The sequence below is a fragment of the Helianthus annuus genome, chromosome 17 (assembly GCF_002127325.2).
Source record: "Helianthus annuus cultivar XRQ/B chromosome 17, HanXRQr2.0-SUNRISE, whole genome shotgun sequence".
Taxonomy (NCBI): domain Eukaryota; kingdom Viridiplantae; phylum Streptophyta; class Magnoliopsida; order Asterales; family Asteraceae; genus Helianthus; species Helianthus annuus.
Genome location: NC_035449.2, coordinates 9,415,569 through 9,487,657, shown reverse-complemented (window position 1 = coordinate 9,487,657; position 72,089 = coordinate 9,415,569). Strand labels below are relative to the sequence as shown.

General features: G+C 35.8%; 5 protein-coding genes across 6 annotated transcripts; 4 read left to right on the top strand and 1 right to left on the bottom strand.

The window, feature by feature from the left end:
* Positions 1-15,156: 15,156 nt before the first annotated feature.
* Positions 15,157-23,039, top strand: LOC110923675 (arabinosyltransferase XEG113). The gene is made up of 12 exons (XM_022167738.2): positions 15,157-15,430; positions 15,498-15,703; positions 17,424-17,529; positions 17,619-17,875; positions 17,967-18,099; positions 21,335-21,429; positions 21,551-21,604; positions 21,681-21,794; positions 21,899-21,997; positions 22,082-22,198; positions 22,385-22,471; positions 22,852-23,039. Exons 1-12 carry the CDS (start codon positions 15,157-15,159, stop codon positions 23,017-23,019), a joined length of 1,710 nt encoding a protein of 569 aa, XP_022023430.2. The 3' UTR covers positions 23,020-23,039.
* Positions 23,040-27,413: 4,374 nt separating this feature from the next.
* Positions 27,414-33,893, top strand: LOC110926262 (arabinosyltransferase XEG113). Its single transcript, XM_022170017.2, has 13 exons — positions 27,414-27,842; positions 28,960-29,256; positions 29,358-29,563; positions 29,639-29,744; positions 29,840-30,096; positions 30,989-31,124; positions 31,716-31,810; positions 31,894-31,947; positions 32,062-32,175; positions 32,275-32,373; positions 32,448-32,564; positions 32,641-32,727; positions 33,397-33,893. Exons 1-13 carry the CDS (start codon positions 27,686-27,688, stop codon positions 33,562-33,564), a joined length of 1,893 nt encoding a protein of 630 aa, XP_022025709.1. The 5' UTR covers positions 27,414-27,685; the 3' UTR covers positions 33,565-33,893.
* A 2,199-nt stretch (positions 33,894-36,092) lies between these two features.
* On the top strand, positions 36,093-40,615 carry LOC110920926 (fluoride export protein 1). Of its 2 annotated transcripts, none has more exons than XM_022165163.2 (7): positions 36,093-36,248; positions 37,324-37,683; positions 37,788-37,865; positions 38,535-38,633; positions 38,719-38,911; positions 39,632-40,038; positions 40,107-40,615. In XM_022165163.2, the coding sequence occupies exons 2-7, from the start codon at positions 37,348-37,350 to the stop codon at positions 40,323-40,325; spliced, it is 1,332 nt and encodes a 443-aa protein (XP_022020855.1). In that variant the 5' UTR covers positions 36,093-36,248; positions 37,324-37,347; the 3' UTR covers positions 40,326-40,615. The 2 variants fall into 2 exon arrangements, with proteins under 2 accessions (XP_022020855.1, XP_022020856.1); XM_022165164.2 differs by having other exon boundaries at positions 36,147-36,248; positions 37,324-37,666.
* A 2,186-nt stretch (positions 40,616-42,801) lies between these two features.
* LOC110922436 (protein UXT homolog) lies at positions 42,802-46,989 on the top strand. Its single transcript, XM_022166742.2, has 7 exons — positions 42,802-42,971; positions 44,421-44,519; positions 45,445-45,474; positions 45,637-45,738; positions 45,822-45,929; positions 46,033-46,087; positions 46,701-46,989. Exons 2-7 carry the CDS (start codon positions 44,428-44,430, stop codon positions 46,743-46,745), a joined length of 432 nt encoding a protein of 143 aa, XP_022022434.1. The 5' UTR covers positions 42,802-42,971; positions 44,421-44,427; the 3' UTR covers positions 46,746-46,989.
* Positions 46,990-48,777: 1,788 nt separating this feature from the next.
* On the bottom strand, positions 48,778-52,327 carry LOC110920727 (ABC transporter G family member 14). The gene is made up of 5 exons (XM_022164927.2): positions 52,052-52,327; positions 51,164-51,956; positions 50,584-50,763; positions 50,307-50,494; positions 48,778-49,702 (listed from the first exon to the last, which is right to left on the bottom strand). The coding sequence occupies exons 1-5, from the start codon at positions 52,190-52,192 to the stop codon at positions 49,058-49,060; spliced, it is 1,947 nt and encodes a 648-aa protein (XP_022020619.1). The 5' UTR covers positions 52,193-52,327; the 3' UTR covers positions 48,778-49,057.
* Positions 52,328-72,089: the final 19,762 nt, after the last annotated feature.

The following is a 72,089-nucleotide window of genomic DNA, read 5'->3' as shown; positions in this document are numbered from 1 at the left end:
CAATAGATTTTAGCAGGTTTTATCATACCAATCAAATTTTCACAACTCTATATTTTTATTTTTAAACATATATATTTCACATAAAAAGTAGACTACGTTTCATTGGTTTGTCAAGAATTTTTTGAATGTTCATCTAGTGGATTGTTAATAAAACAAAAATGAGTGACAAGAGTGGAGTGATGATGGGATAAGAAATAGAAGTGAAGTGATGAAAAGATTTGACAATATTTCGTATACCCCACAATTCAGGTAAAATGAGATTTTTTTTTGCGGGTTGGATGCCACTCCAAAAATAACTTTTCTTCATTTATTATACTTTATTGTTTTATACGTAATTGATATAACTAGTGGGGAACCCGCGCGTTTCAGCGGGACGGACATAATTTGGCCCATGATTTAACAATCAAAACAGTTAAGTTCTTGTATAAGCTGTAACGAGTCACATCTAGTTCCAATTGTTTTTAGGTTTTTTATATAAACAGTGCGCCGTATATGAATAAGTCATTTATTAAAGCATAGTCGGTATAAAACTTCAATTCTCATATGTCAGAAGTCTAACAAAATAATATGTATTAACTGCAAAAAAAATTATGGTGTGTTTCTAGTTGTCTATTACCAATACAAATTCCCTTGTTCTACCCTAAATAGAGCATCAAAATGGCTGCTGTAAGTTAATAAAACAACTATTTGTTAACTCCAATCAAATGAAGCTACACATATGTTTCCTGGTTGAGCCTTCTACTCGCAATCTACACACCAACATTCAGATTGGTCTCAAAGAATTAAAAAAAAAAAAACTAAATTTGTGAGGGCATAAAAAACAATAATGAAAAATAAAATCTCCAAAAATAACTTTTCTTCATTTATTATACTTTATTGTTTTATACGTAATTGATATAATAGCATTATTATAATGATGTTATATCACACTTTAAGTTTTTAACCTTTTCTTTTTATTAGCTTACATGCATATAATAAATAATTTATAGCCAACCATCAAGAATTCGCATATGAGAATATACCAACTTTAACCCATCAATTTCACAGCCCCTAATATTTAAGTTACTATGTCACACCCCCAAATTACCACCTAGGGTATGTCCCTATTGGAGGTGCAACGATCCAACAAAGAGCCACCAATCATATCAAATACAAGTCATAATGTATTGAAATACCCAATTGAAATAAATATAACGTTTGAAAAGTTTAACCAAAACCAAAGTATTGAGCGGAAGCATAAAAGTATAAATGTATAAATGTGTCGAAACCCAATCAATATAAATGTTTAACATGACCATGACCACTCCAGCAGCATCAAACGGCAAGCTCCCAAGTTCCTTCAATAATTACCTACAAGCATGCAACAAGTGTGTCAGACTACGCTGGTGAGTTCAAGGTTTTGTTAACAAGTTATGTTACCATATGTATGTTAATGCGATTTAATGTTGCGTTACGATGTTGCTCATGTTAGATACCCTAGGGAGTGTGCCCATAAGTATCCGGGGAGTGGGTACCCCTTAACGACCGATTGCTATGTTGCCTTCGTTAGATACCCTAGGGAGAGTGCCCATATGTATCCGAGGAGTGTGCCTCTAACAACCATAGCCATACCCAGATAATTAGTTCACGCCCGTCCTTACGGCCCGGTGTGAGGTTTCCCACCTAATAGCGCTATCAACTAATCACCCCCATTGCCCTCCAGGCAATAACCAAAACCGATTAAGTTGTTTACCCAATGTTTCCCTTCCAAATGTTTACCAGTTGTCCCAAACCACCGGGACGCATGCTTGAGAAAAGTGCAGTGAACTCACCTTGGTTTTGCTCGGCAAGATTAATTACACGTTTAACAGAGACAATCAATCGAACCCTATGATAGTTGCACATAACAGTCAGTTCGCATACAAGCTTAGTGCATATTGTTTCACATGTATTCATCAGTTAGTGTACACAAAAATACAAGTTGTGGCACTCATCATTCCGTATACTAGTCTAATCCGTTAAACACATTGTAGGAAAGTTCATTAACCATGTACGGCTCGACAAACATATAGTCCCAACGAGCACCCGGCCCAACTCAACACAACATAATTACACATCACTTACTATGATTCTTATGGATATACCCCAGCCGTCCCCCTATTGGACCTTTGCTTGGTCCACTAGGTGATTAACACAACAAAACAGTCACATGCGTATGATAAAACCGTAGCCACCAATTAAGAAAAGGGTCCTATCTAGCACACACACCTGGCATCACATTCAATTTTGCCATTACTAAGTCAACGGTCCTTACATCAGAATTTCATGTGCTAAATTGTGAGGTCCAATTAAAATTTAAATCTATTAAATTAACATCAGCCATTTACTAAATTGATTTGATCAAATAAATTAGTTACAAACATCACATGATAAATCAAAGATTCGGTCCTATCAAAACAAAGGAAATCATTTATCTATCATATATAACCAATTCATTCTTTACCGCCTGCGGAAACAAAACACTAAACGACAAAGCTTGAATCAATTGGTTGGTTGAATGAAACTATGACAATTGAACTATGACAATGAATATTAAATCACATGCAAGCAATTTCAATTAAAGTGGCCGGCATTTCACGTTCATTGGACCTTCAAAAGTGGCGGTGCACATATATCAAAATATCAATCAATTTAACTTGTTCTAATCACATGCTTATCATCGTTACAGTTGTCATGCTTCTCATTAATTAACTCACATGATTCACAAAAATCTCCGACATCATTTATTAACCATTCATCACCTTATTCAATACAATTATTATTACTATCACACTTCATTGGTTTCACAAAACCCTATCCAGCATCGATCATATACAACAACCAGCCATCAAATTCAATCATGCAACTCATACTTAACAAAGAATAAAAATCATATTAATGTCAAGCATATACTAACCGAAACCTTTACTTGATTCAGATGTGAATTGACTGGGAATTTGCGTCCGTGAGGGGGGGGGGTTTCTTCAGTCAAACGTAATTATAAAAGAGAGATAGGGAGTAGGGTTTAATTTATGATACAACCATCCTAATCGTATACGTATTGATAGTGATTTAGGCGGTTTGTTTGTTACAACCGAACTGGGCCTAAGCCCACACCAAAAGATCAATGATTTAGATTAGGAGTAGAACTAGTAGCCGGCCCAAAGTAGGACTTGTTTGGGCTCGGCAAGTCCGACCATGAATATGTAGCCCATCTAAGGTTCGGGTATGTGCATATAAGCTCATAAGCTCGCATTAGCCGATGTGTGAATGAGGATACGGCCCAAACAGAAACTAAGGTCCAAACATGCAATTACGAATAGTGATTCCTGTTTGCGATACGGTTGAACCATAGTGCAATAGGAATAATACCAAATTGAAAGTTACGAGGTTGGACGACACTAACCTTGAGGGTTCGGGTTGTCACATCATCCCCAACTTGAAAGAAATTTCGTCCCGAAATTTGGCAAGTAAGCATTGAGGAGTGAAGTGGGAAATCAAGATTGCTGCGGATTTTGCTCAGGTGTGACATCATCCCCAACTTGAAGGAAATTTCGTCCCGAAATTTAGCAAACAGTCGCTGAGGAAGCTAGTTTTGTTAAGCGTTTTCGCGGGGTGTCACATCATCCCCTACTTGAAAGAATTTTCATCCCGAAAATTGATCTAAAACAATGGCTTGAAGTGAGTTCCGACGAACTCGATCTATAGATACTTTACAACGCCTGGGGGGGGCTAATCTTGTGATCGGTGGAGATCATGGTATGGTGATTAGCGTTTTGTTTTATCAGTTGCCAATCAAAGAAACAGGGAATTAATGAGGTTCGTACAAAGATTCGAGCGAAACAGGGGTCCATTAAACATCCGAAGGATTTGGCCAGCCAATTTGTTGTCAAGAAGTAATTTCCAGTAGTGGTGCATGGCGGCATGGCACAACAGGGAGGTTCATCACATTGCGGTCGCGCGAGTGTATCATTTGTCCAAAACAGAGTTTGGTGGGTAAAGGTTAGTGTTGCAAAACGACATACGCGTGTAACTGTGACTGCTTCACTTCTAGCGGCGATGACAAGTGAAAGTGATAAGGTTCGTCTACAGGGATGCGTGGGTATAGTTCTCCTAATCCCGTGTTCGTTCGGAAGTTCCATTCTAGCGATGCCTTCACATGGTTAGCTCCATTGAAACGAGGGTGCACTGAAGGCCCTTGTGATCGGTCTAATTGGTGCCTTCAGTACCGTCCAAGTAATGCCTCCCACTTAAACCCAATGACCACGGTTTCCACCGGAGGTTGTAGGTCGTGCAGTTCCTCTCCGTAACACCATCATGGTATATTGCTGGATCATCGGTACCCTCGGATAGAAGCGATGCTTCGCGTGTTGTAGGGTTGGGTTTCAAAAGCTGTAAGGATGTTCTCCGATTTTATTTCTCAGGAATTCACAGCTCCCCGCTATGCTAAGGAGGTTGAAGTTGCGAAACCTTCGAAAATCCTATGATGAAGCTGTGATAGTATCTAGCAAACCTGAGGGAGTTCTGTTTCCCATAAGGAATCTGAAATTGCATAAGGTCAATCTGAAATTCCGCCTAACAATGTGGAAGTAAACCAGCTCACTCTTCAGGAGGCATGTCAGAAAATTCATGGATAAGTGGAAGACACTCGATCTTCCTTTCTTAAAGCGGCAAATCGGTGACAAGAGCTAGTATGGCAGGGTAGCCCTTCCGTAGACACTTCTGGGCTTTCACGACTGTGACAATGCCAACAACGGCACCACTACGATGATCTTAAACTGATAAGGATTCCCCACTGAGGAGAGGGAACGCACAATTTTCTTTTTGCAGAGAATTTTCCGCTTGATACCTAGATAACCAAGTCCATGTCAACGACCATGTCAAAACTTACAAGAGTATTGCATCAACCAATAGAGGCATTGCATCAACCCATAGGCACCGGATAGTACGAAGGCCAGCGAGAGGTTCACCATAATTAAGGTAACTGTCGTAGAGTCAAAGATGTGACTCTTGTGGTGCAAGGGTAAAAAGAGGTAAGGTGACGGCTCAGTACAAGAAATATCCCTTAAACGATAAAATAAGAAATCCATTCAAATTAAACCATATAAGTCACTACATCGAATATTCGCAAAAGTTTTAATCACCATGATTGGTTATACGAAAACAACTGAAAGAAAAAAAAATAACTAGATAAACGATTGAAACACGAGTCAGTCGTCCACGTCACCATCCCCGAGGTCACTACCATCATCATCGTCTCCGTCATTATCCGAGACCTCCTCTGGCTCTTCTTCCTCCTCCTCCGGCTCTTCCTCCTCCTCTTCGGGCTCTTCATCAGACCCTTCCGCCTCTGGTTCGGGAGGTGCCGGGACTGGGGCTGGCTCAGGTTCAGGTGCGAAGCGAGCTTCCTCCAAGTGATGGACCCTCCAATCTATCATACCTATCTTTTCGGCAAGCGAGTTAAGCCTTTCATGATCCACTCGAGCGTCTCTCACTATCAGACCTTGTACCTCACGCCCTTTTAGGGCTTCTGCCTTCAAGTCAGTAGTCCTCCTAATAAGTTCCTGTATCTGCTTCTCTTGAGCTTCCAATCGCCCTCCTTGGGTATCAACCTTTCTTAGTAATTTCTGATTTTGCTCCATTAAGACTTGGTTTTGTTCTATTAGAATCTGGTTATAATCTCGGAGGGCCTTACTCACAGCCGACTCGGCCTGAGCGCTGAGGGAGTTAACTGGTAGTGCATGCGTAGGTCGGGAGGACGACTCCCCGCCCTGTGCGAGTCTCTTCCTATAAGCAGCACGCGTCTCCATCTGACGCGGGGGTGAGTGAGTAGCAGCGGGTGCCTTCCCTGGCGCCCGGGATTGGTCGAAAGATGCGGACGGTGCAGACATGCCTGTCGAGTTGATGACGTAACGCAAGTTAGACGAAAGAATGCACACTCACAACGTTCCAAAAGAGGGTATTAACGCAGAAAGGAAAAAAAAAACAAAAAAAATGACAGAAAGAGTAAGCACACAAGGTTTCAATCAACAGTTGCTACGTCTGTTTCCTCGTCCACTCATGTTTCTATATATGGAAATGAACTAATTTAGGGGTCGAAAACGAGGAAAGTGTTCAGGTTTATCACGTTAAGAACGATTAACTACCATGTTCATACACAAACAGGGAAGAACCCCTCTTACACTCGTTAAGCCTCATTGGGATTTGCATGCACCGCGCGTTATTATTATGTGTGCACCCATGATAATAAGGCGGTTTGCATGCTCCTCTCGATGCTTCTTAACTTATGTTTGAAGTTTCTCCCACCCCAATCAACACAAAACAAGCACTACCAACAAGATTAGGATTTACTAGATGTAAGTGTTACGTTACACTATCAATGTGTCATGATGCCTACCATGTCGTATCGTGCATGCTATAAATATAGTTTCTTTTACTAGGCATATAAAGCATAAGCTAACGAGGAACGAACCTTGCAGTCTGAAGCTGAGTGTCATGGTCATCGTTTGGATCAATTCGGTTATAGTCTGGTTTTATGAAAACGTTTTAAAACCGAGTTCTCTATAACCAGTGGCTCTGATACCAAACTGTCACACCCCCAAATTACCACCTAGGGTATGTCCCTATTGGAGGTGCAACGATCCAACAAAGAGCCACCAATCATATCAAACACAAGTCATAATGTATTGAAATACCCAATTGAAATAAATATAACGTTTGAAAAGTTTAACCAAAACCAAAGTATTGAGCGGAAGCATAAAAGTATAAATGTATAAATGTGTCGAAACCCAATCAATATAAATGTTTAACATGACCATGACCACTCCAGCAGCATCAAACGGCAAGCTCCCAAGTTCCTTCAATAATTACCTACAAGCATGCAACAAGTGTGTCAGACTACGCTGGTGAGTTCAAGGTTTTGTTAACAAGTTATGTTACCATATGTATGTTAATGCGATTTAATGTTGCGTTACGATGTTGCTCATGTTAGATACCCTAGGGAGTGTGCCCATAAGTATCCGGGGAGTGGGTACCCCTTAACGACCGATTGCTATGTTGCCTTCGTTAGATACCCTAGGGAGAGTGCCCATATGTATCCGAGGAGTGTGCATCTAACAACCATAGCCATACCCAGATAATTAGTTCACGCCCGTCCTTACGGCCCGGTGTGAGGTTTCCCACCTAATAGCGCTATCAACTAATCACCCCCATTGCCCTCCAGGCAATAACCAAAACCGATTAAGTTGTTTACCCAATGTTTCCCTTCCAAATGTTTACCAGTTGTCCCAAACCACCGGGACGCATGCTTGAGAAAAGTGCAGTGAACTCACCTTGGTTTTGCTCGGCAAGATTAATTACACGTTTAACAGAGACAATCAATCGAACCCTATGATAGTTGCACATAACAGTCAGTTCGCATACAAGCTTAGTGCATATTGTTTCACATGTATTCATCAGTTAGTGTACACAAAAATACAAGTTGTGGCACTCATCATTCCGTATACTAGTCTAATCCGTTAAACACATTGTAGGAAAGTTCATTAACCATGTACGGCTCGACAAACATATAGTCCCAACGAGCACCCGGCCCAACTCAACACAACATAATTACACATCACTTACTATGATTCTTATGGATATACCCCAGCCGTCCCCCTATTGGACCTTTGCTTGGTCCACTAGGTGATTAACACAACAAAACAGTCACATGCGTATGATAAAACCGTAGCCACCAATTAAGAAAAGGGTCCTATCTAGCACACACACCTGGCATCACATTCAATTTTGCCATTACTAAGTCAACGGTCCTTACATCATAATTTCATGTGCTAAATTGTGAGGTCCAATTAAAATTTAAATCTATTAAATTAACATCAGCCATTTACTAAATTGATTTGATCAAATAAATTAGTTACAAACATCACATGATAAATCAAAGATTCGGTCCTATCAAAACAAAGGAAATCATTTATCTATCATATATAACCAATTCATTCTTTACCGCCTGCGGAAACAAAACACTAAACGACAAAGCTTGAATCAATTGGTTGGTTGAATGAAACTATGACAATTGAACTATGACAATGAATATTAAATCACATGCAAGCAATTTCAATTAAAGTGGCCGGCATTTCACGTTCATTGGACCTTCAAAAGTGGCGGTGCACATATATCAAAATATCAATCAATTTAACTTGTTCTAATCACATGCTTATCATCGTTACAGTTGTCATGCTTCTCATTAATTAACTCACATGATTCACAAAAATCTCCGACATCATTTATTAACCATTCATCACCTCATTCAATACAATTATTATTACTATCACACTTCATTGGTTTCACAAAACCCTATCCAGCATCGATCATATACAACAACCAGCCATCAAATTCAATCATGCAACTCATACTTAACAAAGAATAAAAATCATATTAATGTCAAGCATATACTAACCGAAACCTTTACTTGATTCAGATGTGAATTGACTGGGAATTTGCGTCCGTGAGGGGGGGGGGTTTCTTCAGTCAAACGTAATTATAAAAGAGAGATAGGGAGTAGGGTTTAATTTATGATACAACCATCCTAATCGTATACGTATTGATAGTGATTTAGGCGGTTTGTTTGTTACAACCGAACTGGGCCTAAGCCCACACCAAAAGATCAATGATTTAGATTAGGAGTAGAACTAGTAGCCGGCCCAAAGTAGGACTTGTTTGGGCTCGGCAAGTCCGACCATGAATATGTAGCCCATCTAAGGTTCGGGTATGTGCATATAAGCTCATAAGCTCGCATTAGCCGATGTGTGAATGAGGATACGGCCCAAACAGAAACTAAGGTCCAAACATGCAATTACGAATAGTGATTCCTGTTTGCGATACGGTTGAACCATAGTGCAATAGGAATAATACCAAATTGAAAGTTACGAGGTTGGACGACACTAACCTTGAGGGTTCGGGTTGTCACATCATCCCCAACTTGAAAGAAATTTCGTCCCGAAATTTGGCAAGTAAGCATTGAGGAGTGAAGTGGGAAATCAAGATTGCTGCGGATTTTGCTCAGGTGTGACATACTACTAAAGTACTGGAAATCTGCATGGTTTAATTAAATAAGTGAAAAATAAGTATATATTATACTATTTATACAATATTAAGAATCATACCTATTATAACCTCACATATAATCAAGCTATTGATAGAGTATACGGAGGTGTAATGTACGTAAGATTTACCTCTATTCCAAAGGCTAAAGAAGTTGTTTTCAGTCACATGATTATATATTTTTTTTAGAAAACACGATACAACTGTATGTATGTATGTATGTATTTATACAGCGCCGGTCTTAAGAATTTAAGTGCCTTGTATGAAAAAAAAAAGCTCTTAGTATCTTAAATTGAAGTTATACAAATACAAGTAACAAAATTGCAAGTTGGATGACCAGAGAACAAATATTTAAATTTAGATCTTAAATAGAAGTTTTCCAACTTTTCATCCTAAAAGTTAGAATAACCCTTGAAGCAGTATCATAGACGCATGTCCTTATCACCTCACCAAGTTTTAATAACAAAAGAAGTCAAAAGGCAAATAGTTAAAATGCCAGTTGGGGTTGTTCCCTAACACGCGCATCTACTAATCCTTGTTCAATGTATAATTATGAAAATTATATATTATTAATCCGCTCCTCAACCTTTTTGTCTTAACATAACCTAGATTGACAATCATTAATGATATTGTTTTGTTATTTATATATATCAATATATAATATAATTAGTTTGTTAGTAAACATTTATTATTAAAAAATAATGACCATAATTCAACTGTTATATAGCCATAAAACTACGTTTTTCAAGATATATCTCACACATTCGTAGCTAGACATGTCAACTCTCTATTTGATAAGAATACTGATTTTGTACAATTATATAAAATCATGGTATATAATATTAGGAAAATTTCAAACACACAGTCTCATAAAAATAGAAAGTTGCAGAAAGAGTATCAAATTTATTTGGCATTGTGTTTTTCTTGTCATTGTGTCTTTTTTTTTTTTTTTTTTGTAATTCATTGTGTTATATTTTGTGATTTATTGTGTTACATTTTATGATCCATTGCGTCTTTTTACCTTTCCTAGATTTAGAAGACCTTATAACATAATTCTACCTTATAATATTAATATAATTTATATATATACACACACACGTACATACGTACATACACACATACATACATATATTATGTCAGGAGAGAAGACAGGGGAGGGACTAAAAGTCTAAAACATAATTAGTATAAAAAACTTATGAAACTCAATGAATGAACTAAAACTTGACACAAGTTACACTTTTTTCCAGTTACATGTTCCTAACATTTTACACCTTTTGTGTCACTAGAGAGAATATGGAATATGTTACATCTTTCACCCGTTATATTTTTAGTAACTTCATCCGTTACACTTGTTTTTGGGTTTCAACAACAGTTTTTTTTTTTCAGATTTTTTATGAAGTTTATAGATTTCAGAACTTAGAATTTACGAAGCTTTTAATTTGTAGTATACGTAAAAAAGATTTTCCATTTATATAGGAAGATTTTTGTGTAACAATTACAGCTGTTACACCTTTTGTGTTAGACGGGAAAGAGGTGTAAATAGTTGTTACACTTTTTTGTCAGATTGTTACATTTTCTGGAAAACACTTTTTTTATACAAGTCCAATCTCTATTATAGATTAATTAGATGGATAGTGGAGATCAGATTTTCAGAGTTTTTTTTTTTTTTTTTTTTTTTTTTTTTTTTTTTTTTTTTTTTGAACTTTTAAGAGTTTTCTTATTATACTTTAACTAATTAACATGATCAATGTAAACCGACCCTTAACTTTATAAATTTGATCTTGCACATGATCCATGTAAACCGACCGTTAACTTTATAAATTTGATCTTGCGACAAACAAATTAATCCTTATAAATGCGGTTATCAGGTATCAGATTTAAACTTAAGATGTTTTAAATAAAAAGCTTGAAGTACATGACAAATACGGAAAGTCAAACAAGATTAAAAAATATACGAAATGGGTCATATATTTAAAGAATTCCAGCACTACATGGTCTGTCAAATTAAGACGTGATTTGACGATTTAATCTACACATGCTTAATTAAATAATTATTAACTAATTGACCATAGAAAATGATCTATAGTGGGAATATGGGATGAATTAAATTGCACGTACTATTCTACTAACCCTTATTAAATTAAATAAGAGCTTTCCTTTTTAAATGATTTATGCTTTTCCTTTTTAAATGGTTTATAGTGTTAGTATCTTGTAAAGTCATCGACAAATGCTGACGGATTTAAAAGTTTAAGCAGCCCATAGTATAACAATATTTTTTGATTTTTTTCCAATGTCAAAATGGTATTCAAATTAATTATTCAAAGAAATATGACAATTAAAAATATTATCTCTAAAAAAAATTAATGCTCTTGTTACCTTTGCCATGCCCCTGGTTTAAAAGCTTCCATAAAAACAACTATTTAATTGTTCAATATAAAATATTAGTAAATAATTAACAAATTAGTTATTAAACTTTTTTTAACACACATAATTAGAATTTCCAAAAAGAAAGAAAGAAACAAGAAGTAGCAGGTCACTCTAATTTTTTTTCTGCTTACCTAGATCATATGTTAATCATTCCAAAGAGTCTATAAAATTTAGTTTTCATATCATTTTCTCCCATGATAACTAAATAAATACAAATACTAAACTATTGTGTAACTTTATAATATAAATTACTAGGGGAGGGTACGGGGAATACTAAAAGAGTAGGAACCAGGGAACTATACAATTAACATATTAAATATTATTTTTTAAATTTTTGGAGCTTTTTTTATATAAATACATGTAGAAGCTTTTCAATAAAAAATTAAAAAACTAAAAAATTATTAAAAAACAGTAAAAGCACCGAAAAAAAATATGAATTTTTTTAACATTTTAAATTAAATTTCTAAAATATATTACATACAATATTCCTCACATTTTTAGTGTTGCCCATTGAAACTCGCACTAAATTACTATAGTTATATTTTTTACTTTCTTATTTCTCTTACGTATTTAATTTATATAAGTAATAATAATGTATAAATTCGTATTTTATATATAATAATATAATTATAATAATACATTTAACCTTTGTGATACCGCAATTCAATAAAAATAAAATAAAATAAAATCACGTAACCCTCAATTACTCCGTTCATGGTCTCACATATTCATCGTCTATTTATCTTGTTATACATCATCTTAATCTGTCATTAAGGTGTAGGATTTAACCCTTTAAATCATATCAATTTAATCATATAGTAAAGACTATTTAGTGACACATTTTTATTTTGCATCAATACTTTTTATTCAACTGTTGTTTACCACTTTCCAGATTCTCATGTTTTATCTTCTTTCCAACAGATATTAGAGCATTCACATCCAAAGAACCAAATTTTGTGTGGGGTGTTTTTAAAATATAAAAAGTGGTTGTGAGTGGGGGAGAGAGAAAATGTTACTGTTCATCTGTATATTTGGGGGGACACTGTTCACCCCTTATAATTTTTTAATATATTTTGAAAGTGGTTGTGAGTGGAGGAGAGAGAAAAGGTAATAATAAAGGTATAAAAAATATTATTTAATTGAGAGAGAGAGAGAGAGAGAAAATGTAGTGTTTTTTAGTGTAATTTAAGGTGAAAATATAGTGGAATGGATGTGAATGCTCTTAAAATGCAATGACTTTTTTAGCTTTTATTTATTTACTTTTCTTTAACGGCAAAAAACTTTTATATAAAAAAAAACAAGCAACTAGAGCTTTTATTTTATAACATATCCGTCGCATCACACAGAAATCCCACTAGTCTAACATATTAATCATAAGTCGTAAAACGGTTTCATTGAATATCAAATATATGACTTGGAAACACGTTCATGTAAATGAGAATTAATATAGGAATTGATAGATGTTTTTGTATTGATTTCATTGACAATGTGCATGGGATTTATATCCAATGCCAATTTTTGTGAGGCAATAGCGTAAAAAAATTAGTTTTAATAAAATCGTGTTTAATATTATTATATTATCATTTTTTTCTTTATCCTTTTAATCATTGATAGATATCACCACTCATCATAACCTCCTAAAAATATAACAATAAAACATGTGTATGATTGAAGTGAATTTAATTAAGATTCAGTTGTATGTCTGTTTTAGATAGTTTGTGGGCCTTTTGGGCTTCATACTGAGACTTTCTTGTGGCTTAACTAGATTGTCTATTTTGCTCTTCTTAGTTTTTGAAAAGAAGAAGAATCAAGATTGAAGAATGTATAACCAAATTTTTGTAACTTCACATATATATTTCTTATTCTTATCATATCACATATTAACACTTTATATTTGTTAAGTATATACTAACATTAACGAACATCTCGTGTAATTAATATTTATTTATATTTTATTGCCTTTCACTTAAGCTTTATGCAATTTTGACGGACGATTTAACAAGATCAACAGTTTCATCATATATACCTAACCATGTTAATTTATCTACCAAATATGAGATAAGCCAAATAGTCGTGACCAAAATTGCATGCATGTAGTTAAAATAGATGATTGGTCTAGAATATATTGTTTAAAAATTATAATCTTAGTTGATATATTAATTAACAAGTTATTAGCGTTACTTAATCATAAAGTTATCATATCAAAATTCTAGCAAAATGTCCAATGTATAAACATTTGTGTAGATGATTGAAATTTCTTTTCATCATCTCCACAAGAATGAACTAGTATTCTCTGCACGTCATCATGCACCAATGACCAAACGCAATGAATTACAATTAATTCTCTGCACATCAAAATGTCTACCACCTTCAACTGCTTTATTTATTGGATACATACATCAAACCAGTTACAAAGCCCTACTTAACATCTCTGAATTATTCAAAAGTTGGGTTGGAAATGGGTTGGTTTAAAAAAGTGACAACCTCGAAGCGATTGTTCTTGACGTTGTTCGGCATTGTGTTGATCGGAATGATCTTCTCTGCTGTTTATGTCTTCTCCGCCGTCTACTCTCATGACTTCGCCTTCTCGTGGAACCTATCTCCATGTATTTCTCATCCTTTTGCTGTCTATATATGTTCTTTTGCTGTAATTCGGTTGTAATGCGAAAATGTGAAATATATATTATTAATAGTAAAAGTTGTGGTTTGTAATGATTTTTTTTTCATTATAAGATTCAGTTTCATCCTTAATAGTGTAAATAATATATACCTTTAACATATTTAGTATTCTAATAATATTTCGTATATCATTTAAGTTTATTTTCTCTAATAACTTGCGTTTGTTAACTTAAAAAAAAATTAAATACCTAGTTGTGTTTATTTTTTTTTTTCACAACATTCCGCTATTAATTTTGTTGAAAACAAAATTGTATTCAAAATAAACTATTTTTCGTATCGTAAACTATATATCGAGTATCGATAGCGTAATGAACCGAGCTGATACCGATCGAACGACAACGATAGAGGTATTGGTATTTGTTAAACACGTGTTAATATCATTTTGGGGCTTGGGCATATCACAACTATAATTTTTGCATTACATGAGACAACTTCTGTGCCGGTACCCTAACAAACCAAATCAATACCGGCTGAATTCTCAACACATCACGTGGGGAATCCCACTAGTTGTGATCCAAAGTCAACTAATAAATAGGGTCAAAATATTGTACAGTTAGGCATTTTGCTAAATAATTCAGAAAGGGATGGCGGCGCAGTTTGTTGCTCGTGTACCTGCTATCCTTATGTAATTTGCCCTGATGATTGGAATGAAATATTTACCACTTAAAAAAATCCCTATTAGTATACTTGCAATCTAGCATTAGAATATACTTTATGAAGCATAGCTTATTTGATACCACTAGAGATCATATAGGAATTCTTTTCTAAGTTGGCTAAACGTGCCTTGGTATGCTAGATGTACCCATGTAAAGTAAAAGTAGAGATATGAAACGACTAAATTAATTTGGGTACATTTAACACAACTCTTTTTAGTGAACCAACCTTTGGTTAATTCATATTTGTAACATGCATGTTTTTTCATTGTATGTTATAATGTTAGATGTGGCACCACCATCTTCCCCAAATCAAACACTTGATTCTACTTCACTAAGAGTAGGTGATGGGAAACCAAAATCTATTTGGGTAGCACCCGCGCCAGGTTCAAAGATGCCTCCATTGGAGACATTTCGGTTAACCAAAGAAATGGTTCAAGAAAGGGTGAAAGATAATGTTATAATTACAACATTTGGTAACTACGCTTTCATGGACTTTATCCTCACATGGGTTAAGCGCTTGACAGATTTGGGCGTCGAGAATCTTCTTGTTGGTGAGTTAGTTAAAGAACACTCTATTCTTCTTATAAGAGTTTTAAGAAACCGAAAACTGTTTGTTAGGTGCAATGGACATAGAGCTATTGGAGGCTTTGTATCGGAAGGGTGTACCGGTTTTTGATATGGGGAGTCATATGAGCGAAATAGACGTTGGATGGGGATCGCCAACTTTTCATAAAATAGGAAGGGAAAAAGTCATTCTCATTGATTCAATGCTACCCTTTGGTTTTGAATTACTCATGTGTGATAGTGATATGGTTTGGTTGAAGGTAACTTCCTTCCACTTGTTGGAAATCCGAATTAACATTGTGGTGATTAACTGGATTTCCAATATCACTTGCAGCGGAATTGATCGAATGGAAAACAGACATTTTAATGAATATCTAAACAACAAACAAGTATTGAATTTGCAGAAAGGAAAAAACGAAGAATTGAACGGACAATCTTGTTGAATACAAATTGTCTTGATAACCGTAAACAATAGCGAATACATCATATATATACGGTGGTAGTGACGGTTTGTCAACCGACACACCTATTACCAACCGTTTAATAATATCTAAATCTTAATCCTAACCTAAATACTAAAATAATAACATAATATATATAGTTTAGTTTATATATTCTAACACCTGCCCCTAAACTAAACTTGATTAATCCTGGGAACATTGAAACCTCCTTCGTTTAATAAAACGTATGTCCGCATTCCAGTTTCCTAACAAATTTGAAGAGTAGTTGTCTTCATATTATCTTTCTTCCGTTCTGCAGATCTGAATGTCTTGCTGCCTTCATTCTTGAAACATCTTCATTCTTCACCGTCTCTCTCTTTCTTCTGTATTTATCTTTCTTTGTTGCCGGCAATGGAAACATCATGTCGGATCTAAATGTCTTGTTGCCGGCAATTGTATATTCATCATCGCTCCTGTCTATCTTCTACTCAACGTCATGCGGAGTCATCTTTTACTCAACGCCATGCGGAGTCATCTTCTACTCAACGCCATGTGGAGTCATCTTTTACTCAACGCCATGCGGAGTCATCTCGATTAATTCCTTTTTCCATATATGAGAGTATGAACTCGGTGTCATATATGAATCAAATTAATCCCGTTTCGTAATTCTGGGTCGTAATTCTGCGATGATTCTTCGTTTCGTAATTCTTTTTTCCTTTTCTCCTTCCTCTGTTTCACTCTTACTTCTTCAACACTGATGTTGTAACCGTGTTTTCCTGTCTCTTCCTCAGATCTCTTTAAATCTGATTCTTCCCCTGTTTCTTGAACATGTATCTTCTCTTCTTCTTCTTCTTAAGAAATAGATCTTCTATGTTTATCGACTTCCTGCATATGTCGCTCTTCTTTAAATCTGATTCGTCCCGTGTAACAGACAAATCATAACCATATTTTTGGATGTTCTTCCGGTATCGCTCACTAGTGTTTGTTCCTCCCTGGATCGAAATTAGAATTAATTCCTTTTCAACAATCTTGTGTTGAATCGTCTTTCTTTCCTTGACTGTTCTTGATATTCCGGTTTGCGCAGCGTTTCGAAATCCCTGGGATCGTTTCCTGATGCTCTGATACCACTATGTTGGAAATCCGAATTAACATTGTGGTGATTAACTGGATTTCCAATATCACTTGCAGCGGAATTGATCGAATGGAAAACAGACATTTTAATGAATATCTAAACAACAAACAAGTATTGAATTTGCAGAAAGGAAAAAACGAAGAATTGAACGGACAATCTTGTTGAATACAAATTGTCTTGATAACCGTAAACAATAGCGAATACATCATATATATACGGTGGTAGTGACGGTTTGTCAACCGACACACCTATTACCAACCGTTTAATAATATCTAAATCTTAATCCTAACCTAAATACTAAAATAATAACATAATATATATAGTTTAGTTTATATATTCTAACACCACTTGTTTTTCTTTTATTGTTTTCAAAAATGTCTTCTTAAATATGATACCTTACTTGAACAGAATCCACTCCCGTATCTTGCGCGTTATCCTGAAGCAGATATATTAACATCAACCGATCAAGTTACACCAACGGTAACTGATGAGCGGTTAGACAACTGGCAAGAAGGTGAAAGTTACAGTTCAAACTATATGTTAAAAATAATATAATACAATGTAGTTAAACTAATTAGTGGATCTATTTTTTGGAGTGGGCAGTTGGAGGCGCATACAATATAGGTATGTTCCACTGGCGACCAACGGATTCGGCTAAAAGATTGGCGAAAGAATGGAAAGAAATGCTTTTAGCTGATGAGAACGTATGGGACCAAGCCGGTTTCAATGATCTTTTGCACAAGCAGCTAGGCCCACCGGTTGATGACGAAAGTGGACTTGTTTATGCTTATGATGGAACTCTAAAGCTTGGGCTTTTGCCTGCTAGTATATTTTGTAGTGGCCATACTTATTTTATTCAGGTATGAACTATAACTTGGGTTATATTTTTATTTGGTTATTATTGTTATTAGTTCCTCAAAATTATAAATTATAATGGTGCTGCATTTTCAGGCCATGTATCAACAATTGAGATTGAAGCCATATGCTGTACATACCACATTTCAAATCGGCTCTGAGGGAAAACGCCACAGGTTACGTGAAGCTATGGTTTTCTACGATCCACCAGAATATTATGACTCACCAGGTGTTTTTATTTATTTTATTACGTTCTGATGCTTCTTATTTGCTGAAATATGGTGCTAAAAAAAGCCAATGTTTTAAAAACCGGTTTTTAAACGTTACCGGATTAGGCGCAAAAATAGTTCAACCGGGTTGTACCGGGCGATTCAACCGGGCAGACTAATAAACACTATAAATGTTGGACAGCCGATTCATCACCATTGTCTGCATACGTATTACTACTTGCAGCGGAAAACATACCTTGATATGCAGGCATGATGAACACACGGATACAATATGAATAGATAGAAAGAAATGAATGCAAAGAGGACACTTTCTGTTTGGAGGGAAAATGTCTTGATAATCAAAACACTTGCCGGCAATCCATATTTATATGTTACATATTTGGCGGTTAGAATTTTGGCGGGTAACTGCCTTATAATGCAGTTTAAATATGTATACCCACTTATCCTTTGAACCGCTTATCATACTACCCCTATTATACTAGTCATCGGTTTGCATATCATATACATGTACATATCATTCGAATAATTATCACATAACTAAAGTTTAACTAATATATAAACATATGTATTTCCAACACAACCCCCTTAAACTTTGGTTATGTTGGAACCCTTCTGCATCACACTTCGGTTTGCCTCTTCCATTGCCTTCCTTATGTGGGTAAAATTAAATCTTTTCCTTCTCTTGCGAGCACTCCAGTTGTCTGCCCATCCGTCTTCAGCAAACAATGCATAATGCATGGATTGATTGTTCATTTCAGCACCTTCATGAGTATTACCTGCACTTCTGATCTTCCTGTGGCTTTCTTGTGACGACCCTTCATCATGTTGATTGATCCCTGCAGCACTTCCTTGAACCATGTCTGCACTTCTGGACTTCCTATCACAGTTTTTCCGCATGCCAGCATCTTCATTAATCATTTCCTTTACTTGCACCTTGTTTTGAACTGTCTTGAACTTGTAGTAATATTCTAATACATCAAGATACATAGCATACACTATTCTTATGTGATCTCCTTCTTCATATCCGAGACCTAAATCCTTCGCTATAATTGGCCATGTATTCTCAGTTGTAACTTCTCGATACCCACCATCATTTGCCACTAGAATGTATAGACTTAGTAAATCTATTTTCTTTTGATCAGTGGTGAAAGGAGGAATAGGCCTTGAAGTAATTCCCATATAATCATACAGAAACCACCGAACCAAGTCTTCGAATTTCTTTTGTAAAATGACTTTATACTTGAATACGTATTCACGATCATCGAGCATATCCATTAGGGCCTTGCAGTCATCGAAATTATGAAATTCTAAAGAATTTAAGATCATTAAATTCCAGTCTTCTCCTTCCTTCTCCGATACATTCAGAGATTCAAAATATGAATTCAGATAATCACTCTTGAATTCATCATCAATTCCGCTCATGTTATGCAGTCTTTCTTTCTCTTTTAACCCCAGTTCTTGTTCTTTTGAGAGCCCAGTTGTATCATTTACAGAGTTCACCACCGGAGATGAAAACATAGGAAATATTTTACACGAGTCACCGGATTTTCTGACCGTGAAACCTTGGAGGGTTAACTGTTCAAGACTTAGAACATTTCGATCTATGTCCGGTGAGTAAAATACACTAGGAATTCTCAGCGTATCATTTCCTGTTTTCATCTCAACAATCCCTACTCCGCGTATGAATAAAAAATTATTCATACCGGATTTCGTTTCGACCCCCATGATATGCTTGACCCTTTTGAAAACATCAATATTACCCACGTAATGATGATGAAAAGTTGAATTAACATACCAGATATCCTTCCATTCTCCACCGTCTGTCCCTGTGACTATCATTTCATCATGACAGTGTACATCTTCGTTCTGGGTTCTAATTCCGGCATTAATCGCTTGCCGAATTAGTTGTAATTCTTCGTCGTTTTCCTTTGCTTTACATGTGTAGATTTGATGACCGGGTAAGTGACAGTAATAACATAAACGTTCTCGTCGGGATCTTCGTTTCCTTTCATTCTTTTCATCACTGCAGTGTTGACATGGCATCATTGTGGCTGTTGGTTTGATTTCTGCATCGGATCTTGACATGGCTCTGATACCACTATGTTGGACAGCCGATTCATCACCATTGTCTGCATACGTATTACTACTTGCAGCGGAAAACATACCTTGATATGCAGGCATGATGAACACACGGATACAATATGAATAGATAGAAAGAAATGAATGCAAAGAGGACACTTTCTGTTTGGAGGGAAAATGTCTTGATAATCAAAACACTTGCCGGCAATCCATATTTATATGTTACATATTTGGCGGTTAGAATTTTGGCGGGTAACTGCCTTATAATGCAGTTTAAATATGTATACCCACTTATCCTTTGAACCGCTTATCATACTACCCCTATTATACTAGTCATCGGTTTGCATATCATATACATGTACATATCATTCGAATAATTATCACATAACTAAAGTTTAACTAATATATAAACATATGTATTTCCAACAATAAATCCATAAAATACAATTTTTACTCAAAAATAATCCAAAACTACATCATTTCATAATAAAAATATTCCAAAAGTTAATCCATAATAAAAAATAATCCAAAAATTCACTATTGGTAACTTTTTGGATGCTAAATTTTACTAAGAAGGTAAATCATCGCCTTTTTTGGGCCATAAAAGATTAAAACTCTAAATTTTAACATTTGACCCGGTACCCGTATATCCCAATTTACCGGCCAACTTCTTTGCCGTTCACTCAGTTTACCGGGTCAAATGTTAAAATTTAGAGTTTTAATCTTTTATGGCCCAAAAAGGTGATGATTTCCTTCTTAGTAAAATTTAGCATCCAAAAAGTTACTAATAGTGAATTTTTGGATTATTTTTTATTATGGATTAACTTTTGGAATATTTTTATTATGAAATGATGTAGTTTTGGATTATTTTTTGAGTAAAAATTGTATTTTATGAATTTATAGTGTTTATTAGTCTGCCCGGTTGAATCGCCCGATACAACCCGGTTGAACCATTTATAAGCCTAATCCAGTACGATTTAAAAACCAGTTTTTAAAACGTTGGCTAAAAGTATTCATGTTTCAGTCCAAAATTTAACATTTTTCTCTATGACACCGGATCCTTACGCCTATATTAACTTTCAAGTACATGCGTTTCAGCGATCAGATTCTTGTTTTGCAAGTTTAAGATGTCTGCATTTACTGTGTGTCATACAGGAGGTTTCTTGACATTCAAGCCATCTATTCCAAAAAGCTTATTACTTGATGGGGAACATAATCTTCAAACACATTTCAGTCTTGTTAATTACCAAGTAATCTTAAACAAAAAAAAAAACACATTGTTTTTCTTCTTGCATTTTCTATTCTCACATGTTATAATTCAAGTTGTACTTTTTAGTAGATTGAGAATTTATTTATGTGACTAAATTGTAGATGAAGCAAATAAGGACTGCCCTTGCCATAGCATCAATTTTAAACCGTACATTGGTACTTTGAATCACATACATACATTTTTCCACATGAATTTATTTACAAAGTCACTTACTATATTTGCATTATTTAGGTTATGCCTCCGGTGTGGTGTAGGTTGGATAAATTATGGTTTCCACATTCTGGAATTATCGCAGGGTCGATGACAAGACAACCGTTCATCTGTCCTCTGGATCATGTATTTGAGGTACTAAGTTTTATTAGTTTTTTGTGTTCACAATAGTTTTGTATGAGTTATACAAGTTTAATAAATGGCGTATTTAGTTATTAGAGATCGATGCTTCTCTATAGGTGCATACAATGTTAAAGGCATTGCCCGTTGAGGAATATGGGCCAGGAAACAATATAAGAGAGTATTCTTTCTTTGACAATCCGTCGACGCCTGCACAGGTGTAACCGTCGTCTTCATTTGGAGTCATAGTGGTACTTTTATAGTTGAATTCACCCGACATTAGCTTAATTTTCTTGCTTTAGGTTAAGGATTCATGGCTTGATGTACAATTATGTCAACAAGGGTCGGAAAAGTGCCAATCAAACATTACAAACACAACTAGAGTACTCAGATTTCCAAAGCACAACAACGAAGAAACGGTACGCAAGATTGAAAAACGATAATAACATTATAAAGCTTTATGATTGTTTTACCTTGATTTATTCTAGGTTGGATTATTTATTATAAATTATACATGTACTAATGTACTAATGTTTGAATCATATCTATTTTACCTGCTTTGAAGTTTGGTCTCATTGTGACCACTTTTGTTAATGTTTGAATAGTTGACAACATTGTTATCCCCATTGAAAGATGTCAAAGTCATCCAATTTTCATCAATGCAAGATGCCTTCCTAGGATTCTCTGACAAGGCAAGCAATGTTTTTCTTCTTTTTGTTTTAGATATTTCATGCATAGTGCAAACCTAAATGAAAAAAAAAATCGAGAAATTAAGAAGACATGATGATAAAGGCGACAAGAATATAGTTTAGGGGGTAGGTGGGTTGGGTAACGGGTTAAAACAGTCATTTTAAGTACGGGTACTAATTGGTTGGGTTGGTTTGGTTTGGAATGAATACAAACCGTTTAATTTTTATCGGTGTAGGCAATTGTTGCATTACTAGAACAACATAATTATCAAGATATGATCTGTAAGTCTTTGAACAAAACCGGGAGCGAGCCTTTTAGATCATATGCATGTTTTTTTTAAATGAAACTGATCATAAAATCATTTAAAAATTTATATGATCAGGCGAGTGAAGAAAAATTCAGGAAGCGTGTGAAGCGATATGTTGGAATATGGTGTTGTGTTGGTGGCCACGATCCAGGTCACATTTATTATGACATGTATTGGGACGAAAAACCTGATTGGAAGCCTCTCCCTCCCCAAACCCCAGAAGACGATCATCCTTATAGATGAACGATTACTGTTAAAATTACAATCTAGACTTATATTATTTAGTCACTATTATTATATCCTAAGTTTATAGTTAATAGTGACAGTTAAAAGTCAGTTACAATGGTTGAATTCATATAAATATACATATGTACCACTAAAAAAACTTGTGTGAATATTGTATTTGACTTAACATAAATAAAGTTCTTATTTAGTTATCTTGTATTCAGATATGATCTCCAACAATTACATCAGCAGCTGAGATTTTGTTTATTGAAATATCTGACATCTAATCAAGTCCTAACCCGGGTTTAAATCAACAGGCCTTGTGATCCATGTTTATATATTATTAATATATATACTTGAATCTTATGTGTACTCTAGAGGGAAGAAGGGTGATCAATGTTGGGTTAATTGAGTTGTCACGGGTCAGCAGGTTGGGGTCAAGAGACTAAATGGTCCAGAGGTAAAAAGGTCTTTTAACCTTGCAATGGGACGTGAGATTGTTGAAGTCTTTTGCTGCAAGTTTAGTTTGTTTATATACTTGTGTTTATTACATACCGGTCAAGTTATTTTACAAAGGCTTCTAATTATAAGAAGTGTAACAAGAATTTATAGAGTGACACAGGGGCGGATCTACCCTTCAACAAGGGGTAACCTCCGTTACCCATTGACGCTCCGATGGTAATGTAAATTTTGGAAAAAATTAACGTTTTTCCGATTTTGTTACCCCTTTTCTTTGAAACGTTGCCCCTATAATAATTTTCTAGATCCGCCACTGGAGTGACAAGTGTCCAATAACCTAAAATTAAACCCACTACATCACCACCCAAAACCTAAACACCCACCCCCATCCCACCACCACCCAAAAACCTAAACCCCCACCCCCCCCCCCCCCCCGGGGCAAAAAAAAAAAATTATACCTCACCAAAAAACCCAAAAAAAAAACTTGAATTATACTACAACGAAAACTTCAAAAGTTTCAAAACAAATCACAACACTCACAACTCATTCGAATGGCTATCCGTTCGAATGGTCATCCGTCCGGATGACCATCCGTTCGACTCACCATTCGATCGCTCATCTCACCTAACGCACTGTTTACACGTTGTTCAACGCTTACGCTATCGTTCTATGCTCAGGCTAATCTCCCCGCGCTCCCTTCAATCCAAGACTGTGTTTATTTACTAAACACATACTGTGAGTATACTCAAACCCTTTTTCTCTTAACGCACTTTTGGGTGTTACAGACGTTATCTATATCAAATCACATCAACACACAACGCAAACACTTTTAACGCTAACCGCTCTCGCATTACGTGTTTTGATGAATGCTTGTATGTTGTGTTTACACAGTGATTGTTGCCTGACACCTTAGCAACTATAGTACTATAGTTTGGACTCAGCACCTGTCGTGGACAGGGGTTGTTAAGGGTTTTACTTCATATGGTCACAGTGGTGATAATGTGTTGCGCATTCTACACTCGCAGTTATGTCGGTTGCATATGTCATTGTCGATAGCATACTTGCTTCACATTTCTACGTGTTACATGCTGGTTATGCGTAAACGTTTTCGCTATACTATATGCTATTAAACTTGTGTACTCACCTTTACACTCTGTGTATTGACTTTACTTTAACGTATGTGATAAGTTGATTAGGATGATTTGCTTGGTGAATCAAGTAGGTGGTCTAGAAATGTCATTCAATAAAATCTGAGTCGTCGGAACAATTTATTTTTCTTGGAGAACAATGTCAGTAATAACTGTTTATGCTTTATATGTTATTGGTATGGGACTTTAACGTTAAATATATCGTAATTAATAGTTGTTATGGATTCTCTTGGACAATCTGTTTCGCTCAGTGCCACGCCCCGATGTTTCCGCCATCGGTTGGGGGGTGACATTTATTAAATAGCTCAGGAGTTATACCAAAGATTCTACCAGGATGCTTTTAGTTGAACCCTAAAGTTACAAAGTGAGTTCATTCTCTTTTCTCACAGTTTGTGAGTCATTCTTCTTTTTATCACCTTTTTGTAATACAATTATATTTAAAAATACTTTTCAAAATCCTAAATGTTTATCAGTTATACATACACTAATTAAGTTTTTATATTCTGCAATAGCTGCCAGTATATGGGGCTTTGTATACATTACTTGACACTCGTTACTATTGGCCAAAAAGTTAGCCAATAGTAGCATGACCACAAGCACGGGGAAATTGTGCCCCAGTAGCCATAGCCTATAACTAATATTATTTTTACATTAAATATCTAATAAATTTAATGTATGATTGAAATAAATCTAAATAGTGTGTATATAAAATAGAGCTTTATTAATCATTATTAAAATATATTAGTTACATTAAAGAAAATATATTTAATAAACCTAAATTACTATTAACATTATAAAATAATATTTAGTCAATAAATGTATATCATGATAAAATATGTTAAATATAATATATTCTACTATACTAAGATTATACTTTAAATCTTAGTCACGTTAATATATTAAATAATAATATTACAATATTATATTTGATAAAGTTATAACTATTAATTTGACAGAAAATGGTATATTTCATTTTCTGGGTTAATTGGTTTTGGACCCTAGAAAATATATTTAACAAAGTAATGTCATGGGACACTATTAAGTTCAGAGTCACTAGTTGAGAGAATGATCAACAGTGACATAACCAAAGGCACTAGTTGAGAGAATGATCAACAGTGTTCTAACCACAGTCACTAGTTGAGAGAACGATCAACAGTGATGCGACCACATACACTAGTTGAGAGAATGATCAACAGTGTTACGACCCTAGTCACTAGTTGAAAGAATGATCAATAGTGATTTGACCACGTCATGGGAATCGCCTAGTGACAAATACCTTTGAATAATAGTAAGATATAATTAGTTGATAAACTTCACTATTGGACGAAAGTGAGCCAATGAGTGATATGACCATTGTCACATCGGAACTGCCACCATATGACCAATACTGGATGAGCTTTGGGTAAATATAAATAAATATAAAAACCCTTAATGCTGTAAAGTATAGCAATATATTTTTATAAACATGGAATGAACTCGCCAGTATTTATTACTGATAAAATGTTTTCAAAACGCGTTTAAGGTAATTTGCTGTAAAGATAATAGAAGCCAGCTATGGAGCACTGAAGGTTTAAATAAAGTGGCTATAATTACCTGAATAAAAGAAGAAATTTATGTTTTATTTATTTGGGTTTATCCCTATAAAAACAATTGAATTGAATATGTGTTTTAGCCCATTTGTTTAATATTAAAAGTTTGGTGTTTTACAAACTCTGAAATTATTTCCTAACTACGATCCTGATGAAAAATTTTCCGTTGCGTAATTAATAAACACCGATACCATCTGACCGGTTCATGACTCTCGCTCCCAGGGTGGGGTCGGGGGTTGCGACACACCAGGTTTTGTAACCAGGGTTTGGAGATTCTTTATTGTCAACAAGAGTAGTAGCAGAAGGAGGCGGAGGCTGAGAAGAGCTATCAATATGAGTAGAAGCTTTTGATGAGTGAGAAGAGACTTCATTTGATTTCGCCAAACACGATAGGTACTGGAGTTTAACTTAATAGGGATTATATGTAGGACCGTTGCCATAGACAAGGTAGGCCATGACCAGCGGCAAAGGAGAAAAAAGATCAGCTTGAAAAGGCGATGGGGGAGGATTTTGTGGGATTGAGAGAATTTATCAATTATCTGGCTGATACCATGTGATAATGGTAATCTCCACACCAAATTAGGTGGGTTAGAACTGATATAATACAAAAAACAATACACTATGAGCTAATTACATAAAAGTAACTACAAATTGTGTCTATTTTACTCTAACAATGGTGGTGGTGGATGGTGGGATGAAGAAATAAGCGTTATAATGAAGGAGTGGTGGGATTTCAGATTTGCCCCTTAGTTAAACAGTCAAACCAACTCTTATGCGCCGACATAGGTGAATTGTGTGAGAGATGGAAAACATGAGGGGGCATAGTATAAAAACTTATTATCCGAGAGGCAAATTGCTCCCACCACCAAATCACAGAGAGACAAATTGCATCCAACTCAAAATGTTAGTACTCACATTAGGCGCAATCGTCTTTCAAGTATAACAAAAGCGAAACAGTCTTGCCCTTGACAAGAATACAACTATAAAAGAATGGTTGAACATATTTTTATTTTAACATCTATATCTATGATTAAAGCTTATAGTTAAAATAGATTATTGGTCTAGAATGTATCTTTTAAATTTTAATAATTTATCATTCTTAAACATGAAGTTATATCTTTGTGTTTTAAAAGCAAAAAAACCAAAAATGTGTAAACATTCCCACAAATCATAAATGTGTCAAGACAATTCAAACTCCCTTAAAAAAAAAAAAAATAAACCCTTTATTCTCTACGACTCTGCACATCATGCACAAACTCAAAACCCAAATGTCAATCAAACACCAGATTCAGATTCAATTCATACATTTGACTTTTGGGTCTGCCTACTCCCTCCAACAACTCTGTTTATCCAACTCATCACACCACCAAACAAACCATTCACAAAACCCTACTCCTTTCATCAAAATCCCTGCTTTATTATCCAAGATTTAGCATTGATCTCATGCCAATCAGACCCATATTTTAGATAATCCATTGATAATTACAAATGGGTTGGAAAAACCCATTTAAAGAAATGATGAACTCCAAGCCATTGTTCTTGACCATGTACGGTACTGTCTTGGTTGGGATTGTGATCTCTGCTGTTTATGTGTTCTCTGCTGTTTACTCTCCTGATTGGGCCATTTCTTGGAACATTTCTCAACGTATGTTTCTTGAATTTTTATGTAATTTGGTTGTTAATTGTCATGTGAATTGTGATTTAAAGTCAACTATTTAGGGTTGATTAGTTGAGATTAAAATCTTGTTAAATTAGGTTTTTGCTGAATTGGGTAAGAAAATCTGTTACAAGAGAATATATAAATTGATCTTATTGATGTTGATTTTGGTTGGTGGTCAATTGTCATGTGAATTGTAGGGCTATAAACAGTGGCGAAGCTTGACCCGAATGACTGGGGGGTCGAGAACGTATATACCAAAAGATTTCTATAGAACGGGGGGTTGAAAACGTATATACCCAAAAATTTCTATACGAAAACTACATATATAACACTACTGAACGAAAAGTTTGGGGGGTCGGGCGCCCCTCCCCGCCCCTTCTATACTTCGTCAGTGGCTATAAACGAACCGATTCGTGTTCGTTTGTTAAGAAATATATGTGTTTGCGAACTGTTCACGAACACTTATCGAACGAGATTTTATGTTCGTGTTCGTTTGTTAAGGAAATGAACTTGTTCGTGTTCGTTTGTGTTTGTTTGTTAATTTTAGGCAACGAGCGTTGACGAACACAAATGAGCACAAATAATGTTCATGAACACAAATGGAAACAAACGAACACAAACAATCGTTCATGAACAGAATATATAATATACCGACACTTATTAGATTTTTAATTTTTGGAATTTTGAAGTATTTAAATAAATATAAAAACTATAAACACTAATGAAGTATCGAACACAAACGGACACGTTACCGAACGTTCACGAACATAAACGAACGAACACGACCTCTGCTCATGTTTGTTCATTTAACTAAACAAACGAAATTCTTGTTCGTGTTCGTTTGTTTAATAAACGAACGAACACAAACGAACTTCCCGCCGAACGGTTCACGAACTGTTCGCCGAATGTTTGGTTCGTTTGCAGCCGTAGTGAATTGCGATCTAAAGTCAACTAATTTAGGTTGATTAGTTGAGGCCAAAATCTTGTTCATTTAGGCATTTTGCTCAATTAGAAAATCTGTAACAAGAGAATTTATAAATTGATTATATTTATGTTGGTTTAAATTTGTGACATTGTTTTTTTATTGTATGTATAACGATAGATGTGACGCCGTCTTCGCCAAATCAAACACTCGAGTCGCCTTCACTAAGAGTGGGTGGTGGTGTAATGTCACCGGCGCCTCGACCCGAAATAGGGAAATTAAAACCTATTTGGGAAGCACCCCCACCGGGTTCAAAGATGCCCCCGTTGGAGACATTTCGGTTAACGAAAGAATTGGTTCAAGAAAGGGTGAAGGATAATGTTGTAGTAGCAACGTTCGGTAACTATGCTTTCCTGGATTTTATCCTCACATGGGTCAAGCACTTGACAGATTTGGGCGTCGAGAATCTTCTTGTTGGTAAGTTAGTTAAATAAAGTTTTCGAACCCGGTTTTTTTTTTTTTTTTTTTTTTTTTTTTTTTTTTTTTCAGATTTTAAGAAACTGAAAACTGTGTTTTAGGTGCAATGGACACGAAACTACTGGAGGCGTTGTATTGGAAGGGGGTACCGGTTTTTGATATGGGAAGTCATATGAGTACGATAGATGTCGGATGGGGGTCACCGACTTTTCATAAAATGGGACGGGAAAAAGTCGTTCTCATTGATTCGATGCTACCGTTCGGTTTTGAGTTACTCATGTGTGATACTGATATGGTTTGGTTGAAGGTAACTTCCCTGCACATGTTTTTCTTTTACTGTTTTCCGAAATGTTTTCTTAAATCCGATATGTTACGTGAACAGAACCCGCTCCCGTATCTTGCGCGTTATCCCGAAGCAGACGTATTAACCTCAACCGATCAAGTTACACCGACAGTAACTGACGACCGGTTAGACAACTGGAAAGAAGGTGAAACTTGCAGTTAAAATTATATTAACAACAATATAAAAATATAAACGAATGTATTTAAACCAATTAGTGGATCTTTTCTTCCGAGTGGACAGTTGGCGGGGCATACAATATCGGTATTTTCCATTGGCGACCGACGGATTCGGCTAAAAAGTTGGCGAAAGAATGGAAAGAAATGCTTTTAGCTGATGACAACGTATGGGACCAAAACGGTTTTAACGATCTTGTGCATAAGCAACTGGGCCCGCCTGTTGATGATGAAAGCGGACTTGTTTATGCTTATGATGGAACGCTAAAGTTTGGGCTTCTGCCTGCTAGTATATTTTGTAGCGGACATACGTATTTTGTTCAGGTATGAACTATGACTAGGATCAGCAATATATATGATTATTATTAGGAAAAATTACAAGTTTTGTCCTTTATCTTTATACCACTTTTCAGGCGGTGTCCTTTACTAGGTATTTTGTTGCAAGTTTAGTCCTTTACACCCAACCCAGTTAAAAAACCCTGTTAATTGTTGACAGGCGGTGTCCTTTACTATGTATTTTGTTGCAAGTTTAGTCCTTTACACCCAACAGTTAACAGGGTTTTTTAACTAGGTTGGGTGTAAAGGACTAAACTTGCAACAAAATACCTAGTAAAGGACACCGCCTGTCAACATTTGTTAAAAAGGACACCGCCTGAAAAGTGGTATAAAGATAAAGGACAAAACTTGTAATTTTTCCTTATTAGTATTATTATTATTAGAGTTGATTGTCATTTTTGTCGCTATGGTTTGTCCACTTATATCAACGAGGCCAAATTTCAAATTTGTAACATTTCCGTCGTCCCTGACATTCTTGAAACATGCCAGTTCCTTTAAAAACTTAACGTCTGTTAAACCCTGCTGTTTAATGAAGGGTAAACACGTCATTTTCCTTTTTTTATTTTCCTCTTTTACACCATTTTGTTTTTTTTTTCATTTAATAGGGTTTGAAAAAGGGAATTGAAAAAGAGGAAAATGACGGTATTACCCTTCAATAAATGGTAGGTTTAAACATACGCTAACTTTTTGGACGAAACTGGCATGTTTCAAGAATGTCATGGACGGAAATGGTACAATTTGAAATTTGGCCTGGACTGGCATAATTGGACAAACCACAGGGACGGAAATGGCAGTTAACTCTTATTATTATTAATATTATTATAATCATAATGATAATTATTATAATTTAGTGTAAGTTAATATCTGGCTGCATTTTCAGGCCATGTATCAACAACTAAGATTGGAGCCATATGCTGTACATACCACATTTCAATACGCAGGAACCGAAGGAAAACGTCACCGGTTACGTGAAGCTATGGCTTTCTATGATCCACCAGAATATTATGATTCACCAGGTTTTTATTTTTTTCTTTTATACATTCTTATGCTTCGTGTTTGCTCAATGAATTAAGTTTTCAGACACCAAATATGTACACGTATTTTAACTTTCAACTTTCAAGTACTCATCTTTCGGCGATCAGATGATTCAGATCTCGTTGCAATTCTAATAAGTCTGCATATTTTGTGTAGAGTAAATTGCCATTTTAGTCCCTGAGTTTTTGTCCAAATTGCCATTTTAGTCCAAATAGTTTTTTTTTTTCTCCTCTGGGTCCCTGACTTTTCCTTTTTCTTGCCATTTTGATCACATTGCCTAACTTAGTCTAAAAACCAAGTTATAATCAGGGGTATTTTTGGCATTAAATTATTATGAGGTTTATAAATTATGTTGTAAACTACCACTGGTTATCACTACACAACAGTTATGCCAAAAATACCCCTGGTTATAACCAGATTTTTAGACTGAGCTAGCCAATGTGATCAAAATGGCAAGAAAATGGAAAAGTCAGGGACCAGAGGAGGAAAAAAAAACTATTTGGACTAAAATGGCAATTTGGACCAAACCTCAGGGACTAAAATGGCAATTTACTCTTTTGTGTGTTATATAGGAGGATTCTTGACATTCAAGCCATCTATTCCGAAAAGCTTATTACTCGACGGGGAACATAATCTTCAGACACATTTCACTCTTGTTAATTATCAAGTAATTTTATACAAATTTATAGCGTGTTTTTAAAGTTGTACTTTTTAATAAACTGAAAATTGCTTAATGCAATTGTATTGCAGATGAAGCAAATAAGGACCGCTCTCGCCATAGCGTCAATTTTAAACCGCACATTGGTACTTTAAAATTTAAATCACATACATTTTTTTTTTCACATGTGTTCATTTTTCAATGTCACATTTTATATGGAGTTTTTTTTTTTTTTTTTTTTTTTTTTTGCAATTTTTTAGGTTATGCCTCCAGTGTGGTGTAGGTTGGATAGATTATGGTTTTCACATCCCGGAGTTATCGTAGGGTCGATGACACGACAACCGTTCATCTGTCCTCTGGATCACGTATTTGAGGTACTTAAGTTTCTATTAGTTTTTTTTTTTTTTTTTTTTTTTGTTCACAATATTTTTGTTGAAGTAATACAAATTTAATAAATCGATGCGGCTTTGTAGGTGCATACGATGTTAAAGGGATTGCCCGTTGAGGAATTCGGGCCAGGAATCAATATACGAGAGTATTCTTTCTTCGACAATCCGTTAATGCCTGCACAGGTGTAATAATTGTCTTCGTTCGGGGGCATTATCGTACTTTTATAGTTTAATTCATCTTAATTTTCTGATTTTAGGTTAAGGATTCATGGCTTGATGTGCAATTATGTCAAGGAGGGTCCGAAAATTGCCAAACAAACGTTACAAACACGCGTGGAGTACTCAGATTTCCGAAGAACAGCAATGAAGAAACGGTATGCAAGATGCACGAAAAACGATAATAAATATTACAAAGATTTATGCTAATTTTTTCTGTTGTTATATGAACAGCTGAAAAAGGTATTATCCCCGTTGAAGGATGTCAAAGTCATCCAATTTTCATCGATGCAAGATGCCTTCTTAGGGTTCGCTGATAAGGCAAGCAATTGTACATTCTTAAAATTTGTTTCTTTTTAGGCAAATTGGATTTAAATAATCTCAACTTTGGCCGATAATAATCCCAACTCCGTTATTGGCCGATAATAATCTGAACTGGTCCACTTTTGGCCGATAATAGTCCGCCGTTAAAAATAGCTTAACGGAGTTGAGCTTTTTTCCGAATTACAAACTAATGTTTTATGGATTTTGATCAGAACGAGGATACGAATCGATTTATATAAAACTTACCTCGAAACGATGCTTCAAACGGCTTGATTTTTGTTAATTGGAAGTTTAAACACCCGAATTGAAGCACCGTTTTCGTCGTTTGGGGTAGTATTTCAAGGTAAATTTTACATCAATCAACTCGTATCCTCGTTCTAATCAAAGGCCCTAAAATATCAAGTTGTAATTCGGAAAAAAACTTAACTCCGTTAAGCTATATTTAACGCAGACTATTATCGGCCAAAAGTGGACCAGTTCGGATTATTATCGGCCAATAACTGAGTTGGGATTATTATCGGCCAAATTGAGAAAGTTGGGATTATTTAAATCCAATTTGCCTTCTTTTTAAGGCCAAGTGTTTTAGATCATATGCGTGTTTTTTTTAATGAAACAATGGATCATATATTCATATCGCTGATTATCGTCAAAATATTTATATGACAGACGAGGGAAGAAAAATTCAGGAATCGAGTGAAGCGGTATGTTGGAATATGGTGTTGCGTTGACGGTCATGATCCGGGTCACATATATTACGACATGTATTGGGATGAAAAACCCGATTGGAAGCCTCTACCTCCCCAAACACGAGAAGATGATCAACCCCCTTGGTGATTAATTGCACGGATGTTACATCGACGGCTGAGATTTTTTATTTATGAGATTATTTGACACTAATCGAGTGGCTTAAATCGACAGGCGTTGTGATCCGTGTTCAGTTTCGTGTATAGTCAGATGGAAGGGTGATCAATGTTACAGTGACTTGTAGATTGAAAGTTGTATTTTATTGTGGGCTGAAAAGGGACCCTTTATAGACAAAAATGACATTTGAGTTTGATTTATTTTCTTGTAAATGGGTCACATTTTACTTCATTTTAGACCCACTACTTAGGTTTATAGGAGGCCCATTATCTTTTTTATATCAACAATATCTAAATTGCTAACTGTGGTGTTGTTTCCTTTCTTTTGTTTGTTTTGAACAAGTCAAGCTTCTCTCTGTTTTTGACTTTTGTGTTTGTTAAGAAAAGTGGTTCCAAATCCATGTCAAGCTTCTCTCTGTTTTTTGACTTTTGTTTTTGTTTAAGAAAAGTTGTTCCAAAAAGGTCGTCGTCGTCGTCATCATACTCAGTAAATCCCACCAATAGCAAAGTTAAGGTAGGGTCTAAGAAGAGTAACATGTAGACAACCTTACCCCTACTAGGGATGAGATCAGTATGATACCGGTACCGTACTGGTACCGATACCGTAAATACCGTTACCGAAATTGAGGAAATGTTAATACCGATTACCGTACCGTATTTATAGATTCGGTACCGGTATTTCGGTACTTTACCACATTGGTACCGCTTTGGTGTCATCCATTGTTTTACCTAAAAAAATTTCATGTGCAACCCATCCATCCATTATTAAATGAACTATAGTAAGTCAAAAAAATCAAAAGGTAAACATCCATGGGTTCGACTTTTAACATCCAAATTCCAACATGTCTAAAAAATCATCATAGTCGATTAAAAACAACCAAACAAAAGAAATTTCATATTGGTTTTTGTAAAACAATGTTCAAGAAAATATAACTTCATAGTGGGATCTAAGATAATAGCAAAATACATAAAGTCATTATTAAATTCGTTATTAATACCGGTATTTACCGAAAAATACCGGTACCGATACCGTTTTTTACCGATACCAAATTTCGAAAATTATATTACCGATTTACCAATACCGGTACCGTTTATGATCGGTATGGTACGGGATCGGTACGGTACCGGTATGGTACCGGTATTTCGATAAAAAATCTCATCTCTAACCCCTACCCCGTAGGAATAGAGAGACTGCTTCCAGTGAGACCCCCGCCTCAATAGTAGTTTTGCATCAAGCCTTGGACGTAAGGCACATAACACTCGGCAACAATCGGGACAAAGGGCGATTAGTGCATGTACCCCTTGTCTTTCGGCTATCAACGTCACCACATGATGCATGACAAACCGTCTGCCGCTTTTAAAGTTATTTTCACGAAATTCGTAAAATAACGTTAGAATTAGTGCAATTTCACTTTTGCCCAACCAAACCCATAATTTCCAAAAGTTGGAAACACTACCGTGTAGTATTTTCATTGTTATGGTTTTCTTGGCACGATGGTATAAAGTTCATTGAAACTTGAAAATGCATTCGTACTCGCAATAGAGTAATATTTTTGTCCCGTTAATTATAGCGATTGCCGACTTCGAAGTCGGAGGTCTTACGGAAGCAGTCTCTATATCACATAGAATAGAAGTAAGGTTTACCTACATCCACCCTCCTTAGACTCCACTAGTAGTTTAACACTTTAACTATAGGTGGGATTATACTAGATAAGGTGGTTGTTAGTTATAGCAAGTCCTGGTACGGTAACGATACCGTGATGAACTCGATTCAACGTTTTTATGGTTTTTGATCGATATAAACATGTGTGAATACTCTATTGGTTGTATTTATTTCAGTTGTATTCCGAGTGTCGGTACAACATTGAAGCAAATCCGAATTGTATCGAATCGAAGCCCACTACGAAACACGGGTAATTAGGGGTGCAAACGAACCGAGCCGAGCCCGAACTCGACCAGGCTCGAGCTCGATTAATTTATGAGAGATCGGGCTCGAGCTCGGCTCGATTAGAGCTTTGTTTTCAAAGCTCGAGCTCAGCTCATTTATTATCTATTAATTGATATATTAAATAAAAATAATATAAATAATAGACTTTTTAGGCTCGCGAGATTGATAAGTGAACCTCAGGCTCGGGCTCGTTTACTAAATAAGCTTATTTTTAGGTTCGAGGTCGGTTTGTAAACAAGTTTAAATAAGCTCGGCTCGACTTGGCTCATTTATACTAAACATTCAAGGCTCGAGCTTTTATTTTAGGCTCAAGCTCGATAAGGCTCGACTCGTTTCGAGCTTTTTCTCGAGCCGATCTCGAGTAGCTCACGATCCGCTCGGCTTGTTTGCACCCCTACGGCTAATCGAACAGAATCCCGCCACGTCCCAACAGCAATGGGTGGGTTTAATCCCACTAGTTATAGTTAAAAGGTTTTTAAAGGAAAATGTTGGGTCAAAATTGGGTACTTTGACAATATATAAGAAAGTCAACGATCAGGCTGCTTTCCAACCTCTTTCATGTGCAAAAGCCAATGAGAGCCGCATTAATCATGTGGCTCATGAAATTATCAGAAAAAGACGAATAAAGCTCCAGCACCAATCACTAATCCACACATCTTCGCCGCCGGTAGAACCCCATCGGAATTTCTTCAATATCTTATCTTTTTAAGGTAAAAATTTTATTAATTTTTTATATCTTTCATGTATAACGCACTAACGGATCCACTGGATTAATAAATCTTTAAAAAGGTAGCTTAAAAGTTCCGCTTTATGATACAATCTCAGATCTTTGTTCCATAATAAAGTATTGATTTTTATTTGTTTTAACAATTCCTGTATTTATTAGACCCGACCCGACCCAGACCCGACCCGACCCAGACCCGTTTCTTGAAATTTTAGGAGAACTTTTGTGTAAATTGTTAAACTGATTTGGTTGCTTGATTTGACCTTTTTGGTCTTTGATTGGGTTCATGCAATGTTTTAAAAACCGGTTTATACCGGCCGTTGAACCGGTTAAACCGGATGTCGGAAGTTTAGCCGGCACGAATCACACCGGTAAACTGAGTGAATGGCAAAGAAGTTGTACCGCCGTGAGATATACCGGTTTAAACTGGTATACCGGTACCGGGTCAAATGTTAAAATTTAGAGTTTTAATCTTTTATGGCTCAAAAAGGTGATTATTTACCTTCTTAGTAAAATTTAGCATCCAAAAAGTTACCAATAGTGAATTTTTGGATTATTTTTTTTATTATGGATTAACTTTTGGAATATTTTTATTATGAAATGACGTAGTTTTGGATTATTTTTTGAGTAAAAATTGTATTTTATGGATTTATAGTGTTTATTAGTCTGTCCGGTACAACCCAGTTGAACCATTTATGAGCCTAATCCGGTACGATTTAAAAACCGGTTTTTAAAACATCGGGTTCATGTTTGAGGAAACTTTATTATGATGGTAGACCACTAACTTAACATAACCTTTTTGACTATTTAAAAAAGGTTAAAAATACTTGTTTGGTTGTTGTGTTGTGTTGTGTTGCATGCAACACTATTGGTCTCTTACAAGGCTCTGCATGCAGGTGTATGTATCACTTGTTATTATTATGCATATTTTGTAACAGTAAATGAACATATGGAATTTTTTTTTTTTTTTTTTTTTTTTTTTTTTTTTTTTATCAGTGGAGCAGGTGACATAAGCTGTTAGGAAATTGAGTTTTTTGTGATTTTGTGATTGAATTTTGCAGTAGGAAAAAGGCTGTCAAAGTAAAATGGATCATGGGCTGAATGAATCAGAACCAATAAAAAGTGGATCTTTCGGTCATATTAGCAGTACAAATTCGTCCTTCAGAAGGCGATCATTTAATCGATATGGATCAAGCCACCACGAAATTGACGACGACAGTGTCTCAGAGGCAGGAGATATTGGAGAAAGGGCACTAAGTAGTCGAAGGTACAGTGAAAGTGGTCGGTCTAGGTTTTCTTTCGATAACCCGTTAGAAACTGCGGGTTTACCTATTCAAGAACATTCGTTTAAAGAGTCACAGCTTCCGACTGCATCTCCTACTTCACCGGATGCAATACTACTCGGTAAAGACCAAGATGACGTGCGTTTTCTTCGCATTTTATGCTTCTCAACTTGTTGCATAATGCATAATTGCATATAACTCTTTAAGGCTAATTTTGGTAATTCGTGTGTCGCTATGTGCAGGAATGCAAGAAGGAGTTGCCATGGTATTTGACATATATATCATCTCGCGTTCATCTTGCTGTACTTGGCATTCTTGGGGTAATGTTCAAATTACTATTGTGCCCCCTTGTATAAATAGCTATTAAATATAGCTGGATTTTAGGTTTTTGTTAAATATACATGTAAAATAGCGTATATACCAGGTATTTTGATATAGTATACATATAAATTTTTTTGGAAAAATTACAAGTTTTGTCCTTTATCTTTATACCACTTTTCAGGCGGTGTCCTTTTTAACGAATGTTGACAGGCGGTGTCCTTTACTAGGTATTGTGTTGCAAGTTTAGTCCTTTACACCCAACTCAGTTAAAAAACCCTGTTAATTGTTGACAGGCGGTGTCCTTTACTAGGTATTTTGTTGCAAGTTTAGTCCTTTACCTAGGTATTTTGTTGCAAGTTTAGTCCTTTACACCCAACAATTAACAGGGTTTTTTAATTGGGTTGGGTGTAAAGGACTAAATTTGCAACAAAATACCTAGTAAAGGACACCGCCTGTCAACATTCGTTAAAAAGGACACCGTCTGAAAAGTCGGACAAGACTTGTAATTTTTCCAATTTTTTTTCTAGTGTATCGCTATTTATAAAATAGCTGCCGCTATTTATCGCTATTCGCTATTTTGTAGCATATAGGTACCTTATCGCTTTTTGCCATTAACAGCTATGGATACCTGTACATGTTCAAATTGCTGATGTTTTCCGATTATGCAGGTATTGACGCGGTACCTTCTTGAAAAGTTATTTGGTCCTAAGGTCGTCGGTGCCACAGGCGATCATAGCTACATGTATATTGATCTTCCTCCCAATATGGTATCATTATTTCTGTATTTTCTTGAGTTCACATAATTTTTTGAGAACCTTATAATTTTGTTTTTCCTCTCATCTCATACTCAAGGTTGGTTCATTCTTCATGGGTTGGTTTGGCGCGGTTTTTAAAGCGGATATATCCAACTTCTCCCCGGAGTTAGCCGTCGGGTTGACAACGGGTTACTTGGGGAGTCTTACCACATTTAGCGGTTGGAATCAGAAAATGCTTGAGCTTAGTGTTGATGGTCAATGGGTTTTCGCTATTCTCGGGTTTTTATTAGGTAATCCAACATTTAGGTAGTTGGCCAATAATACTATCACCTTCAAATGTCGCCACTGGCAGTCCCACCTTTTAAAAAAAATTTCTCACTGGAACTCCGCTAAAAAAACTTAACTCCGTTAAGTTTTTTTTTTTTTTTTTTTTTTTTTTTTTTTTCCGAATTTTAATCAGTTTAAAGGTTTTTGATCAGAACGAGGATACGAGTCTATTGATGTACTACTTACCTCGAAACAGTGCTCGAAAAACTTGATTTTTGTTAATTGGAAGTCTCCGTTAAGGTTTTTTTTTTTTTTTTTTTTTTTTTTTTTTCCGAATTTTAATCAGTTTAAAGGTTTTTGATCAGAACGAGGATACGAGTCTATTGATGTACTACTTACCTCGAAACAGTGCTCGAAAAACTTGATTTTTGTTAATTGGAAGTCTAAACTCTAAACACCCGAATTGAAGCACCGTTTTCCTCGTGTGGAGCAATGTTTCAATGTAAGTTTTACACTAATCGACTCGTATCCTCGTTCTGATCAAAAGCCCTAAAACATCAGTTTGAAATTCGGAAAAAAAACTTAACTCCGTTAAGTTTTTTAACGGAGGTCTAGTGAGAATTTTTTTTATAAGGTGGGACTGCCAGTGGCGATATTTGAAGGTGGGATTATTATTGGCCAACCACGTGGGATTATTAAAATCCAATTTCCCTTTTTTTTATATTCAGCGTTTGCTTTTGCAGGTTTGTTTCTTGTTGCCTATTCCTTCATATTCGGGGTGGAGACCGCTAAGGGTTTAAAATGGGCTTTAAACCGAACAAAGCTAAGTTCCAAGTGCGGATTATCTCCAATAAATGGCGTTACGACTCAAATTATATTGATAATTGTGATGGCAACCATGCTTGGGGTGTTATGGGGTGTGAGTGTGACAATGTTGAAAAAAGACTTTGACGGTGATAGCAGCACGAGTCACTTGTGGTTCGGTTGTATTGTCGGACCGGTTGGTGTATGGATTAGGTTCTATTTAGCACGATTCAACGGTCAAGGCTTAGGAAAAGCACAAATACTGAAATGGATGCCTTTCGGGACGCTAATGGCCAATGTAGCTGCCGCTTGTATCATGGCAGCCTTTGCAACGATGAAGAAATCCGTAAGTTTCCGTTATGTTTGTTGCACTTTTAACATCCTGTTAAGGTTTTGTTGTTTGTGATGATGCAGGTGAATGACAAACATTTTGATACCGTGGCTACAGGCATACAGTTCGGTTTTTGTGGTTGTTTGAGTACGGTTTCAACTTTCATTGCTGAATTTGAAGCCATGAGAGCAAGCGCGTACCCTTGGCGAGCGTATGTTTACACCTTCATGACTATGATCATCTCGTTTGCTTTAGGCACCCTCATTTTCTCGGTACCTGTATGGACCGAAGCCTGGTCATAGTCTGCTATTTTGGATTAGCCGAAGGTAAAACTAATTGGTTTGAACCTGAGCCGTGGCGGGTTTGAATCATGACCCGAGTAACTCTTGACTTGAAGTGATGCTTTTGAAGTTGTGAGTCGGATGGAGGCTTAACGGCTAACCAGATCCGGATGAACGAGTGTTTGAGATTGCTTATTAAATGATCCATTTGTTAATGTTTAATACCATCAAAGAGTTTTGAGTGTAAACAACATTGTTCATCTAAAATATTTTCCTGATATATATAAATGAAATAGATAATTTAAAATGAATATCTTGGAAAATTGTAAGAAAACTGATGAAAGTTAAACTATACTGGGGTGTTTAAAATTATTAAAATATGAACTTTCACTCCTTAAAATAAAGTTTTAATATTTTAAATAGCTGATGAAAGTTAAACTATACTGGGGTGTTTAAAATTAGAGTAAACTGCCATTTTGGTCCCTGTGATTTGGTCAATTTTGCCACTTTAGTCCAAAACTCAAACTTTTTGCATCTGAGTCCCTGTGGTTTCAGTTTTATTGCCATTTTGGTCCAAAAATGAAATCAGGTCATATTTGTCTTATAAAACCCTGTTATTTTGTCATTTTCTACAGGGGCAAAATGATCATTTCTTTTTTATAAACAAATATCATATTTTATAAGACAAATATGACCTGATTTGCCCCTGAGGGAAATGACAAAATTACAGGATTTTATAAGATAAGTATGACCTGGTTTCATTTTTGGACCAAAATGGCAATAAAACTGAAACCACAGGGACCTAGATGCAAAAGGTTTGAGTTTTGGACTAAAGTGGCAAAAGTAACCAAACCTCAGAGACCAAAATGGCAGTTTAATCTTAAAATTATTATGAGAAGAAATAACCTTCATTGAGAAAGATAATTGTAGCAAACTTATGCATAACTGGCGGTTGTCACCATGTGTTGCTGTGGAGTTTTGCTTATCTTTTCAAAACAAAAACAATTTATGAATTTTTGAAAAAGTTAATAAGAGTGACTTAAAGGCCGCGGATGGGACTGCTCTTCGAATTTCGATTGGCGTAAATGGCTCCCGGCCAAATGCAACGTCTTCGCGTGGCTGGCGGGCGGGCTTAAACAGACTCCCTACTGTTGAGGGTCTTCGAAGAAGAAACGTCATCATTCAAAACCCGATCTGCGGGTTCTGTAACGAAGGAGAGGACTCGGTCTCGCATAAATTCACGGAATGTCTCGCGGCTAACGTAGTTTGGAGCTGGATCAGTAGCTGGTGCCGTGTCCCTCAGTTATTCGCCTTCTCGTTCCAAGATCTCATGAAGGCTTTCCAGTTCTGTGGTTTAAAGGATCCGGAGAAATCGATATTCCAAGGTGTGATTATTATCGCTTGCTGGTGCATTTGGAAGGCTAAGAACGAAGCCAGGTTTAGAAGTAAAGCGTTTAAAATTGACAAGATTTTAAGCGAGGTTAAGTCTTACGGGTTCTTGTGGGTTAGATATAGAACGAAGTATAAAACTTTATCTTTGGAAAACTAGTGTAAATTTGTAATTATGTAAGTTTGGTTGTTTCTTTTGGCCCTCCGGTTTTCGAGGTGGTTTTTTCTAATGAAGTTCTCGTTTCAAAAAAAAAAAAAAAAAAAAAAGCTTTTCTAAAAGTCAATAAGCTAACAAGTCATTAAAATAAGCAATCCCAAACATCGTGCAAGAATAGCACAAACCCACGACGACATAAAATAAACCGTAAGCAAAATGCCTCCCTCCCCACCCCAAACTCTATGTATGCATCATTAGGGATGAGCTCGGTACCAATCAGTACCGAAAATCCCCAAAAGTGGGTATGGTACAGTTTGGTACTGGTATTTAAGGGTAAAACCAGTAAATACGGATACCGAACCGGTACCGAAAATGTCAAAAGTCGGTAACGAAAATGTACCCGGTTCGGTAAATTTGGTGCCGGTACCTGGTTCGTTTGCTTATGTTAAATTTTTAAAAAAATATATACGTCGTGCTTAAATTGTTTCTCAACGTTCTGATATTAATTGTTTCGAAAATGGAGTTGTATTCTAAGTAAAGTGTTTTTTGTATCGTAAGTTATACTGAGTACTAGTACCGTCAGGGGGCGAAGGATTCAAGGGGCCCCCCGGGGGGGGGGGGGACCCCCCGAACTTTTCGTGCAGTAGTTTTTTGTATATAATTTTTTAGGTATATAAGTCCCCCCCCCCCCCCCCCCCCCCCGGTTTTAATTTTTTTTAAGTATATATACGTTTCGACCCCCGGTTTTATAAAAAACTGTATTTTTATAGCCCAAATAAAACATTTAAAAAAAAACCCAAAATTAGATCTATTCAATTTCAGCCCAAACCAAATATTTGTTATGTTTGTTATAGCCCAAAATTTAAAGCCCACCCTAATACCCTGTTATTCTATAAAAAAAAAAAAAAAAAAAAAAAAAAAAAAAAAAAAAAAAAAAAAAACATCTCTGATTCTCTGGACTGGGGATTACGGCCAAACAAAAAAAAAACAAACCAGCGAGCGCTGAGAACAGTAACAGAAGAACGGCTGGCTACACTGGTGTTGTTCGACTTCCAGGAGACGAGGAAGAACCGGCTGGGCTGCGCAACTTGTGGTCTTGTTCAACTTCTTCAATCTTCAAGGTATGTGTTTTTTTTTATCTTTATGATTAATGTAGGGCTTCAATTTAAGTGATTTAGGTTGAAATTAGGGGTGAAATTGGTCCAATTTTTTGCCCTAAACATTTTGAATCTTTCTGTAACTATTAGAGTTTGAATTTAGGGTTATTTGTTTTGTTAACTTGTGTTATTAGATTATGCTACGGGGAAGTGTTGGTTTTAGAGCCTGATTTCTAACACACAAGAATCCTTGCAAAGCTCTTGTATATTGACATAGTTTAGGAGCGTACAATATATGCAAACTTGCAACATGCCATCCATCACCTAGTGTTAGTTAACCACCATAAGCTGGTCCGATCCCTTCCACGATTTGCGGTGGCAATGTTTCTAGCGTTGAATCGACTTCAACACCGGTTGCAGTCACCTGACGGAAGCTTCCTGGCCAAATAAGCTGATCAGGTCCATAATCCTCCACATATGTAGACAATCCCATAAATCCATTGGATTGTATATGAGGCATGAATGTTTGGTGCTGTGACGGATGAGCTCTAATTTGAAGAGATCTGAATGAACTTCCATTTAAAGGAAAAGCTCCAACTGGTTAAATTAATCCCTCTCTGACAAAATACCCATTCTCATAGCTCTCGTTGCAAGCATCCTCTCTCTTTTGTGCGCGTTCTGATGGCCCCCGAGAGCTTGCGAGCTGAAAAATTTTCTCTGGCAATAGTTGCAAGGAAAAACTCTAGAGATGGTCGCTGGTGTTGCGTTTGATTCGGCCCCCCGACCCGACCCGAATCGAATCACCGACGTCCAACTTTACTCTTGCAGTAGAAGGTTTAATAGGAAAAATTACAAGTTTTGTCCTTTATCTTTATACCACTTTTCAGACGGTGTCCTTTTTAACGAATGTTGACAGGCGGTGTCCTTTACTAGGTATTTTGTTGCATGTTTAGTCCTTTACACCCAACCCAGTTAAAAAACCCTGTTAATTGTTGGGTGTAAAGGACTAAACTTGCAACAAAATACCTAGGTAAAGGACTAAACTTGCAACAAAATACCTATTAAAGGACACCGCCTGTCAACAATTAACAGGGTTTTTTAACTGAGTTGGGTGTAAAGGACTAAACTTGCAACAAAATACCTAGTAAAGGACACCGCCTGTCAACATTCGTTAAAAAGGACACCGTCTGAAAAGTGGTATAAAGATAAAGGACAAAACTTGTAATTTTTCCGGTTTAATATGTATATTTTGAACTGTTTAGGTACATTTAGAGTCTTATGTCATACTTAAGATATGTACTCAGCTCATGATTTTTGTGTTTCTTACTGTTAAATGATCCAACAAGTGTTAGAAATATGAAATACGGAGTTTGATTTAATCTCTATTAGAGATGCTGGTAGCAGAACTGATAGTCCTTTTGGTGATGTATAAGCTTTACTATTTTTTTTTTAAATCGGTTGAATCTATCGTAGGAGATAAATGGATAGACTCAGAGAAGAAAAAATACAAAAGTTTGAGGAATTTGTTGATCGCCGCTTAAAACCTGACCTTGTTCGTGCCATTGCTGAAAGGTACAACTTTATTTTTCGTCACCCTCTAGTTAATTAATATCTACTGAATATTTCTAAATTCTAATTATGTATGTAGTATTCTCAGCATAGTTGTCAGTAGCGAGCTTGGCGATCGCTATAGCGCGCTACATAGCGTATAGGTCTAGGCTCGCTATTAGGGTTGTAGCGATAGATAGCGATAATAGCAGCAATTTATTTTCTTTTTGTTTCTTTTTAGTATAAACTAGTATTAAGTACCCCCCGCGTTGCGGCGGGGACATCAACACTGACCTTGCAGCGTGTTAATGCGAATAACTTAGACTGAAATGTAAAACATAGAAAAGAATAACTAAGTTGACCTAGGACTCGTGCGTTGCAACGAACCTATCAAACTGGAAAAAATAGACAACGTAAAAATGTTGAACCGCACACACGTTGTGCCGTGTTAACTCGTAGAATTTAAAACGGAATGTAAAACGAAAAATTTGTGTAAGATGAAAAGTATAAGTGACTAAAGTTGAAAGTAAAAAAATTGTGAGGTTAAATTTGAAAAAACGAAAACTTTTGCATTAAAAGTAAAAAAAAATCAAATAAGTTTGGGTTGAAAATAAAAATCAAGGTTTTTTTTTTTTTTTTTTTTTTTTTTTGAAAATCCCCCTAAGCATTGGGTACAACCACTCTTTGCATATAAATGTTGAAAATTTATAGTATGGAAATAGTAATTAAATATAGCTATAAAATAGCTGGATTTTAGGTTTTTGTTAAATGTACATGTATAATAGCTTAGACCAGGGTATTTTGATATAATATAAATATATATATACATTTTTTAAAAATCTTTTTTCTAGTGTATCGCTATTTTTAAAATAGCCGCCCGCTATTTGTTGCTATCCGCCATTGACTACTATGATTTTCAGACCCAATTGATTTTCCATTCACATTGCAGGGACAAGGTTTTTGAACAACAGAAAGTCTTGTATCCTTCGGTTACGCCACTCATGTTTTCACTTCTAAAATACGCAGCTCAGTTTGTCTATAATCATTGCATTATCCCCTGATTATAGTAACTTGTGCAGGTCTTGTAATCTAAACTCTGTGTGTTAACTGTTAAGTTTCACTTGACATTGTTTACTTATAGCTCAGATTTGAGGAAAAATCTGGAAAATTTAGAGAAGAATAGTATAACAAGTCTCAGGTCAATGGTCAATCTTGGTTCTGAAGTATACGCACAAGCCGAAGTGTACGTATATACATGTCGTTTTGATGTATTTATTCATTAAGTGAAACAAATCAATCTAATGCTATAACCCTTAATGTCCGCAGGCCCGATACACGTCACATATTTGTAGATGTTGGGCTTGGATTTCATGTAGAGCTCACATGGTCTGAGGCTTTAAAAATTATCCCTGCTCGGGAAGAAAGGCTGGCTAGGTAATTTATATTTTATAAGTCGTTTGTTTCCCGGTTACAGTTTATGATCTTTATGAGGTTTTGCAATGATTTTGTGTGCATAATTTGTGGTGGTTTTGTGTAGGCAAATTGAGGAATACACGCGTCTCATTGCACAAATCAAAGCCCAAATCAAGATGGTAAGTTTACTTTTAAACAGCTGACTAAGGTTTGAACCCATAAGTAAACTGAAAACCGAAAAACTGAAACTGATCGGTTTCCTAAAAATGAAAAGCCAAAATTTTGGTTTTTGTTTGAGCCTAAAACCGACCCCTCGTTTAAAAACCGACCCGGATCCGACATGAAAAAACATAGGTTTTGGGTTGACTAACACGACCCGTATAAAAAAACTGATTGGGTTAGGGTTGACCCGTATGAAAAATAGGTTGACCCGTTAACCCGTTTAAGTCTTAAAAAAGAAACTTTTATATTTTTGTTTTTTCCGTTTTCTATTTTACATGGTTAGTTATAACAATGTTTAACCCCTTAAAACTCAACAACCCGCTTATAAATCGTCAACGTGTATGACTAATTTAAAAAAAAATGGGTTAAATGGGTCATGTTCGGGTTGACCTGAATTTATATGTGTGCGGGTTAGGGTTGAACTCTTTCATTAAAATAACAATATGGGTCGGGTTCGGGTTGCATATTTCAACCCACCAACCTGCTAACCCGCAACCCGTTAATCCACCAACCCATTAACCTGACACGATTGACACCCCTATTTATAGTATGATATTTCCGGTCTCACAGGTTTCACAAGGGATACGAGAGTTGCTACAACTACCGGAGGAATGAAAACGTATTTATGGTGTTACCAAGCATCGTTCTTTGATCGAACGGAAGCAATTTACGCACACGCGTGCAAGTGGTTGATTTGACGTTATTAGGTTTATAACTTGAATTCAATCTGATTGCTGAGTGGGTCATGTTGATATAGGCTGAATCTTGGTTCTTGAAAATGGCTTTTGAGTAACTTGAATCTCATCATTAGATTCATGTTCAATGATAATATAATTAATTAGTTAATTATGTTTGATTAGATGCTTTAACATATTCTAGAAGTACACAAAGTGGTCACATTTAGAGGAAGTGATGACACATTCCAACAATTTCTCTTGTGCTACTTGACGGTTCATGATGTCAAGAGACATTGATCAAACCCCACTTATGATCTCAGCAAACAGAATCCAGTGTTTCAAGATGTCAAAAAGTCATCCGGTCAACGCTTTGACCCGAGCAAGACGACCCGTGACCCCAAACGACTCAACGTAAAGTTTCGGGACGGTCCTTCGAAATTTGCTTAGGAGTGTGTGACAACTCACCTGCCGAATCAACCAGCCCCGAAAACGGGTTACGCTTAAGCGCGCGACCTACACCTGGCCGTCGAGGCAAGGGTCAACTGGTTTGTCAGATGTGCACCAGTTTACTCGTACCACCTGTCAGCAATATGCTCCTACCCTTAACTGGGCGGGTCGTGCTAGTTATGATCCCATTGAGTAAATCAACACTAACCGTATGAGAACTTCTTTGGCTTAAGTTTTACCATTCGGTTCCGATTTTGACATGACGGGTCTTCTTACAATATCGCTTTCGACCAAGTGGTGGTTTGCATTAGGCAAAAGATATATAAATTAGGTTTAACGTATCGATAAGTTCGGCCGGCCGGTCATTTAGTTAATACACTTTTTAATAGTTGATTAATTATTGATTGGTAATATGAAGATATTGTTTTTAATTATTCTTTTGTTTGTTTGGTCATGTCCCATAGGTAATTATTTCATATCTATTATCTTTTAGTTGTTTATTGGTTTTAATCAGCCCAACTAGCTTGTGACAAGACTTTAGGTGAGTTGAGCCTACACTTGTAGATGGTGGATGATTAATGTGAACTTTAGCACCAAAAGTTGCTTAGTGGGAAAAGTGGTGGATTATTAAACTTAGTTGTACTATTAATTAGTTACTTCTAATCTTAGTATAAGTCATACAAAGTTAGACCTTCTTATAAACACTTGAAAATTGTAAAATAGTTAATAGCCAAAATGGTCTCTGAGGTTTGCTCACTTTTGCCACTTTAGTCTAAAATCCAAAATTTTTAAATCTGGGTCCCTGAGGTTTGCATTTTGTTGCCATTTTAGTCCAAATTTCAAAAACTCCCTTTTTTGACTGTTGCAACCAGCCTATTTTGTCCTTTTGTGCAGGGGTATTTTGGTCATTTTTATGAGTTATTATAACAAACTCAGATCACACCCAGAATACCCCTGCGCAAAAGGACAAAATAGGCTGGTTGCAACAGTAAAAAAAGGGGGTTTTCGAAATTTGGACTAAAATGGCAACAAAATGCAAACCTCAGGGACCCAGATTTAAAAATTTTAGATTTTGGACTAAAGTGGCAAAAGTGAGCAAACCTGGACCATTTTGGCTATTAACTCATTGTAAAATGTACAATGATAATTCTTGTTTATTTAAAGCAAAGAATTTATATTCTTTTGTGCAGGGGTATTTTGGTCATTTTTATGAGTTATTATAACAAACTCAGATCACACCCAGAATACCCCTGCGCAAAAGGACAAAATAGGCTGGTTGCAACAGTAAAAAAAGGGGGTTTTTGAAATTTGGACTAAAATGGCAACAAAATGCAAACCTCAGGGACCCAGATTTAAAAATTTTGAATTTTGGACTAAAGTGACAAAAGTGAGCAAACCTCATGACCATTTTGGCTATTAACTCATTGTAAAATGTACAATGATAATTCTTGTTTATTTAAAACAAAGAATTTATATTCTTTTTTTTATCTTGGATATATTTGCAAGAACCTATTTGTGTGAGGTAACTTTCAAACTTTGAAATTCTTCTCATCAAGAACCAATTCTATAGAATAACTACCAGTAACTGTTTTAACACCCTAACGCTCTTCTTTTTCGAAAGTATATATCTTCGAGTTCAACTAGGGCGACGATACATCTACATCGTTGAAGAAAAACAGTATCTAAATCTAATATCGTTATTGTTATTATTATTATTATTATTATTATTATTATTATTATTTCTCTTCCGACAAAATGGCAAAGCTCTTCACGAAAATTGTTCGTCAAGTAAAACTGATTACTTCAGCGAACCTTTTGCAATGCCATATAAGCAACAAGTCGATAACCAATCAACATCATCGCCATAATCAACAAGTCTACCGTTAAGTTAGTTAGTCCAACTGATTTCACAGCTGGAAAATCGGCAACATGACAGTAGACCCCTTGTGAACATTCGTATAAGTCATTCGCATTGTACTGAACCCCAAGAAGAAGCTTGTAGCAGTAGTAGCTATAGCTCAAGTACTTTAACCACACGATAAAAGGCGGGATTTGTTGTATGTAATATCCTCCAGCGATAAGGAAAACCAAGGTTGTAACCGAAGCCAAAGTGGTTGCTTGTTTGACATCCATAAGTATGGCACCAATGGCTAACCCGAGACTTTGGGCTACAAGGACATTGTAGAGGACCACAAGTAGTGATAGGACAAAGGTGGCTGGGTCGGCCTTTAACCCGCCCATCCAGTAAAGTATGAAAGTAAAGGCGGTTGGTAGAGCAAGCTCAAGTGGTAGGTCTCCAATGGTTCTTGCAAGGAAGTAAGACGAAAGACGGTACATTCCTGATGATCTTTCTTTTATAAGCATTCTTCTTTCTTGAGGAAAGGTAAAAACCGCGTTGTAGAGCGGGTAAAAGCCCCAAAAAACCGAGAAGAAGAAAAGCATTGCTACCTGCAAGAAAAGAATAAAACAGTTATTTGGAGTCCAAATGTTCTCGAGCTTATGCAAGTTGTTTAAGCGTTTTTAACAAAGTATATTTAGGGTAACGGTAACTTAATTAACTGTTTCGACACGAAACATAAAAGAAGTCAACATGGTCAAAAGTTACTACCGCGTCACCAGTGGCGGACTTACAATGTTAGTAGGGGTAGCACGGGCTCCCCCCTCAACCCCGTCTCTGTAGTGTAAAAATACCCCTTAACTCCGTTTCCGTAGTGTAAAAATACCTCGCAACTTCGTCCCCGTTATACAAAGGACACCCCTGGTCTAAAAAATAAAAATTGGGATACCCCTAAATTTTTGGGCTAGTTCCGCCGCGGACGTCATCAGTTTGAACCATTACCGGGTCAGGTAACCTTAAGTTGAAGCTCGTTAAAGTTTTTCGGGCATCATGTCATCATGACCAATTATTGGGTCAGATATGATTACCTTAAATCTTTAGTTACATTTTTTCTTAATAAAAATAGAGAAAAGTTAAGTACCCAAAGTATATTTGGATCAAAGTTAGTTTTTCATCAAACTATATATGGTTTTCAAGATTATATGTAACTCTTACCCTGTCTTCAATATGAGATGTTGGTGTATGCCACCATAGAAGTCCTCCAAGTATAGCAACACTTATCACTTGGAAGATTCGAAGCCTATTGAACGATTCGAATCTTCTTTCTCTTACTCCTCTAAGAAGTAGAACCGTAAACTGATGCCACCAGCTCGTGCACCATTGTTCCGGTTGCACATGGGTTCCTACACCAATACAATCAACCTAAACAAGTCAGGTTTATGCAAGTTGTGCCATTGATTACCTACACTAATATTAGTTTTACACAACTCACTTGTTGAAGCTTCTTTTGCATGGTTTATATGATTGCTAACGTCTACACTGCGTAAATCGGCCTTCAATCTTGTTGAAATGTTTGTTTCATATGCGGTTTTTAGCTTTTGCCTAACTAACTTCTGCTCCTGTTCGGTCGTTTCACCTTGCTCGTGTTCTTGCATGGCGTCGGGCGCAATTCCTGTCATTTAAGTTTACATATATGGTTAGAAATTGAATTGAATTATGCCAATTTATGAAGATAAGAAGCTTTATACTTTGTTAACCTATGAATAATAATGAAGTTGTCATAATGGAGCAGTAGTGTAGAGGTAGGGTCTTTCTTTTCTTCGTTTTCAAACAGTGGCGGACCCAGGAAGTTTTTTCTGGGGGTCCGGATTAAGGGTTCAATCATATTTTCAAGAGGTGCGATCGAGTTTTTTTGCCTAAAAACTACACTATTTTTTTTTCCAAGGGGTGCGCCCGCCCACCCATCCGTAAAGGTAGGTCCGCCAATGTTTTCAAAAGTACAATAATGAACACACACCTTTCTTTGCACTAAGTATAACATATGTAATATTACAAGGTAATTAGTAACTTACCATTAGCAAGATCTAGTAAAAGATCAGCCGGATTCACTGTGATGGATGTTGCGAATCCAACGGATGAGAAATACTCCATAGCAGTGGATGCAGGACCGTAGTAAATCGGTGAGCCCTCAGACAACAAAACTAGTTTATCAAACATGTGGTAGAGCCGGCTAGACGGTTGATGAATTGTTGTGACCACGGTTCGGCCTCCACTAGCAAGCCGTTTAATCGTGGTTATAATCCTCTGAGCCGTGGTCGAGTCTAGACCAGAAGTGGGCTCATCCAGCAACAACAAGCTTGGGTTTATTAGCATCTCTTGACCAATGCTCACCCTCTTTTTCTCTCCACCTGAAATTCCTCTAAACAATGGACCACCTATCATACTGTTCTTACACCGAGTTAACCCCAACTCAGCTATAACTCGCTCCACATGCGCTACTTTCTCCTCTTGACTCAAACTATTAGGTAGCCTTAACATAGCTGTGAATAGCAGGGTTTCAGTGACAGTAAGATGAGGATACAACACATCATCTTGGGTCACAAACCCTGTCCGCCTTTTCATAGAACCACAAAACGGACGGCTGTTGTATGTAATCTTTCCAGATAGTTTACCAGTTAGGCGTCCACCAAGAGCCGTGAGGAGCGTGGTTTTACCACTCCCAGACGGACCTAGCATTGCAAGTATCTCCCCGGGACACACCTTACCCGTCACACCATTCAATATTGTCTTCTCTTTCATGCTCACTTCTCCACCGCAACATGTACCTTTACTCTCAATTTTAACTTTGTACACAACATCTTCAAACTGAAAGTAAATAAGAAAATCCATTAAAACATTAACACAAATGATATGATCATGATGTATGTACGTGTGCGTGCGTGTGTGTATGAGAGAGAGACCTTTAAGGTTATGGGGTAGGCGAGTTGTAGAAAGGATGACGAACGGCGGGCATGAGGTTTCACCATTTCCATAGGTTTTGAAATAGTGGTAGTTGTGTGTTCTGAAGTTGGAACTACAGAATTGGGGGGCATAGTTGCCATTAGGTAAGTGTTTATAATGCCTGTCTAAATGCCTTTTCTTTTTGTATGTTGAAGGTAAAAGAATTGAAGCTTGTTTTGTGTTTTGGTTTGGTTTTAGACTTTAGTTTGAGTTTTAGTATGTGCATACCACAAGTATATATACAAGCAATATATAGTCAAGAAAAGGTGAGGATATCAAAAGAATCTGATGTGGGCCATGGACTATATGGTGGGCCCCAATCAAAGTATTCCAACACTCTCTTTTAGTCCATTATTTATTATAAATTTATAATCTCTTTGGAGTTTCTCTTCTCTCTCTTTCTCATCATTTGATGCTTGCTAGCTTTTAGATCTTTTCCTTTATAGCGACCAACTAAGGCTGCATGATGATCATGCAACTCATTTCCAGCAGAAACAAGTGGGGAATGAGACTCATGCCACTTAATTTAATTCGGTTCAAATGTCATTTAGTACTAGCATGATTGAAAAATCATTGAAACAAGTTGAAATAGCAACCTAACACCGGCCGTTTATCATGTTAAACTAGATTGAAATGAAACATGAATGTCCGGGGCCTCCGGGCTAGGTTGGTGTAATTTACCAAGAACCAATAAACGTTAGGAGGCGTCGAAAAATCTTCCTTTGGAACGAATTAAAGAGATTTTATTATAATAAATATACAAGTGATACAATAAAGAAATCATATGATTAAAATTATCAAGTCAAATGAGTATTCAGGGTCATCCACTTAAGAGGAGCATTGATGCTGTCCTAATAATTGCAATGGCTTAAAGTAAACAAAGAACAATAAAGAGGGAAAGTAGAAAGGCCAAGGGTGGGTTTATTAATCTAAAGTTGATGTAGAAGGAAGCTTTGAAATGAATAGCAAATATCTTTTTTTTTTTTTTTTTTTTCCAAATTCCAAGTGATCTGATCTATGCATATGTTCTTGTTTTTCTTCTGGTCACCAATATTCGTATTCGATATGATCATCTTTCGTATTGTTAATTTTCTTGTTTATTTACTCTTTATAACCTCCACCGGTAATAGTGGTTTTCAATCAAAAGAAATTAATCTTGTGCAACAAAAATGTCAAGATGAACATGATATTTTTGAAGATGGAATTATTGCAACTTTAGTTATTGGGGATATAATTTACTTATCAAGATCTTTATCATGGGTGGATTTTAGTTTGCGGTTGGGATAGCATTAGATTCTAAGCCAAACTTTGTTCTTGTAACATGGTGATAAAATAGAATCCACTTTTTGCTATGCTTATCACTTGGTTGAAGAACTTTGACATACATGGGTGAATTGAAGAGGTCCAAGTGGATTTAGTGAATTTTTTAAGTTGCCTATGCTATATTCTATAATACACACACATGTGTATATCTATGCATTTATATATATATATGTGTGTGTGTGTGTGTGTGTGCCATATTGTATAGCCATCTATAGTGATTCCTTAGCCAGCCTAACCTTTGTTTGAGAGTAGGCATGTCTTCTTGCTTGTAATGCATCCCCTTTATAATCATGTGCTTCTTTAAAGTAATCTACAATTAACCTAAATAAATGAGCTATTGATGAAAAGAGCTACATGGAATGATGCTCTATGCCGCCTTTACTCTTTTTTTAAATTTAGAATATGGTGTCATTTTTAGCCTGTTTAAGTACTGCAGGCTTTTGGATGGTGGTGGTTAGTGTATTCTTGGTATCTCCTGAAAAAGGCTTCCAAAATGAAGAATATTTTTATTCCTTGTGTGATCATATTCCCAATTGAATGTTCAAGGTTTGGTTTAATATTATGCAAGACTAGATTAATTAATTCATGTGTTATGTATATCATGCTACACATGGTAATCATTTATAATTATGAAATTGGTGAGCGAAGAATAGACGAAGACTACGCAAATGACTCGAGTAACTAAGAACCTAAGGGGTGCACCACATGAGCGTGCGGTGCCCGTGGCCTAAGGATTACATGGGGTTTACATTGACCCGCTAAATGAATCTACGCAAATGACTCGAGTAACTAAGAACCTAAGGGGTGCACCACATGAACGTGCGGTGCCCATGGCCTAAGGATTACATGGGGTTTACATTGACCCGCTAAATGAATCTACAAAGCCATGGCTTCAAAATGATTAATTCAAATGCACTACTTGTTATTTAGCCGGTGTGTAAAATATGGGTTTATAGTGAGTAAAAACTACATGAATCATAGTTGTTGCTTTTATTATGTACTTTGGAGTGCAAAGTGCTATCAAACTGCCATCACCACTTTGATTATGACACATGGAAGTCATATATAACTATCAAAACAAGACACTTATAAACCCGTTTTTTTTTACTTTTATCTCTTCTTGTTCATTATAAGTTTCAACCAAAGTAATGATTTGTTTTGTTAAAAAAACTCCCAACATCTAAATCCACGTGGTTTGAGACACTTCAATGAAAACCTAATCAATGTTAATGTGCTCAAACATGATCCACTCTTATTGCAATGGTTTCTTATTTTGTGTCACCCCATCTATGGTTGAACCTAGATGGAAACTATTCTAGCTTATCATCACCAAGAAATCTATAAAAAAGCTCATCATAATTTCTGGCTTGCTTTTGACATCATTGGAGAGTACTAGCAGAGGCGTCTTTGAGAATTCACATACTCTGTTCGAGCTTGAAAAAATGTGCCCTTCTGTTATGTTTTGTTATTATTTAAAGGCAAATTGGAAAATAATAATCCCACCATTGTGAAATTGGCCAATAATAATCCCAAGTCAGGAATTAGCCACCAATAATCCCACCTCGTCCATTTTTGGAAAATAATAATCCACCGTCACTAAACGACAAAAGTGCCACGTCAGCATTTGGAGTATTATTTTCCAAAAACGGACGAGGTGGGATTATTGGTGGCTAATTCCTGACTTGGGATTATTATTGGCCAATTTCACAATGGTTGGATTATTATTTTCCAATTTGTCTTATTTAAAAAAAATCAAATTAGTATTGGGTTCAATAAACCTAATTCCAAGTGGGCTAAATTCTAAAGGCAATTAGAAAATAATAATCCCATCTTTCTGAAATTGACCGATAATAATCCCAAGTCAGTTATTAGACAATAATAATCCGACCTCGTCCAATTTTTTTGTAAAACAGTCTGCCGTTAAAATAAGCTTAATGGAGTTAAGTGTTTTTCCGAATTACAAACCGATGTTTTAGGGCTTTTGATCAGAACGAGAATACGAGTCGATTGATGTAAAACTTACCTCGAAATTGTGTTCGAAATGGCTTGAATTTTGTTAATTGGAAGTTAAACACCCGAATTGAACCACCGTTTTCGTGGGTTGGGGGGCAGTATTTCGAGGTAAGCTTTACATCAGTTGACTTGTATCCTCGTTCTGATCAAAAGCCCTAAAACATCGGTTTGTAATTCGGAAAAACACTTAACTCCGTTAAGCTATTTTAACGGCGGACTATTTTACAAAAAAATTGGACGAGGTCGGATTATTATTGGCTAATAACTGACTTGGGATTATTATCGGCCAATTTCAGAAAGATGGGATTATTATTTTCCAAATTGCCAATTCTAAACCATAAAAAATGATTTGTAAATAGGCCTATATTGGAAGTGGTATGTGTTTACTATTTAAAAAAAATAACATATACGTATCGGGTTTTTTTTTAAATCGCATGCCTCTCGAAATCGCGGGCCTTGTGCGGAGGTCCTCCCTAGAGGTGTACAAAAAAACTGGTTTTAGAATCGAAACCGGAAAAAAGACCGAAACTGGTTTTTTTTTAACCGGTTTTTTTCATAACCGGTTTTTTTTAACCGGTTTTTTTAACCGCCGGTTTTTATACCGGTTACTATTCTTGATTTCAAAAACCGGTTATTAAAAAACCGGTTAAAACCGGAAAAAAAACCGGTTTTTTTTGGGAAAAACCGGTTAAAAACCGGTCCCAACCGGTTATACCGGTTATTGTTTTGGACCTCAAAAACCGGTTAGTAACCGGAACCGATTATTAAAAAACCGGTTTTTATTTTGGGTGAAAAAACCGGTTTTTTTTAACCGGTTTTTTAAAAACCGATTAACCGATTTGTACACCATCTAAGCCTCCCATGAGTACTAGCTACCATGCTTGCATCATACCAACACACATAATTTTTACACTCTCTCTTCATGAACACCATGGAGTTTGATGAGTACTTAGATTATTAACATCATTACACCAATTTCTGTTGGTTTGTGTTTGTAAAATGAGTAAATTACAAAAATCGTCCTTTATGTATGTTCCTTATTGCAAACTGTGTTCTTTGTCTTCAATAATAACAGAAAACGTACTCGATGTTTGCAAACCTTACAAGTTATGTTCTTTAGCCAATTAGCCCTAACTCAGTTAATTTTTGTGGTTAAATCTGACCAAATGGACCCCACATGAGGGTATTTTTGTGGTTAAATCTGACCAAATGGACCACACATGAGAGTAAAATGACCAAAATACTCTCATATGGGTTCCATTTGGTCAGATTTAACCACAAAAAATTAACTGGGTTAGGGCTAAAGGACATAACTTGCAAGGGTTTGCAACCATCGAGTACGTTTTCTGTAATTATTAAAGATAAATGACACAATTTACAATAAGTGACATACATAAAAGACGATTTTTATAATTTCTGTAATATGAAAAATAACCAGTCCTAGACAATTCACTGCTAGAAAATGTATTTCTATCAATGGCATATTTATTGATGGATAACCAAGGGTTGGAATTATTTTTCCCAATTTTTGTGACCTTATCTTAATTTTTATTTATTATTATTATTTTTTTTGATCGTTTCGCGACCTGAATATAACTTTTACTAGTAGTTCATTTTATTTTGAGTTAAATATCATTTTAGTTCCTGTGCTTTGGGCTATTTTACCAGTTTAATCCAAATGTTTCATTTTTCATCTGTTGGTCGAAAAAGATTTCATCATTGTCATTTTAGTTCACTGGGTTAACTTCATCCATTTTTTCTGTTAACGAGAAGGGTAATTCGGTCATTTGATATGTAATTCTGTTAACTAAAAAGACAATTCGGCCATATAAAATGTTCAAAATGTAACATACAAATTTTGAACATTTTTTTAAAACTAGCAGGCGCTTTTTACATTTTTTTATAAAACTGTTCAAGTACATTTATTTTATATTCGATTTTTTTTAGAAAAAAATAAAAATCTTACATAGGGTTTCCTTGAGTTTTCTCAAATCAAGTGGGTTTTCGTTTTATCTTTCACACACACACACACACACACACACACATATATATATATATATTGTGTGTGTGAGGTTCAATGAGTAACATTAAAAAGTGAAGGAGTGAGGAATAGTGCATTTAACATGTTAAATAAATCATAAAAATTCAATTTAAAATGCTTAAAGTTATTTTTTTTCTAGAGCTTTTGCATATAAAGACGTGTAGAAGTTATTGCAATAAAAGATCTTTTTTTAAATCATTTTTTTTTATTTTTTGTACCCTTTTTAACTTTTTTAAGCATTTTTTTCTTAAAAAAATTACAAAAAAAAAAAAGAATTCTACATTTAAAATGCAAAAGCTCCGTTTATTTTTCTTGAAAAATAAATTTTTAACTTGTTATAAATTAAGATAAATATATGATGAATTTCGATATGTGTACAATATATATAGGATAAATTTTGAAATTATTAGGATAATTTAAAGTGTCAATACCTTGATAAACCTATCAGTTCTGATTGAATAACATCGGTATTGGTATTATTGGAATCGGTATGAGTGTTCGTATTTATGTTTTTTTTATCAATGTTGATATCTTTGAGCATATCATGACTTTTTTTGGATTTCTCTTTCAGTTGCTATAGCAAGTATCGGTACCGTAACAAAATGAACCGATCCCAACCATGTTCCCGCCATGTAACGCCGCAGAATCCCACTTGTTTCAATTCAAAATTTAATGTAGTTTGGTTGAGGTTTAAAACCAGAATTCAAAAGGTAATAAATAACTTAAAAGTATTTAATAAGATATATGTGAAAGATTGGGATAGCATTCTTTATATAACCGAAAATCGGCAAAATCCAAAATAAAATATAACTTTAATTGCATGACGTATAAATCTTTATAACTTGAAAGTAAAGTTTACCTAAAACTAAAACTATATTTTAAAATCTAGTCATTTACAAAACCTGTCCCTACATTATGCATGTTTCAACTTCTACTATATTTTAACAATCTTAGATTAGAATCCACTAATTAAGTCCTTAAACGTATGATTTCAAATATCGGAGTTGTTTCGCTTTGCTTATTTACGTAACTTATCACAATAAGCTCATAACATATGATATTATTAAAAAGCTTAAGGATAGTCGCTCAACATATCAGCTTATTCTTCTATAAAAAAAACTATAACCCATAAGCTTACTTAAACAACTTCAAAGAATTAATATATAACTTTTTAGTAAACTAATAAGCTTTAAAAAAAACATACCCACACATCCATAAAGAAATCATCTAATATTTTTAAAACGACGTGAGATGTGAGATCTAGGAAAATAGCTTGTGTTTCACACCTCGGTCGTTAACTCGTATAAGTTAGCTTGTTAAAAAGTAGAGCTAAATATAGGCTCAAGTTGGTTGACTTGTATGGATGTTTGAGCCATGTTTTGGTATGAGGTAGCTCGATCATATGAAAATTCGAGATGATTTGGCTTCGGTAACTCTTTTGTTAACTCGTATGAATTAGCTCATTCCTTCATTTTGGTAGTTTGGTATATTGTTATTTGAGAACTTATTAATTTTAGGGATTTTTACATATTTCCCCCTCCTAAGCTACTTTATTACGTATTTCCTCAAAGTATAAAATCAATTACATATTTCCCCTCCCTAACTCATATATATTACATATTTCCCCTTTTCATTAAAATGACTCTTATTTATGACTATTTTTGTTACACCCTAATTCGTATTTGACAAAAAGTCGCAGCGGAAACTCGTGCCATAAAATTTCTTTCATTATTAATGTCATGACTTACTTGAAAGTACGTTTTAATATGTATCTTTTACAAAAAAATCAAGCATAAGCCCTGATTACTAATAATACATATTCAGTTATTCCCGTACAATCTAGCTTGTGACTCGCTCTTCGAGCTCTATTCCTCGTGATAACCACCCGTGATTCGTACAACCTGCACTCAGCACATACATTCATCACATTAGTATACAATACATAAACAAAACTCAATACATGTACACTCTCCATTCAGCTTTCTCTCTAACTTTAAGCATATCATTAGCGTATCCATTCCCTTGTGAGTCTTCAATAATGTACCTGCGTAAATCTTCGTTTTCCAGGTACATGATTAATATCATTAACACTTAACGTATCCAAGATCATACTTACATATACTCTTGCATACATCCATTCCTCAATACATACATGCCTACACTCATACGTGTCTTCATATATTCATAAATACACTTCTACATATGTACCTACATTCATATGTCTCTACATTCATGCCTACGATCACACGTACTCCCATACATACACAAATACACATTTGCATACATTCATACATTTCTACGCCTTCACATATATACATACCATCATACGTATTTTCATATATGCATAAATACGCTTCTACATACGTACCTACATTCATACATCTCTACATTCATGCATACATACACATCTACATACGGACATACCTCTCCTACATCTTTACGTACATGACTCGTACATATCTTTATACATGCATACATACACATCTACATACGTACATACTTTAACAAACACGTACTAGATCACGCGTATCTCTTACATAATCATACATTATTAACATGGGTCTTTGACTTAGCTTTATAGCCCATAAACATCTAAGGAACCATCAAAATCATGTTTGGGAAAGTCCACCGTAGTCCACGGATATCAAACCGAAGCCCACGGTACATAAATTAACTTAAATAACAAGATTTCAGCTTTTGGGACTTGGGAAGGCCGTCGCCGACGCCCCTAGGGCCGTCGGCGACGGGCCTTGCATTTACCCGTAGCCCAAAAACCCGTAGACAGGTAATTAACCCGTCAGCACAAAAACTGATTTTCTAGAGCCCGTCGGCGACGCCCCCATGCCCGTCGGCGACGCCCTCTAGATTTTGCATTTTTCTGCAGCTCCGTTTCGTCGTCCGTACGCACTAAAACGCGCATAACTTTTGAACCTTTTACCCGTTTAACCTCCCGTTTCTTCCTACATGCTTGTAAATTCACATTCTATCATATGAACTTGAAATCCAACATCCGGTTTAAGGAAAATATTCACTTAAAGCTCTCGGCTTTATATACCCAATTTCACTTATTCGACCCGTTCATGTTTTCGTCAAACTACTCATTTTTTTTAACCCAAAACTTACATAAACGTTATAACTATAATACTTTTACATTATCCGGGGTTCGTACTTGGGATTTATGCACCCGATACCCGGTATGCGTTAAGCTTATTAATTTCATTCATTTATACGAAAACAAACTTGGTTAATACAATTTCAAATTGTTAAATTTATTGTCCATTAACCATAACTCACAACCGGGTATTTATGCTATTAATTCGCGCCTCCGATTCTTGATTAGCGTGCTTATGTACCATTCTACCCATACCCGGTTAAGGTACCGTATTCATTACTTATGCAACCCTTCCGGTATAGTAATAAAACCACATTTTGACCCATTACATCTACTTGGCGAAAATCATCGATTTCATACGAACCATCCTTATTTGTCCTTAATTATCATACTTAATTAACTAACACATAACTTTACGTAAACAACTAAGGAGTGATTACGGAAATCACTTACCTTATGCGTTCCTAATCGCATTCGCTTTCTTGCTTCCTCTTGACCCATTTGCCTTCCATGCTCATGCGATACCTATCCTTTCATGCCATCAGGCCCATGACATTGTTAATATATATATATATATATATATATATATATATATATATATATATATATATATATATGTTCATTCCATATCAACATCCATTTTAAATTCATAGTTATATTGACTTCTCTAAATCAATCATTCATCAACGTGCATAAGTCACGGATCGACAATCACATTGTTCCATATTTATGAAATCTAATTCCTTATCATACATAGCACATAATTAGTTTAACATATATCATATGATTCCTCAATACCTTTCATTCATATTCGTAAATCTAATCATGCCATTAACACATTCGTTGACTTTTCAGAAAGTCAACGGTCAAGCATACAAACTCTCAACTTAGTAACTTATGTCCATATTGATGTAGTAGTGATATCGATACCATTTATATTTCATACTCATGTTTTAGAGCACATTAAATCACATGATCAATTTATCACACTACACACATGTATAAACAATTCAATACCAACTAACGCTTTCATCATCCTATAATTGTCAACCACATTCAAGGTTAGTTCTTTAACACAATCTCAATGTCATTCTTTACTAATAAACCCACAAGCTACACATTTAGCGTACATCCCCTTATAGATTACCATTGAACGGCTTGTCCGTCACATGAGGTACACCACACCATTCAAGTATAGGGTGCAAATTCCTAAAACATACTTTTTACCAAAATCATCTCGTTAACCAAATACCCATATGTACTTCATGAAAACATATATCTCATGCTACTTTCACTATCAAATACCTCATTATCACATTCTATTCCTAACTACCAAATTCTTGCATATATATTTCACCTTCTACTTCACCTAGTCATTTCATCAAACACTTGGCGTGCATACAAATTTTCAAGCATAATGTACAAGTATTATTCATACTTTTTCTTCCTAGTTCATGCTTTCAATCATCAACAATACAACATATCCAACAAATCACATACCATGTTCAACCTATCTAGCAAAGATTAATCACATACAACATAGCATATCAAGAATTTGAACAAAGATTGGACATGGGTGACATACCCATGTCGCCATCTTCACCACCAATGGTGGGTTCAACTTCCAAACATCAAATCACTCGAAATCATTCATAATCCAGGTTTTATTTGCTGATTCTAACACTTCCTCATGCTTAATTTCGTATGAAATCAAAGATATATCACATACCCATACTTGAAAGATCATTAAATCAAAAACTGTGACTTACCACATGATTCGCAAGTCTAGATGATCAAGAATTAGGGCTCATGCATAGGATTTCGCCCTGATTTCCATTCCAATTTGTTGATTCTTGAGTTGTGAGGGTTTTTCTCCTTCCCCATCCTGGCTCAGATCGACACACACACACTGAAGTGTGTGTTTGTGCTTTTTAATTTATGTTTTTTTAATAAATCATGTTTCCAATTAAACCCTTTTAACCCCTCATGTTTGAGTGTTTAGCTTTAAATAACTATAGTCTACCTTAAGCTAAGGTATCACTAACACTCTAACTAGGTTATTACTCCTAGTTATCATTTAACAAAATAAACGAACAATTACGCTTATATTTTTATTCTTAACGCACATACATATAAATAGCCTAGTTATTTTTATTTCATGCTATAACATAGAAGGCATGCTAGCAAATAATAAAATTCGGATTTTGGGGCGTTACAAGTCTACTCCCCTTAAATAAGGTTTCGTCCCCGAAACCTTTCTCATTTCCTCTTACCCACACACACATTTATGTTTGACTTAATAGTCACATCAAGAGTTCTAACATAATCATCAACAATTTAGCAGTTAGCATATTTCATTCGAACATTCATTATACTAGATGATTATTCGTCTATAATCCTTTTACAACTTCTTATGTACATGCTATTACACATTCATGTTTCATTCCTTAAGGTTACTTATTTTGCCTATCTTTGTAGTTTGACCTCTTAAGGTAAACTGACTTTTCTTACTTATCATAGATGCTTTGGGGTACACATTCGTACTTCCTTCCATTCATGCTTACTTATAAAGACATTCATTACATCCTTTTTATGTTTTAAATCCGTCCCACGGATTTAAATGTAACATCCATACCCTTCATTCCTTCTATGTTCGAATCCATCTAGCGGTTTCAAACATATCATTCGTACCTTTTCTTCCTTACATGTGTTTAACAAAAACTTAAAGTTTTACCTACCTTCAGCAACAAGATTTTAAAGTTAGTCATCTCAGTTGTCGAATCATAATTACTTCATTTTAGTTCCATCCATATATGAGCTTTCTTCTTTCTTACACATTCGACTACCCAAGTAATTGGGTTCGGCATAAACACTCTCAATGAGAGTTAAGCATACACATTCGACTACCCAAGTAATTGGGTTTGGCATAAACACTCTCAATGAGAGTTAAGCATACGCATTCGACTACCCAAGTAATTGGGTTTGGCATAAACACTCTCAACGAGAGTTAAGCATACATATTCCACTACCCAAATAATTGGGTTTGGCATAAACACTCTCAACGAGAGTTAAGCATACATATTCCACTACCCAAATAATTGGGTTTTTCGCTTTTAATCATAACTTCTTCTTTCAATCCGTATAACGGATTAAGCTTCTAGCATTCATTAGAGCATTCAAAATCACCCGTTCAAAACGGATGGTAGCTTATTCTTATTCGACTTGTTCGCTAGAACCGGTCGACTCGCATAACTTTTCATAACCTTCGTTAGCATAACCAAATCCGCAATGGATTTGCTATTTCGCATTTGCTACAACATAGCGCCCACCCGCTACCCAGTTCTACCGGACATACCTGCAATAATTGCCACGGTCTCACGAACGTCATATGCTTCTTGCGTACTGGCCAGGTGCGCAATTCACACACTAGTTTCGTGCCTTCGTGTAATCATCGCCTTATGCCCGAGGAATGGGTTTCAGTTTCGTGCATATTTCTAAAACTCCCCCAAGACCACATCATTGTCTTTCGTTTAATAATTACTCTCCCAAGGAGACCCCTTTCCCTTTCTTTTGACATCGGTACTCAAACATATTAGTAGTGTGTACCTGGGGTTAATTGCCTATTTGCACCTTTGCCCGCCTTAGCGTTCATCCTATCCTGCATTCACGGATCATCCTCTCCCAATTCTTAAGCTTACCTTGCACATAACATACTATTAGTTCCCTTCAAATACATAACCTAACACATACTTACATTTGCTTTTGCCTTTAGGCCTCGATCGAGTCTTGGATTATACGGGTTCTTGGTCACGAGAGCACACCGGTTTGAGTTCAAGCATTTGCCTCCTTTTACTTGATTCTCTCAAACCAGGGCTCTGATACCAACTTGTTACACCCTAATTCGTATTTGACAAAAAGTCGCAGCGGAAACTCGTGCCATAAAATTTCTTTCATTATTAATGTCATGACTTACTTGAAAGTACGTTTTAATATGTATCTTTTACAAAAAAATCAAGCATAAGCCCTGATTACTAATAATACATATTCAGTTATTCCCGTACAATCTAGCTTGTGACTCGCTCTTCGAGCTCTATTCCTCGTGATAACCACCCGTGATTCGTACAACCTGCACTCAGCACATACATTCATCACATTAGTATACAATACATAAACAAAACTCAATACATGTACACTCTCCATTCAGCTTTCTCTCTAACTTTAAGCATATCATTAGCGTATCCATTCCCTTGTGAGTCTTCAATAATGTACCTGCGTAAATCTTCGTTTTCCAGGTACATGATTAATATCATTAACACTTAACGTATCCAAGATCATACTTACATATACTCTTGCATACATCCATTCCTCAATACATACATGCCTACACTCATACGTGTCTTCATATATTCATAAATACACTTCTACATATGTACCTACATTCATATGTCTCTACATTCATGCCTACGATCACACGTACTCCCATACATACACAAATACACATTTGCATACATTCATACATTTCTACGCCTTCACATATATACATACCATCATACGTATTTTCATATATGCATAAATACGCTTCTACATACGTACCTACATTCATACATCTCTACATTCATGCATACATACACATCTACATACGGACATACCTCTCCTACATCTTTACGTACATGACTCGTACATATCTTTATACATGCATACATACACATCTACATACGTACATACTTTAACAAACACGTACTAGATCACGCGTATCTCTTACATAATCATACATTATTAACATGGGTCTTTGACTTAGCTTTATAGCCCATAAACATCTAAGGAACCATCAAAATCATGTTTGGGAAAGTCCACCGTAGTCCACGGATATCAAACCGAAGCCCACGGTACATAAATTAACTTAAATAACAAGATTTCAGCTTTTGGGACTTGGGAAGGCCGTCGCCGACGCCCCTAGGGCCGTCGGCGACGGGCCTTGCATTTACCCGTAGCCCAAAAACCCGTAGACAGGTAATTAACCCGTCAGCACAAAAACTGATTTTCTAGAGCCCGTCGGCGACGCCCCCATGCCCGTCGGCGACGCCCTCTAGATTTTGCATTTTTCTGCAGCTCCGTTTCGTCGTCCGTACGCACTAAAACGCGCATAACTTTTGAACCTTTTACCCGTTTAACCTCCCGTTTCTTCCTACATGCTTGTAAATTCACATTCTATCATATGAACTTGAAATCCAACATCCGGTTTAAGGAAAATATTCACTTAAAGCTCTCGGCTTTATATACCCAATTTCACTTATTCGACCCGTTCATGTTTTCGTCAAACTACTCATTTTTTTTAACCCAAAACTTACATAAACGTTATAACTATAATACTTTTACATTATCCGGGGTTCGTACTTGGGATTTATGCACCCGATACCCGGTATGCGTTAAGCTTATTAATTTCATTCATTTATACGAAAACAAACTTGGTTAATACAATTTCAAATTGTTAAATTTATTGTCCATTAACCATAACTCACAACCGGGTATTTATGCTATTAATTCGCGCCTCCGATTCTTGATTAGCGTGCTTATGTACCATTCTACCCATACCCGGTTAAGGTACCGTATTCATTACTTATGCAACCCTTCCGGTATAGTAATAAAACCACATTTTGACCCATTACATCTACTTGGCGAAAATCATCGATTTCATACGAACCATCCTTATTTGTCCTTAATTATCATACTTAATTAACTAACACATAACTTTACGTAAACAACTAAGGAGTGATTACGGAAATCACTTACCTTATGCGTTCCTAATCGCATTCGCTTTCTTGCTTCCTCTTGACCCATTTGCCTTCCATGCTCATGCGATACCTATCCTTTCATGCCATCAGGCCCATGACATTGTTAATATATATATATATATATATATGTTCATTCCATATCAACATCCATTTTAAATTCATAGTTATATTGACTTCTCTAAATCAATCATTCATCAACGTGCATAAGTCACGGATCGACAATCACATTGTTCCATATTTATGAAATCTAATTCCTTATCATACATAGCACATAATTAGTTTAACATATATCATATGATTCCTCAATACCTTTCATTCATATTCGTAAATCTAATCATGCCATTAACACATTCGTTGACTTTTCAGAAAGTCAACGGTCAAGCATACAAACTCTCAACTTAGTAACTTATGTCCATATTGATGTAGTAGTGATATCGATACCATTTATATTTCATACTCATGTTTTAGAGCACATTAAATCACATGATCAATTTATCACACTACACACATGTATAAACAATTCAATACCAACTAACGCTTTCATCATCCTATAATTGTCAACCACATTCAAGGTTAGTTCTTTAACACAATCTCAATGTCATTCTTTACTAATAAACCCACAAGCTACACATTTAGCGTACATCCCCTTATAGATTACCATTGAACGACTTGTCCGTCACATGAGGTACACCACACCATTCAAGTATAGGGTGCAAATTCCTAAAACATACTTTTTACCAAAATCATCTCGTTAACCAAATACCCATATGTACTTCATGAAAACATATATCTCATGCTACTTTCACTATCAAATACCTCATTATCACATTCTATTCCTAACTACCAAATTCTTGCATATATATTTCACCTTCTACTTCACCTAGTCATTTCATCAAACACTTGGCGTGCATACAAATTTTCAAGCATAATGTACAAGTATTATTCATACTTTTTCTTCCTAGTTCATGCTTTCAATCATCAACAATACAATATATCCAACAAATCACATACCATGTTCAACCTATCTAGCAAAGATTAATCACATACAACATAGCATATCAAGAATTTGAACAAAGATTGGACATGGGTGACATACCCATGTCGCCATCTTCACCACCAATGGTGGGTTCAACTTCCAAACATCAAATCACTCGAAAATCATTCATAATCCAGGTTTTATTTGCTGATTCTAACACTTCCTCATGCTTAATTTCGTATGAAATCAAAGATATATCACATACCCATACTTGAAAGATCATTAAATCAAAAACTGTGACTTACCACATGATTCGCAAGTCTAGATGATCAAGAATTAGGGCTCATGCATAGGATTTCGCCCTGATTTCCATTCCAATTTGTTGATTCTTGAGTTGTGAGGGTTTTTCTCCTTCCCCATCCTGGCTCAGATCGACACACACACACACTGAAGTGTGTGTTTGTGCTTTTTAATTTATGTTTTTTAATAAATCATGTTTCCAATTAAACCCTTTTAACCCCTCATGTTTGAGTGTTTAGCTTTAAATAACTATAGTCTACCTTAAGCTAAGGTATCACTAACACTCTAACTAGGTTATTACTCCTAGTTATCATTTAACAAAATAAACGAACAATTACGCTTATATTTTTATTCTTAACGCACATACATATAAATAGCCTAGTTATTTTTATTTCATGCTATAACATAGAAGGCATGCTAGCAAATAATAAAATTCGGATTTTGGGGCGTTACAATTTTACCCTTAGTGAACTATTAAACCAATATTTATATAATTCTCCATTCTAATTCTAATTCTAATCAATTACATATTTACCCATATCATCTTCCATATAAATCACCTAATGATTAAAGAAAAGAACATAAAAACATGTTAGTATGTTACTTGAGTTGCTTTTCAATTCTTTCTGTTAGAATCCATTCACGTACTGGATCGATACTCAAAGTTGCCACTGTTGTAATGCCACTTTTTTATGATACTAACTAGTATGATTCCTTCGCGCTTTGTGGCGGGAATTTAGTCGGTATGAGTTCGGTTCGCTACGATATCAGCTTCAAAATAGGGAATGTAAAACTGACAACCAAACCAAAATGTAAGAAAAAAATACAGTTTGATTATTATGAACAACTTCAAAATGTCAAATTATGCTCAAATCTAACATAAAACCCCAATTCAGAGCAAAGAAACACTGAACTCTAAGGAACCAAAAAGAAGAATTATAGCAAAGTAAAAATGCAAACATCATCTTAACAGCGCTTCGAATGGTGATCATAATTGTATACTTTCATGTTAAAATCTCTATCAAGTATCGGTTGAGGATTTATTTATTTTTGTAAATCATAAGTATATTATTAAATTGGTTGGGTTCTGTGAATCAAATTTTGTTTTAAAATTAACACCTAAACCTAAAGTGAGAGCGCATATGAGTATGTACAACTAATATTTAGTTTTGCAAACCGTAGGTTTTTTCCGCAAGTATCGAATATTTCTGTATGACTGAACTACTGCATGAACAGATGCGATTACATAAACAGATGTGATTATATAAGACTAGTATCAAATGGCAGTGTGTCGTGATTTTTTTTTGAAGTAGATGAACAGATGCGATTACATAAACATCCAAGAATATATCTAGTGATTATACGAATGGCAGATGTGATTACGTGAACAAGCAAGATTCGATTGAACATACCTGTGTGCGTTAGTTTTGGTGGGAAGAAGAAGAGACGTCGATGAAGAGGAAGAAACGTGATCTTGTTGTGTAGGGTTTTGGCAGATGGGTTATTACGCAGTTAGGTTATGACCAGGGTAATTGGGTAATTTCTCAAAAAAAAAAGGGGAAATATGTAATTGATTTTATGGTTTGAAGAAATACGTAATAACGCAGCTTAGGATGGGGAAATATGTAAAAATCTCTATTTATTTGAGGATTTTATACAACAAACAATTAGAATCATCAAAACTAATATAAAAATGAATGACTTGTTGAAAAGCCCTAATAAAGATCACACCTTTTTCGGATAATTTCTTCATTTTCCCATCATATGTATAAGGCTATAAGGTGTGAAGGAGTCTCATCATCAAGGGATGCGCCTCCACGTATGCATCCACGTCATCGAGTGTGGGGATTAGCCCCTTGTATATACAAGATGTATGTATGTATGTATGTATGTGTGTGTGTGTGTGTGTGTGTGTGTATGTATGTATGTATGTATGTATGTATGTATGTATGTATGTATGTATGTATGTATGTATGTATGTGTAGAGAGAGGCTCGTCACCATCGGCAATGGGGCGACGATTCCGACAGGACGAAGCTGTGGGCGGTGTTGCCGAACCGGGACGGGCCGGCGCCATCCCCCACACCTAGGAGCCTAATTGTTTCATCGTTTTCAATTGTACCTAGTCATTGGCATCATCATCGTCATTGACATCATATTCCTTTCTATGTATATAATTTTAAGCTCACGGTTTAAAGCAAAATCCAAATAATCAATGATGATGGCAAATAAAAACATACTTTTTATAAAAATGAAGGAAAAAAGATGGATAAAGAACAATTTGACCACTTTCAATATGCAAGTTGGCATATTGGTGCTATAGAAAGAAGCACAAATCGAATTATATATTTCCAGGCTGTGTGTTTATGAGCTTTAGATGTAGTCGAGGGCCGTTTTGTACTCCCAATCATCACATGCACTTTTAAACACCAAATATTTGTATTGAATGAAGAAGACAAAAGCCTAGAAAAATATGTAAACTTTTTTGTTGTAATAAAAAACCAAGTGATATGTGGTGGAGCTCAACTTGCAACCTCCCTTTGTGTTTTGCAACATCAAGTCATCGACACCCCCATGATCATAAAGGGAAAGGGATAAGATAAATAAATATCACCTTCAACTCCTTAAGTTAATATTATAATTAACATTAACATTAATAGAGTTAACTACATAAATGGTCCATGTGATTTAGCAAAAATAGCAAGTTTGGATGTAAATTTGAAAAATAACATGTTTGGTAGTTTGTAATATGTTTGAGGTACACAATTTTAAAAATTAATGTTAAGTTAGAAAAAAAATAGTTTTCCCCTTTTAGCTACATGCATAAATGGCGGCATGCTAATTTCATAACATGCTAATTTCATAACATATTTGGGGTCTAACACTAAATGTGTATTTAATTGTCAGTAAGAACCGTGGAAACATTGGTTGTGGAGGAGAGGATGAGCAGAGACTGATCTAAAATAATATGGAATAACCAGATTAGACAGGATTTGCTATACCAACCTTCACTTTGTTTTTAATTATCTAACTTAATGTTGAGACAACAAAATATAGAACGAGGATAGTGACAGGGGTGGTTAGGCAGAAGGGTTAAAGGGTTTAACCTTGCCTAACGCAGGTCGTGGGGTCCCCCCACGTTTGCAAGACGTGGAAGGAGGTTCACTAGTTTATGTTTCTTGTTTGAGGATCCAGTTCTGAAGTATCGTTCAGAAATGGATTGAGGAACAGAAAGAATAAGTGTAATGTCACTTTGAGTGAGGGACACTTTGAGTGAAGTGAATATACGATGTGAGGGACCAGAGTTTGAGAGAGCAAGTCTGATCCGGGATCTCTTTGTTAGTAAATGAAGTGTCATTATATAGGAGAAGACATGTCCCGAAGGAGTATACATTTGACTAGTGAACCAGCTTGCAGTGAGGGGCTTACCCTTTCGGGGGTTGAAGCCTTTTGACCCCCGGGTAATAGCGTGCATTCTGTGGACCTGCGTTGCTTTTACGGCTGTGGTTGGTGAGACTGTTTGGGGATGTGACTTGTTCACTGTTCCCGTGTTGCTTTACTCCATCTCCTTAGCTTTTTCAAGCGTTGAACCTTTTAACCTTTTAGGTGCTTTCATACTTAGTCATTTTATTTGGTCTCGGGCTACCCCCGTCATCAGCCCCCCAAGTCAGAGGGTTTTGAGAGTAGCTCAAAGACTTCTGACTTTTTTAAGCATCTGTTTTATTCCCTGAAGGTTTCAAGGATTCGAGGCTTGAAGGCCTGGAGGGTTGTTGGCAGTTAATGTTTGAATTTTGAATATCTGACAACTGATTTGATTGATGTGTAGCAGTTCATAGGGCGGCGGTTTTTGCAGGGTGCACTGTTTACGTTATTGCCCCTATATTAACTTATCTTTATTTTTTCTTTTCCCATTTCATTATTCCATACAAGTTTTTCTGCAAGTCTTCCCTTTTTCTCTCAAGGTTAGTGTTGGTTTCTTTTTCTTTACTTTTCATAGTTTTCTTTCAAAAATGGGTGCCCTTAAGGATTTGGCAAAATCCTTTTCCCGGTTAACTCAAGAGGAAGTAGAGTTATTTTGTAAGGAATATGGTATTGGGATTGAGTTTACACCTACTGCTTCTGCGTGTGATCTTTCTATCGATAAATGCCCAACTGGTTTCATCGCCCTTTATTGTCGTCACTTTTAATTTTCAAACCTTCACTATCCGTTTTCTCTGTTTGTTTTGAATTTGTTAGAGTATTACCGGGTCTCTTTTGGTCAGATTCATCCGAAGGGCATGGCTAGGGTTTTACATTTCGAGGTTTTGTGTCGTGCCCTCGGATATGATCCTTCCTTATTGCTATTCCGTCGTTTTTTCCGATTGGCCAAGAATGGCGATTGGTTTACTTTTGAAGCATCTAAAGTTGATTCCGGCCTCATTTCATCTATGGTTACCACGCTT

Bases quoted from the DNA above. Each gene is read 5' to 3' on its own strand.
- LOC110923675 (XM_022167738.2), top strand. From the start codon at position 15,157: ATGTTAGATGTGGCACCACCATCTTCCCCAAATCAAACACTTGATTCT. The intron at 17,876-17,966 runs GTATGAACTATA...CTGCATTTTCAG, and splicing joins GCCATACTTATTTTATTCAG to GCCATGTATCAACAATTGAG. The intron at 22,472-22,851 runs GCAAGCAATGTT...TTATATGATCAG, and splicing joins TCCTAGGATTCTCTGACAAG to GCGAGTGAAGAAAAATTCAG.
- LOC110926262 (XM_022170017.2), top strand. From the start codon at position 27,686: ATGGGTTGGAAAAACCCATTTAAAGAAATGATGAACTCCAAGCCATTG. The intron at 29,564-29,638 runs GTAACTTCCCTG...TTACGTGAACAG, and splicing joins CTGATATGGTTTGGTTGAAG to AACCCGCTCCCGTATCTTGC. The intron at 30,097-30,988 runs GTATGAACTATG...CTGCATTTTCAG, and splicing joins GACATACGTATTTTGTTCAG to GCCATGTATCAACAACTAAG.
- LOC110920926 (XM_022165163.2), top strand. From the start codon at position 37,348: ATGGATCATGGGCTGAATGAATCAGAACCAATAAAAAGTGGATCTTTC. The intron at 37,684-37,787 runs GTGCGTTTTCTT...CGCTATGTGCAG, and splicing joins TCGGTAAAGACCAAGATGAC to GAATGCAAGAAGGAGTTGCC. The intron at 38,912-39,631 runs GTAATCCAACAT...TTGCTTTTGCAG, and splicing joins TATTCTCGGGTTTTTATTAG to GTTTGTTTCTTGTTGCCTAT.
- LOC110922436 (XM_022166742.2), top strand. From the start codon at position 44,428: ATGGATAGACTCAGAGAAGAAAAAATACAAAAGTTTGAGGAATTTGTT. The intron at 44,520-45,444 runs GTACAACTTTAT...TTCACATTGCAG, and splicing joins GTTCGTGCCATTGCTGAAAG to GGACAAGGTTTTTGAACAAC. The intron at 45,930-46,032 runs GTAATTTATATT...GGTTTTGTGTAG, and splicing joins CGGGAAGAAAGGCTGGCTAG to GCAAATTGAGGAATACACGC.
- LOC110920727 (XM_022164927.2), bottom strand. From the start codon at position 52,192: ATGGCAACTATGCCCCCCAATTCTGTAGTTCCAACTTCAGAACACACA. The intron at 50,495-50,583 runs GTGAGTTGTGTA...GTATTGGTGTAG, and splicing joins TGCAAAAGAAGCTTCAACAA to GAACCCATGTGCAACCGGAA. The intron at 49,703-50,306 runs GTAAGAGTTACA...CTTTTCTTGCAG, and splicing joins CATCTCATATTGAAGACAGG to GTAGCAATGCTTTTCTTCTT.